At 38.6% G+C, this 72,089-nt stretch overlaps 2 protein-coding genes across 5 annotated transcripts; both read right to left on the bottom strand.

Annotated features, from left to right (window-relative positions):
* Positions 1 to 15,369: 15,369 nt before the first annotated feature.
* Positions 15,370 to 63,736, bottom strand: LOC110798655 (uncharacterized). 4 transcript variants are annotated; one of them, XM_022003839.2, is made up of 12 exons: positions 63,519 to 63,736; positions 61,921 to 62,067; positions 61,633 to 61,815; positions 60,401 to 60,483; positions 59,051 to 59,249; positions 53,083 to 53,204; positions 37,144 to 37,210; positions 33,514 to 33,564; positions 25,040 to 25,092; positions 24,688 to 24,898; positions 21,670 to 21,840; positions 15,370 to 15,703 (listed from the first exon to the last, which is right to left on the bottom strand). In XM_022003839.2, exons 1-12 carry the CDS (start codon positions 63,591 to 63,593, stop codon positions 15,629 to 15,631), a joined length of 1,437 nt encoding a protein of 478 aa, XP_021859531.1. In that variant the 5' UTR covers positions 63,594 to 63,736; the 3' UTR covers positions 15,370 to 15,628. The 4 variants fall into 4 exon arrangements, with proteins under 4 accessions (XP_021859531.1, XP_021859532.1, XP_021859534.1 ...); XM_022003840.2 differs by lacking the exon at positions 33,514 to 33,564; XM_022003842.2 differs by lacking the exon at positions 63,519 to 63,736 and having other exon boundaries at positions 61,934 to 62,068.
* On the bottom strand, positions 45,680 to 48,051 carry LOC130470342 (uncharacterized). Its single transcript, XM_056840327.1, has 4 exons — positions 47,925 to 48,051; positions 47,594 to 47,677; positions 46,821 to 47,516; positions 45,680 to 46,731 (listed from the first exon to the last, which is right to left on the bottom strand). Exons 3-4 carry the CDS (start codon positions 47,496 to 47,498, stop codon positions 45,931 to 45,933), a joined length of 1,479 nt encoding a protein of 492 aa, XP_056696305.1. The 5' UTR covers positions 47,499 to 47,516; positions 47,594 to 47,677; positions 47,925 to 48,051; the 3' UTR covers positions 45,680 to 45,930.
* Positions 63,737 to 72,089: the final 8,353 nt, after the last annotated feature.

Below are 72,089 nucleotides of genomic sequence, written 5' to 3'. Positions count from 1 at the left end.
TGTAAGCTGGGTCCAGGTTGTCAATGAATTTTTGGACCAATTCTGTTTCGGGAGGCCTATTGATTAGCTGGGCTGCCTGGTCCCTCCATCTAGCAAAGTAGGTCGTGAAACCCTCATTTTTCTTTTGGAAGAGAACTTCCAGCTCGCGCATGGTGACTTGGAAATCCATGTTCGACGAGTATTGCTTGATGAAGACATTGACAAAGTCTTCCCAAGTGGGGAAAAGCTTAGGGTCCTGGTGGTAGTACCATTTGAGCGGCACAGGTTCCAAGGACAAAGGAAAGGTAGGTAAGTACATGGACTTATCCACGCCTTTCAAGTTCATGGCATTCACAAAGCTCAGTAGATGATCACGGGGGTTGTCCGTGGCCTTGAACTTTGGTAAGTCAGATGAACTGAACTTTTCTGGTAGTTTGCGAGGAAAAGGTCCAGGATCGAGGGAGAAGTATTTGCTCCCCATGGTTTGCTGTAGGACCATTTTTTCAATCCTCTTCTCGTTATCGAGGTCATTTTTGGCTTGTGCAGCCGCTAAAGCTTCATTTTCCATTTTCAATTGGCCCATAAGTTGGGTCATTTGGACCATCTAGTCTCGCAAATCTTCGATGGACATGTTTGAAGGTGCGAATCGAGGTTGGGGAAGCGGAGATCCTTGAAATGAGGGACGACGGACGGAGCTTGGAGTCACTAAACCTGATGTTGGTGATGTATCTTCGAGACGCACTAACCGTTGATTCCCTGATCGACACCAAGTGGCAGGACCAGTCCTAGGCATAAGATAAGCTAAAGTTTAGGTTCCCAAAGTTTCAAGCATTACTTAGTCTAGACTTCGACTCTCTCTATTGGTTTTTCACTCTTTCTTTTGTTGGTACACTTTTTGGTTTTTTTCTTTTGGTCATTCTTTGGATTTTCGAAACACTTGCCCGTGTGACATTCATAGTTGATAGCATGTTCGATTTTTTTAGTGCCGAGCATCGTCGTCGTAGGAGGCCTAACAACGACGCAAAGAGTTATTAATTTTTTTTTTTACAAGTCGCTTTTTGAAATCGAGTGCTTTTCTTACGCCCTCGTAGCAATTCTTTTTATGAACATTTTTTTTGTGCTACGTATTTTCCTTTCGCGCGGGCACCGAGGCTGCTGCGCCTGACCAGAAGGCCAAGCAGCAACTTCAGCGCCCAGCAAGGGGCGTGAGAAATTCTGGCGCCCAGCCAGGGGCGTTGAAAATGCGTCCCTGGCTGGTTCTCGTTTTCTGTCTTCTGTTTATGCAACTTCGATTTGCGTGCTTGCCTAATAACGTCCTTTATGCGTAGCAGCGTTTGTGGGATTCGTTACAAGCCATCCCGAGCGTCGCTTATTTTTGTGGCGATTATTCGGGTTTGCGGAACACGTATTTCAGTACAACTCTTTGGCGAATTGGTCTATGAATGTTTGGGAAATTTTTAAGGTCGTTGGTTTTCTAGGATAGTTTGTCACACACAATCACATATTTCGCTACACATAACTAACATTCATCATGAGGCGATAATAACATGTCATGTAGTTTATGATAGGCTTCTATGGGTAGTTATTTGCGCCTGGCTTGGTACCGCTTTTATCGTAGATCCAACACATGCCCCGGTCGAGGTAGTGTCTTCAACAGACGAATTTCGCTCAAGAGGCCAACCCGCAAGTGCAAGCCAAGGGGGCATGCAGGCGAGAGAGACCTAATGAGCGAGCGATTGGGTTCGGGATAAGTGTACTACCTGCACAAGTACCGAGTGGGCAATCTGTGTGGCGTATGCACCCCCCCTATTGGCGAAAAAGGTATCCTTAGTCCCAACTCCCGAGGGAGCCGAGATTCGTTATGCGGTTCTGCCCGTTCACATTAATATGCTGATTTTCAGGTCGTCCCAACTTGATGGGGAAATAAACGCGGGGTAGGATCGTTTCACCCTTCGGCTATTTTGATTACCTACAAGCACGAGTATTTCCTTCACTATCCCCAGTGGAGTCGCCACTGTGAGGGGGTCGAAAAAGCACGAGGCTAATGTGCGACCTCGTCCCTCGTGGGTGTGACGATTCTTTTTATTCAATCAAGTGTAATTGGATTTCCTGTGAGTTTACACCCAATTGACTAGTAATATAGGAGTCGCCATTCAGTTTTTAACAACAATGAGAAAAATTGACAAAACCCGGTTATCGTGACATAAAGGGAGTGCAATTATGTTTGACCACGATGGCCGTAGGTTCCCTTGTGATCCCTGGTGTGGGGATCTCTCAACATACACCCGCAAGGTAGAGATTGAGGGTTCGGGGGACTGTAACTACCGAGAGGAGTACTTCGCTCGTCGATAACTCCAGAGGCAGGATATCCTTACTAGCTCAGCATAAATAACTGAAGGGACATACGTTAACTATTAAACTAATCTGAGTTTGTTTTAGCAATATGCAACATATAATACTAGATCGATCGTGATTATCTGATTTAAATAGTATTAAGGGACCTAGCATGATAATCCAATTTCCCAAAAATATTATATTTGTTAGGCGTGGTAGAATAATCAGATTTAGTTAGTTTAACAGTTCATAAAAAGGGCGAGGAAAGCAATTAAATCATCGAAAAGGGACACATTACGACGCACCCTTGAGAGGTGCATCACGGTTCTCAGAAAACTAACCACTTTGACTTTGCTATTTCTCCTTTTTATTTAACGAATCTCAATTATGGGACAGGATACGTTCTGTTCGATTTACGGATCGATTGCGACAGAACGCGTGAACAATTTCGCAGCGTGAGGCTTAGGCTAAGGGTTGGAGTCAATACTCAGAATATGAATTGTGTGTTGTGTTCCTTTCACGTCGAATTTGGGGCTGTATTTATAGGGAAGAGTTCGTGGAAAGATAGAATTGCAGAGTTCTAATCCACAAAGAATTAGGAAAAAACACATACCCAGGTATTTTCAGCGCCCAGGCCTGGGCGCCGAAGATTTCGGCGCCCAGAGCCAGGCGTTGAAAATAGGGTCTGGGCTGTTTTCTTAGTCAGATTCAGATTCCTGAAAACCGTAGTGTTTGAGACTTAATCGAGTCTTTTAGTGCGTATTAACCTTGTGATGGGATGCGTCTGGGCCCGTTACGAACTCTAGGCTCCTTAGGATTTTAATTAATACGTAACTCTTATTTCCGAATCACATTAGGAATAGGATTCTCGCAGTTTTCTATCTCATTTAGGATTTATGTTGGAATGCAACACCTAATTCTGACAGGTTTCTATCTTTTATGACTTGCCACTTTTAGAAGCTACCCTTTACGGCAGTTACTATTTTTAGCAGGTATAAATAGCAGGTTTCGGGTGAAATGAAAAGGGGAATTGAGATTCGTTATTTTATAGGAGATGCGTTGTCAAGTGGAGATTTATGTTCTCATCATCGAACCTTTCCCTTTCGGGAATGGGGACAAAAGTAGGTGTCTACACCAACCGATATTATCTCATACCGTGATTCAAGATTCCTCTCGAAATTTTGGCAAAAGGTCCAGTTGAACCTTGGGACAACATTGAAAATGAGCACTGCTTTCCACCCTACAACCGATGGTCAGACTGAGAGAACTAACCAAACTATGGAAGATATGTTGAGGGCTTGTGTGATTGACTTTAAGGGTAGTTGGGAAGACCATCTAGATTTGATCGAATTTTCATACAACAATAGTTACCATGCAAGCATTAAGATGGCACCTTTTGAGGCACTATATGGGAGAAAGTGTAGAAGTCCCACCTGCTGGAATGATTTCAGTGAAAATATAGTTTTGGGAACAGAATTCATTGAGGAGACTATCAGGAAAGTAAAAATGATTCAGGCTAGAATTCAAGCTGCCCAGGATAGGCAAAAGAGTTATGCTGATTTGAAAAGAAGAGATGATGAATTTGCAGTAGGTGATAAAGTGTTCTTGAAAGTATCACCAACCAAGGGTGTGATGAGATTTGGGAAGAAGGGCAAGCTAAGTGCCAAGTAAGTAGGACCATATGAGATTCTGCAACGAATAGGGAAAGTAGCATACAAGTTAGCCTTGCCCATGGAGTTCGAAAAGATGCACGACGTGTTTCACATTTCCCGACTAAAGCGCTATATCCCTGATGAGCATCATATCTTAGAGCCTGAGAGAATCCAGATTGATAGTAGCCTCACATACGAAGAAAGGCCTGTGAAAATCCTTGATAGGAAAGTGCGTAGTACACGCAACAAGGACGTCAGCATAGTGAAAGTGCTTTGGTCGAACCACGAGTACGAAGAGGCAACATGGGAAGCCGAAGCTGAAATCAAGATCAAGTATCCAGAGTTATTTTCTGAGGTGAGTTACGAGGGCGTAACTCGTTTTCTTTAAGGGGGGTAGAATGCGATAGAAATTCGCGCTTTTTACCTATTTTTATGGTATTCTTATGCATTTTATGCTTATTTTTAGCAACCTTTACATGTTGATGCAAGTAAATAGATTCTCCGCATAAGAAAATGTGTTCTTGAGTATTACAAGTAACTTTTAGTTGGCAAAAGAGTGCAGTTGAGTGGCACAAAGTACTTCTACAATAAGAATAAGTTGAAAATTTTGGAAAGCTATGTGAATTTTCGTGCCAAGTTTCGGGACAAAACTTCTTTTAAGAGGGGTAAATGGTAATCCCCCGTAATTTTATTTATATATTTTAACGAATATTTAACATATTTATTATATATTTAAACATAATTTACGGATTTTAGAAACGAATATGTAATTGAAATATAATTATTTTATTTCATTTCGAATACTTTTAATGATTATGAAATCAAAATGTATTTTCGAGTTTTACTTTAAAACGAATTCGAATTTCGAAACCATGTTCTATTGAAATTAGAAAACAAGTCCTAACCATTTCGGATTCAGCAACCTAAATTCTACTCCTGGCCCAATTGGGCAAAGCCCAAACCAATAAAACCCCAAAACCATACTCCCTTCTCTTTTCTAATTCACGTAAAAGAATCAGGCTTCCCTTCCTTCAACCTCACGCACACAAGCAACACCAGCAACCCTCTCCCTCTCTCAGTCGTGTCCTCTCCTCCGCCTTGCTCTCCACGGCGTCGTCCCAGCCGCCGACCACCGCGCACGGTAATCTCAGCCTCCTCTCTCCTCTTTCGATTCTCTTTCTTTCTTCCTCTGCTTTCGTTCTTTCCCCCCCCCCCTCTGTTTTTCGTGCTTCCCTTAGTCTCTCGCGTTTTTGCGCAGCAACACCGCGACCCAGCACCACCGTCCGCCGGTCAACCTTGCCGCGAGCCACCACCTGTCTGCCGGCCAGCCTTCTCTCTCCTCTTTAGTTCTTGGTTATTTCTTAAACCCTAAGTAACTAATTATTTTAATTAATTATATTTGTTAATTTAAATTATGTTCTTGATATTAAATTTATAATTTTTATGGTTTGAACATGATTTTCAAATGTTGGTTGAGTTTATAAACGAATTAATTTCACGTTTTGGTTGATTGAATTGTAAATTAGGGCTTATTTATGATTTATTAATTTGATTTATGTTTTCTTGAATTAAAGTTATGGTTTTTGTAATTTTGATTGTTTAAAGTATGAAATTCAAGGTTTTTATGATTATTAATCATGGTAGGTTGAGTATGGATTATTGAATTTGTTGTTTTGAGATACTAGGAACGTAGATTGACCTTGGTGAAGCTTTTAAATGAATTTATATTGCTGAAAATTTAAAGTACGATGTTTGCAAAAAGTTTTCAACGAATTTCAATCACTAATTCAATAAATATGATGCTAGGAAATCAAATGTTTAAGTTTTGATATTGGGGAAAGTTCTAAATATGTTTAGGATGCATTTAGAATGCTTTGTTATGGTTGCCAATTATTAGAAATTGATTGGGATTACTTGTTGGTTGTTTTAGGCGGAGAATTCTCTTTAGGCGACTTTTGAAAGTGTTAAAGTGGCCTATCAGTTTGTTTACACAAGGTACGTACATACCTGTGTGCTTGGAATGTGTGCTAATTGTTGAAACCATGTTGAATTTGTTGTTGAACTTGGTTATGTTGATATTATCGTTGAACTTGGTGATGTTGATATTATTGACGAACTTGGTTATGTTGAAATTGCATGTTTAATACTGTTGGACGGACATATTGAACTTATATTGCATTATGAGAATTGTAACATGTTAGTATGGATGATTGATACAAACATGTTGGTTGGGAACACTAGATTATTCTATATGTTGGTTTGGATCGATTGATTATTGTTCCCTTTCTAGCTTTTCACTACTTTATGAGGGCGGTGGACCTTGTTCAGTAAGTTGAAACTCTATACCCATATACAGGGTTGATCATGGTTAAAGGAAAGGTTGGGTAAATTGGAATGAGTCTTGATTGATGCCTTTATGATCACTTACTTAATTCCAAGATAAAAACAGTTGTGAACGAATGTGGATTGTATGCCTTATGTGATTGTTGAGTCATAACAGAGTCTCAATTTGTAAATCATGTAAAGTGAAACTGAGTAGCAATAGCTTTAGACTGTGCACGTCTAAAGTGACGGACAAACAGGAGTTGGGGTTCATGGTGGTAGCCCATGGCCTTTTCTGGGACCGGATTGATCACCGTGTTCTATTTTTATTAAAACGTTCCTCGATATCGCAGGTCACTGAGGTTACGGAGTCGCGCCCGTACCTCGTCTTCCTTAGTGAAGACTTCTGGATGGACAACTCGGTCCATTGTCTATTTCAACTAAAATAATATTATTGCTATAAGTCTAGCCTAGTCTAGTCAAGTATGGTCGTCAAATTATCATGTTTTGTCTGCCCTTATTTATGTTCATTAGTATCATGTTAGGGTTGTTCGTTTAATAGTATCATGTTAGGATTATTGTTGTTTTAATATGTAGTACTCAGCCTTGCTGATTACGTGCTTTGTTTGTGTGTGTTGATCATGGCTATGCCTTATTGATCCTGTGATGACTCATCTTTGGTGAGCAGTCTCTAAGGATCAATAAGCGTTGCCCATCTACAGGTTTGAAGATGATGCATCATTGGGATCGGGATTAGAGATCTTGTAGTTATATTTGTTTTATTAAGTGATTTGATTTGTTAACTTGGATTTGAAATTTTTCGTACTATTCGTATTTCCTTATTTCCATTAATTGGTTTTGGACTTAATGTGTAATCGATTATTTATGAACCTAAAAGTTAGTTTTATGTTTTCCGCTGCAAAATTCTGAATAAGCCGTTACGTTTTCACACGGGCGATAATACTTTGATAATTCTCTATAGTTATATTTATAAGGGTTATCTTAGAAAAAGGGAATTGTCGGGGTGTTACACCGACTTATTATTTGGTGTATGGTTGGCTCCCATCACCCTTTTCTTTATTTTACCCGTTCGAAGCTACTTTTTATTAAACTGTGAGTCAAGAGTCGTGTCAAGTGTCGAGTCTTGTATCCATGTTTACTTGTTTATTATATGGCTTTTGCATGTGGATTATTTAATTCTTCGAGTGAAGCATGTTAGGATAGAATGTTATTCTAGCTTGTTCGTACTCAGCTTTTGCTGACTCCGTGCTTCATGTCTTCTGGTCATGGCCTTTGCCTTAATGACCCTATGATGATCCATCAATTGCATTTGTGTTGCTGGGGAGTAGAATTTTAATAAAGAAGGTTTGTAGAGATAACTTATGGGAGAAGTTATCATGGGATTTGTGTTGAGAGTTAATCTTTCGTATTTATAAACTCTACTTTTATTTATAGTCATGACTACTACTATTGCTACCCTTTACAGTTAATGGATTTTTAAATGGTTTAATACTTTGGTTTTGGGCCTCAACGATTCCAACTTGTTTTAATAACCATTAACTATTTATTTAATATGTTTTGAAAGTTAGTTAATTCCGCTGCGTAATTCTGGTAAATAGCCTTAGCCGTTATCACGGTGGCGGTAATATCTTGGTAATTCATGTGTTTTAAGTTGGAAAATGTTTTATAAATAGCAAGGAATTATTAGGGTGTTACAAAGTGGTATACTAAGATCTTAGTTCAGTCCTTCTTTGTAGTTCAGTCCTTCTTTGTAATAACTAATACTACAAAGTGGTATTTGCAGAGCTCTAGTTTGAGAGCTGCTTTGCATTAATTAATAGTGCAAAGTGGTAAATCCTTAAACTACGATTGCGGAACTTTAGGATTTTCGAAAACTATTTTCCTAAAGTCAAAACTTTGTTTTTGAGTACTCAAAATTTTGAAAAGCCAAATACCAATTATTTCAAGTATTTGAAAATTATTAATTTTATTTGTAATTGTTCGAGTTTATTAAATTCGAATTATTTCTCGAATTTCCGAAAAAATTTCGGATTTTTCAAAAAAAAAAAAATTAATTTAATATTTTCCGATTTTTCCGAATTTAAAAAAAAAAATCGTATTTCCGAATTAACTAATTATTTATTTAATTATTTATTTATTTACTTATTTCTTTTATTTATTTTTGAAAATGATCGAATTAATTAATTAAATTATTCGATTAATTATTTTAATTTTCAATTTTAATTTTAATAATTTCGTGTATATTTGAAGTTATTTATTTAAATTAATTTCGAAAATTTTTAATTACTCTAAGTGAGGAAAGGGTAGATTAAGAAGGGCATATTTAAACTAAGTATGCATTTAAGTTAAGTATGCATTTTAATCAAGTGTTTACGTGATTATGTCTTGATTATGTTATCCTTTTATTTAAAGTTGATCATGTTTTGTTTTGCTTTATGTGATTAATTGCATCACGATTCATGATTAAGCATGTACTTGTGCATTGAAATTGTATGGCTCAACGAACTTACTTTGTTTTTGGAACACTTTAGTAAGACTTTGTATTTGCTAATTTTCAAGATTTAATATGTTGCTTTCAAAGTACGCAAACCTAGGAAACCTAGAGAAGCTAGACTGTGAAACCCCACACATTTATGTGAAGAAGATCGAGTTTGCTTGCAACTATTTTGCTACAATGCAGAACCTGCCCGAACTAAGGAAGAAGGATGTTATGGTAGAAATGGTTATTCATTGCTTACCCTCTAGGAACCCATACATAGATCTTAAGAATCGGTTTCGTGATATGCATTTGGATAATGGTATTCCTAACTATTACAATTATGGTACTCCAGATGGTAGATGGAGATATGACTTGGAGATTATGACCACGATTATAGAGCTTGCGGAGGAATGTTTTGATGATGGTAAAATTTTGGAAAACATCAACCTTACAGGATTAGACAATGAGACAGAAACTCAGATGGATGAGGATAGTGAGGACAATGTTGTTGAGATTGAAAACCCTATTCCTATCATTCCTGAGCCTACTATTGAGATCTCCAGTGACACAGAAATTGAGCCTGAGACTAACAATGATGAAGTAAACAGTGAGCTACAACAGAATAATGAGGATATGGAGTATGAGTCTGACCCGGAGGAAGACTTTGATGACCTTGAAGGCCATGAGCACTCTTCACCAGTTTGTGGAGGAGGTTGGATAGTAGAGTAGCATTCTGAAGACTTTTCTAATGTAATAGCTAGTGCTTAAATTTTAGTGAAGAAATAAGTATTAAACTACTATTTATGGTTTTAGTAGTTCAGTTTTGTGGTTTTTCGAATAAAGTACGATCCAAAGGATGTATTATTTCTCATTGAAGTAATAAAGTTTAGAATTCTTTCTTTTACCTATAATTCTAAGTTTATGTTCTCTTTGAGCGGTTATCGCAAAAGAATTTCTCGTATTTCTTCAATGAAATTGCTACTTGTAAGGTGGTTCAATTTTCACCGCTTAAACTCTGTGATGCGGACTTAGAGAGAAAGCGGCCCAATAATAGGCGCCTATCTTGCTTAAGGGTCCGAAATTTTCATGCATGTTGTACTAATTGTGTGGCTTGTTAGTGCAATGTTTAGTAAGGCAGTGTCTAAACTCAGTTGTTAAAGTTAGTCTTTTGTTTTATTCAGGAGGAGGGAAATGACTACCCAAGGGATTGCCGATGTGGTTAGGCAACTAGCTGAGGTAGTGCAGAACTTAGCACAGAATAGGAATAACCAGGGAGTTGATCCAGCTGGTGAGATGTTTAAGAAGGTGGCCCAGAGTAAGCCTCCTTTGTATCAAGGGGAGATAGACCCAACTGTACTTGAGAACTGGCTAAGGGAGTTCGATAAGCTTATCCTAGCTGTCAATTGCCCAGAAAATCTTAGGGTTAATAGTGTTGTGAATTACCTTAGGGGAGAAGCTAATTTGTGGTGGCAGAGGTGTGAGAATGCTTTGAGAGCTACACCTGTATTTGGATGGGAATCATTCAAGGTAGCCTTAAGAAACAAGTTTTACCCACCATATTTGAAGAAGCAGAAAGCCCAAGAGTTCATCGAGTTGAAAATGGAAGGGATGTATGTAACTGAGTATTATTCCAAGTTCATAGAGCTGTCTAGATTTGCACCTGAAGTGGTGGCAACGGAGGATCTTAGAGCTCAGAGATTTGAGAGTGGATTGACTATGGATTTGCAATTGATGCTTGCTGGAGAGACCTTTACATCTCTTGACACCCTGTACGGACCGGAAAGCTGCCCATTTGTATGGTATGCAGCAAAGGAAGAATGGAATTGGTGAAAAGAGGAAGGATGTTGGTAACCAAAACCAAGGTGGTGGCCAGCAGAATCAGGAGAACTTTAAGAAAAACAAGGGAAACAACCATTTCCAGTTCAAGGGAAATCAGGGTGGAAACATAAACAATTTCCACAATAGCTATGGAGATAAGAACCAGTCTGTAGGGGATGGAACGAGAGTCTATGAGTGTAGACGTTGCCATACTAATCACCCAGGTCGAGACTGTAATGGAAACCAAGTTGTCTGTAGGTTTTGTGAGAAGCTAGGCCATAGAGAATTTGAGTGTTGGGCCAAGAATGGGAAACCCAACCAAGGTAACCAAGGCAACCGCCAGAACAACAATCGGAACAACCAGAACCGGAATGGAGGGAACAATGGTGGAAACCAAAAGGGTTACCAGAATGGTAACAATGGCAATAATGGTCAGGGTAATGGAAAACCCGCAGGGAACTATCAGCAGAATGGGAACCGAAATACCAATGGAAATGCCAATGGAGGTGGCTATAACAAGGGAGTTGCCCAAGGAAAGCTGAATGTGATCACTAGGCAAGAAGCCAAAAACTCGTCTGACGTCGTAGCTGGTACTTTTTCTATTAACTCCATTTTAGTTAAAGTACTATTTAATTCTGGTGCGACTTATTCATTTATATCAAAGGGTATCTTAGAGAAGTTAGGATTGAAAGAACCTGAGGAGATTGAAGTACCCATAGTGAGACCAACCGGTGAGATTGTGAAATGGACTAAGATCCATAGAAATGTACCTTTAACCATAGCCAAGACCATATTCTTGTCTAGCCTAATTGAGTTTGAGTTAGGAGATTTAGATGTGATTTTGGGAATGGACTGGTTGGCAATGTTCAAAGACAAGATTGACTGTGAGAAACAGAAGATCCACTTGAAGTCTAGTCTAGGAAAGGTTGTATCGTATCGCCGTTTTGGGAAACCTAGAAGTGTAGGAATCATCACGACAATTGAGCTCATGAAGTTAGTACACAAAGGGAACCCTGTTTTCTTATGCAATGTAAGACACCTAGACCATGTGATGAAAGAGAAACCAGGGGATATCGCAGTGGTGAGTGAGTTCCTGGACGTGTTTCCGGAAGAGATCCCGGGAATGCCGCCCAATCGACCAATTGATTTTACCGTAGACCTAATACCCGAAACTTCACCTATCTCGAAAGCCCCATACCGGATGGCTTTAGCGGAAATGAGTGAGTTAAAAGGTCAACTTGAGGAATTACTAGGGAAAGGTTATATTAGACCAAGTGCATCGCCTTGGGGAGCGCCATTCTTGTTTGTCAAGAAGAAGGACGGAAGTATGAGACTCTGTATAGACTACAGGGAGCTCAATAAGGTCACAATCAAGAATAAGTATCCTTTGCCTAGGATAGATGATCTATTTGACCAGTTGAAAGGAGCGGGAATGTTTTCAAAGATTGACTTGAGGTCAGGTTATCATCAGTTGAGAATCGCAGAGCACGATATAACAAAGACTGCATTTAGGACTATGATCATTATGAGTTCACAGTTATGCCTTTTGGATTAACCATTGCGCCTGCAATTTTTATGGACTTAATGAACCGAGTATTCCATGCATTCTTGGACAAGTTTGTAGTGGTTTACATAGATGATATTCTGGTATACTCTAAGAGTGAGGAGGATCATGTGGAACACTTAAGGTCAGTGTTGAGTACCCTGAGAGACAACTAGTTGTATGCCAAATTCTCGAAATGTGAATTTTGGCTGGAATTTTGGCTGGAGAAAGTTGCGTTCATAGGACACTTTCTATCCAAGGAAGGAGTTGCAGTGGACCCTGCAAAGATAAAAGCTGTTAGTGAGTGGCCTACACCTAAGAGTGTCACCGATATTCAGAGTTTTCTTGGTTTAGCGGGTTATTATAGACGCTTTGTGCAAGACTTTTCTAGAATCGCCAAACCAATGACAACCTTGATGAAGAAGGAAGCGAAGTTTGAATGGAATGACCAGTGTGAGGAGGCGTTCCAAGCTTTAAAGACGCGATTGACAACCGCGTCGATGTTAACTTTTCCAGATGAGAGCGGTACCTATGATATATATAGTGATGCCTCTGAGAATGGTTTAGGGTGTGTATTGTTGCAGAACGGAAAGGTGATTGCGTATGCATCGAGGCAGTTGAAGCCATATGAATCCAATTACCCTACCCATGATTTAGAGTTAGCCGCCATAGTGTTTGCATTAAAGATATGGAGACACTATCTGTATGGTGTGAAATGTAGGATATTCACGGATCATAAGAGTTTGAAGTACATTTTCACACAAAAGGATTTAAATATGCGCCAACGAAGGTGGTTGGAGTTAATCAAGGATTATGATCTGGACATTCAATACCATGAGGGAAAAGCCTATATGAATTAAATGGTGAAATAACATGAAAAAAAAACAAATTTGAAAAAAAATACAACAAAATTATGGATGAAAGATGAGGTGACACGTGTCATCTAATCATATATGATTTCTCTTTTTAAATAGTAGACTAGATATAGATTTTGATTTGAAAAAGGTTTATCAAGGGAAAAACTTATTTTTATGGAAGATCAAACCCTAGAATATAGGAACAAGTGGCAAGAAATGGAAGAGATTATTTTCTCCCTAACGAAGGAAAAGCTAAATTTTTTCCCTAAGGAATACTTGTAAATGCCAACTTAGGCCTTTTTCTGATCTTAAACTTATATGACCTTATTTTCAGGGCCTAAGTTCAGATAAGTTCAGATAAGTTCAGATAAGTTCAGATAAGTTTCAATAAGGTCCTATAAGTTCCAATAAGTTCCAATAAGGTCATATAAGCTCCAATAAGATCGTATAAGTTCCAATAAGGTCATATAAGTTCCAATAAGATCGTATAAGTTCCAATAAGGTCGTATAAGTTTCTATGAGTTTTTAAATAAAATATGTAATATTATGATTATTTGTGTTGTTATATTAAATACATCATATTTATGTTATTATATTAAAATTATTTGTGATCACTAATTGAAGTTAATAATTATCAATTATTTGTAAGTATTAATTAATATGTTATTATTAATTATTATCAATATAATTGTAAGGGAAAAATTTACTTTTAAATATTACGTGTACATCACAAATCAATTGATGATCTTTATGGGGAGACATACAACAAATAACTTGTACGTAGTACTAATCACAATGTTTTGCAACATCGCCTGTAAATATTTAGAGGTAACATATTTTTTTCTTAATAATAATTATACTTATATATCTTATCAATTGATTGCTTCAATCACCATAGTATAAAATTTGGATAATTATTTTCAATATTCTAATGGTTAAAAGTTTAGTAATAATCTAATAAACTGTAAATAAAGTCTAATAAAGTTTAATAAGATCTTATAAGGACCTATAAGGTCATATAAGGTCCAATAAGGTCCATTAAGGTCCTATAAGGTCCAATAAGGTCGTGTATGTTCCTATAAGGTCCTATAAGTTCCTATAAGTTCCTAGAAGGTCCTATAATTTAAATAAGGTCCTATAAGTTCAGATAAGTTCACATAAGTTCACCTAAGTTCAGATAAGTTCACATAAGTTCAGATAAGTTTCTATAAGTTCAGATAAGCTCAGATAAGTTCAGGCCTTATAAGTTGAAAAGAACACACCCTTATTGAGCAAGGCAGGAAATAACATATAAATGAACATAATAAAAGTGAGATTAATGTGGCTTCTCGGTAAAGGTAAAGATTAGACTATGGATTCTAAATTGGTCTTAATTTGTTGTTATGTGTCCTTGAGACTCGATCCTCTGTTGTTTGTTGGCTTATTTTCTCTTTGAGTGGGTTGGTTATTTCCTTATGTTGTGTTTTAAAAGTATGATGTTAATGTACGTGGCTTCTTTGTGGTTTAGTTGTTCGATTTCCTTATGAGTTTGTTGACGTTGGTAATCAAACATGATTTTTGTTTTTGTGGTGCTTAGTTGTTTATGCCAAATTGGTATGTCTTTTTAGGAGTATTGAGGAAGTGAAGGACGGTTTTCTGTATTGATGCTGGGAGATGTTAAGTTGCTTTGAAAGTGACCTTAGAGTAAAGCTTTTTAGGTTGTATGGAAGAGGAGGGAGATGTTAGTCAGTGGAAGGTTTGATTTTCATGGGTTGTAGTTGTTGTTAGTTGGCCTTTGGGATTAACTTTTGTTAATTCTTATTTTAGGTTAGCGTTGCGAAAATTCACCGCTTTCAAAACCCTTAATCTGAAAACAGCTCCCTATTCTATGGGGGTTCACAGTTTGCTATCGAAGTCACGTTCTGTGACTCTATACGCTTGTTAGCGTTTCACAAGGTCTTTTCAACCCTATCGTAACAAAGTAATACCTCCCCGACTTTCGTTCCATTTCCTATAAGGAAATCATGGCCAAAGAAGGCTTTGGCACCATTGCACCTCGTTGTTGGTGCAAGCTAATCCCTCTCAACAAACAAGGTCGGACACAAGTAATGCCTAGTTGTTTTGTAATGGTCCTAAAAACCCTAGTGATGTAATTTGTTTAGGTTGTTTTGTCATGGTCTTTAAAGACCTTATTGGTGGTTAACTTTCTTTTATTAAAGCAAATTAAGCCTATGTCCAAAAAAAATAGGGACAAAAGCGAGATTATCATGCATTAGGTTTTCGCATAACCGATGTACATTTCCTAATGAAGACTCCCCCTAGTTTTTATACGTGCATAACTTGGACTTTGGCACTATTTACATACTAAACTTGACTTAAAAACCATTACATAATAATTAAATGTTATTAATGTAAAATGTTGTTGGATTAGTCACAATACATATTTTCATATTATCAATTTTTGTAATTTTTACAAATAAAAAATATTTAATGGTCGAATGGTGAATCCAACTGATACAAGTAAAAAAAATGAAGGGAGTAGAATCAGCGAAGTTATCATTTTTCATCTTGTACACTCTTTCCTGCATGAATACATTGTAGTTTGCTGAAGTCAACTATATGTCTGCGTCGAAAAAATTGCAAGCTATTCTTGAATATCCCATTTTATATCATCTTTGAAGGGCCCAGATTCACGCAATACCTTCATTACAAGCATCATCTGAGGACAAAGCAATGGAGATGATCAAACTCAGAAGGCAAATAAGCTAAGTTATTAATGTGGATTACTCTTTCTTAAACATCTGTCATGCTTTTCTTTTTCATTAAATTTTATTATCTAACACTAACTACCTTGTTATTCTCTCCGTTGCTAAACCTATAATTTTTTGTTTAGCAATGAATATTTCTTAATCAACACTTGCAAATGGAAGCTTATTTAGCAACGTAGGGAATAACATATAAGTGAACATAACAAAAGTGAGATTAATCAGTGAGTAATAATGCATATTTTCAATAATACTTACTCAACTCGCAAACTAACTTTTGATTAAGTCCAACAACTTTGGAGGTATTGAAGTCCAACAACTTTGGAGGTATTACCGTATTAGTATTTGAGTTAAGATGTAGAGCTTCCTTATTAATGGTAGATAAAAAATTTGGACAACTTTGGAAAAGATTGACAATGGTTTTGGACAACATACTAGGTTTACTACAAAGAACTAAGGCCCTGTTTCTTTTAACTCAATTTTTTTACGGAACTCAACTGAACGTGTATGCTACTAAACTAAAATAATGTAATAAGTAATGACGAATGATTTTCGAGGTAGAAGTTATATAAGGAGGAGAAGACCACTAGTAGAGCCTAGGATCAAGTGGTGGAAACATCAAGGGGAGCAACAACTAAATTTTGTGGAAAAGGTGGCAAGTGAAGGTAATTGGCCGGGATATGGATTTGGATATAGACTCATTATGGACAAGAATGGAGCACACCATAAAGGGAGTGGCGAAAGAGGTCCTAGGGGAATCTAAAGGAATCATGCCACCAAGTAAAGACACAATTTGGTGGAACGAAGTTGTGCAACAAGCGAAGAGCAAACGAGAATGCTATAAGGAGTTGGGAAAATGTAGAAGTGATGAGAACTACGAGAAGTACAAGGAGGCTAAAAGGGAAGCAAAGAAGGCCGTAAGAGAGGCTAGAGCAAAGGTGAATCAGGATCTTTACGCAAGATTGGATAGAAAAGAAGGGGAAAAAGACATCTATAGACTTGCTCGAATGAGAGATAGAAAGACGCGAGACATCGGGAGGCTATGTTACTCCGACACTTCTTCCGGCGGTTGGTGTCGGTGTCGACACGACCCGACCCGCGACACGACACCCGACACGTGTCCGGGGAGGTGTCGACACCAGTGTCGGAAAAGAGTCCGAAATATAGTGTCGAAATCGGAAGGAGAAAAGAAATTGAGGAAAAAAATCAAAACCCTAGATCTAGAAATTGAAGGTCGGGGAAGACGATTAAGAAAAAAATATGTTGGGGATTTTGCTGTAGAAGAAAAAACGAGTTGAAAGCATTATTCAATCGTTGTTTTCATGACTGCTTGAGAATCGCCATTGTTTTCGGCGTCTTCTTCCTCCTCGTGTTTATGTTTTGCGTCTATTTTGAGGTGTTGGGCTACCATCTTTGGGTTCGTGGTTTGGTATAGGGTTTGTTCTCACTTTTGGGTTATGACATCACGTGGGTTGGTATTATATGTCTAGTTTGTTTTTAAAAAAGTTAAAAAAAAAAGTTATTGATATACTGATATCACGTGGGTAAAGAATGGTATAGGACTCTAGGGTGTTGCTGATTGGTGAGTGGGTCAGCTTTTTATTATTCAGCTTTTCTGTTTTTTAATTTATTACTTCCTGTTTACTTTTTTTTAGGGGTATATTATATATTTATATGTTTACTTTTGAACTCTTTGTATTCTTAAATTCTTTCAAAGACTATTTTCTTGTTTTGTAATTTTAATTTTATTATTCATTAATAAATTTTATCTTTTTTTTTAATTTAATAATTTTTTTTTTTTTGTAAGTGTCGATGTTTTTGTCCGACACTTTGTAAGGCAGCCGTGTCTAAAAAACAAGTCAAGACACTCCTTTGACCGTGTCGGAGTGTCTGCAAATATTTGGATCGGAGTGTCAGATACTCCGACACCCGTGTCGGTCCGTGTCTGAGTAACATAGTCGGGAGGATTAAATGTGTGAAAGATGTGGATAAAAAAGTTTTGGTGGGAGATAAGGAAATCAAGGATAGATGGAGGTTCTACTTTGATAACTTGTCCAACGGGGATCAAGGGCGCGATATTGGGGATACAAATATCCCTCGGGATATGGTTAATCTAGACTTTATGCGAAGAATTCAAAAGAGAGAAGTCGAAATGGCACTGAAAAAGATGGGACGCAAGAGGGCAGTGGGGCCCGATGGTATACCTATCGAAGTCTGGAGATGTTTGGGAGAGAGAGGGGTTGTATGGTTATCAACTCTTTTCAACAAGATTTGGGGAAGTAATAGGATGCCAGTAGAGTGGAGGAAAAGTACTATCATCCCCTTGTACAAGAACAAGGGTGATGTCCAGGATTGTGCCAACTATCGAGGAATCAAACTAATGAGTCATACTATGAAACTTTGGGAGCCAATTATTTAGCAAAGCCCGAGGAGAACTGTGAAAATTTCGAAGAACCAGTTTGGATTTATGCCTGGGAGATCGACTATGGAGGTCATTCATCTTATAAGGCAACTAATGGAGAATTATCGGGATAAGAAGAAAGATTTACATATGGTTTTCATTGATTTAGAGAAGGCGTATGATAAGGTAACAAGGGAAATTCTTTGGTGGGCATTAAGTAGGAAAGGAATTCCGAGGAAATATATTGATATCATCAAGAACATGTATGAGGGAGTTAGCACGAGTGTGAGAACTAGTGTTGGTAAGACCGAAGAATTCCCCATTACGATTGGAGTTCATCAAGGTTCCGCACTTAGCCCGTTTCTTTTTGCTATAGTGATGGATGAATTGACGAGGTCAATCCAAGATGGTATTCCCTGGTGCATGATGTTTGCAGATGATATTGTGTTGATTGATGAAACAAAAGAAGGAGTGGAACGTAAGTTGGAGTTATGGAGAAAACTTTGGAATCTCGGGGTTTTAGGCTGAGTAGAAACAAGACGGAATATATGGAGTGTAAGTTTAGTGGAGTCCAAGATAGAGAGACAGGGGGGATTACCTTAGATGGGAAAATTGTCCAAGGCTCTGAAATGTTCCGTTATTTAGGATCTATTATCCAACAGGATGGAGAATTGGATGGCGATGTGTCCCATAGAATCAAAGCAGGTTGGTTGAAGTAGAAAGGTGCCACAAGGTTCCTATGTGATTCAAGCATGCCCCAAAGATTGAAGGGAAAATTTTACCGCACGACATTTCGACCGGCTTTGTTATACGGCACGGAATGCTGGGCAGTGAAACATTGTCATGTGCACAAGATGAATGTGGCGGAGATGCGCAAGTTACGTTGGATGTGTGGGCATACAAGAAAGGATCGTTTGAGGAATGAGATTATTAGGAAGAAAGTAGGGGTTGCACCGATTGAGTTTAAGATGATGGAAAATCGTTTAAAATGGTTTGGACATGTAAGCAGGAGATCAAGTGATGTCTCGGTTAGGAGGATAGAAGGGTGGAAAAATGATAGAATTGCAAGGGGTAGGGGAAGACCTAAGAAAACTTGGAGGAAAATAATTGAGCACGATATGAGCTTTCTTGGGATTGAAGAAAATATGGCGTTGGATAGGACAGAGTGGAAGGAGATAATATATATTGATGACTTCATTTGACTTATAGAGCTTTCATGTTTCTGTTTTTTTTTTTAATTTTTTTTTTATTCTTATTTTATTTTTAAAATTCTTTTGAATTTTTTTTATTTTTACATGCTATTTTGAAATGTACTTATTTTACTTATTCATTTATTTTAAACTGTACTTATTTTTTATTATCTCTTACAATATTTCTTCTTTAATATATATACATTTTTCTCTTATCTTACTTTCATTAATTCCACCTTCTCTTCTCTTCCTTGCTTTTTTCTTTTTACTTCCTGCTCCTTTCTGGTTTGATTGGTGACAATGACAATCTCCTACGACGATTCATGTTAGCCGACCCCAAATCATTTTGGGACTAAGGCTTTGTTGTTGTTGTTGTAAGCAATGACGAATGAACAATAAACAATAGATAATGAATTATAACAATTAATAATAAAAATGAGAACTAAATCATTGTTATAAAAATAATTATAATAATAATATTACATCTAATAATAATAATAATTGTTATAATAATTATTATAATTATAATTATTATTATTATAATAATTAATTATAGTAATTAATTATTATAATAATAATAATAATTAGTATAAAATAATAATAATAATAATAATAATAATAATAATAATAATAAATTGAATTGAATTAAATTGTATTAAATTAGACTAAATGCTACTTCTTCCCTCCCGTAATACTTGTACCACTTTCCTTATAAAGTCGTCTCGGATTACTTGCACCATTTCTATAAATGATAAATTTTTGTTAATATTATATCAACTACTCCTTTACATATCATTTTGTGGTCCCATGCTCCCTCCCCCTACCCTTACCCCTCTTTAAAAAGTTGACACATATCTCCTATCTATATTAAAAAAAAAAAATACCCCAACAATTAACGAACGATTTCCCTAGAAATAGCTAAATCGAAAACTAATTCCCAATTTGCATTGGTTTAAAAACTAATTCCCATGGTACCGTCCACGTAGGATCGGGTAAGAGCTTCGTATAATTTTAAAAAAAAAAATCAACATAAAACCGCTAAAGGTATTAGCGATTCATATATTAGAACCGCTAACACCAGTAGCGGTTTATACTAAAGAACCGCTACCACTGTTAGCGGTTCATATTATTATGTCTTTCCAGCGCAAGTTATTCACGCAATTCACGACATAATAATATGAACCGCTAACAGTGGTAGCGGTTTAACATAAAGAACCGCTACCACTGTTTGTGGTTCTTTAGAATAAACCGCTACCACGGTTAGTGGTTCTAATATATGAAACGCTAATACCGTTAGAGATTTTATGTTGAATTTTAAAAAAATACTCCCTCCGTCCCAGATTAGTTGTTACACTCTAAATTAGGAATGACCCCACAATTATTATACTGTCACTCTTCCAACTAAATTTTTTTTGTCCCCACACCCTCTCTCATTCAATTAAAAAAAATACCTCACTAACTCCTATCACATCTACTTTTTCAATAAAATAACAATTGATAACCAAATAACCACTTATCACCTAAAACTTTGTGCAAAGGTAAGTGTAACGACTATTCTGGGACGGAGGGAATATATATATACGAAGCTCTTACCCGATCCTACGTGGACGGTACCATGGGAATTAGTTTTAAAACCAATGTAAATTGGGAATTAGTTTTCGATTTAGCTATTTCTAGGGAAATCGATCACTATTAACTACCATCTAATTAAATAATAAATCAATTGCATTGCATTAAACTCTGTGCCGATCAAACCGGTTCAAGTATTTCCGGACGGAGGGAGTAGTAAACTAAAATGAGCTAAATTTAAAAGTGCTGAAATAAAAAACAGGCCTACAACCTCGTGGTTGTAGATGTAGAGCTAGGGCCATCCATTTTTTGAAAGATTTGACTTACCTTGGTCAACCACAAGAACAAGAGAAACATGTTTGTTCTTCTATTTGAACATGATAGTTAACTCTTCAAGAGAAACAATCTTTTTTCTTTTGTTTAAAAGGTTGTGTATCCCATTAGGATTGAAATTGTTCACAGTATGTTTTAAATGATACTAGATCTATATGAACTTTTAAAGACATGTACGGAAATAGTTTTAAAAACCTTAATACAAACAAGGGATTTTTAGGCATTTCATGTGGACACCAAAGAAGTTAGCTTATAAAATAGAGATGAAATGTTGTCTTGATAACCTTGTTTATTAATTATTGTCATTCATAGCAAGAACTAGATTGACTTTTTAGAAACTGCTAATGTTATAAGCTGAGAATAAATAATGCAAGAGTAGCATTCACATCCAGAGTCATGTTCAACCATATACGAGAATAGAAAATACCTGCTCAGTTTCTCGCACTAGAAAATCTTCTATAGCTTTCCGAAAATCTTCATCAACAATGTAATGGGAGCTATAAGTTGTTACAGGTAGGTATCCCCGCTGGATTTTGTGCTCACCCTGAGCTCCTGCTTCCACCTTGTCCAAATTGAATTCAATAGCAGCTTCTATTGCCTACCATACCAACAAACCCAATATACAGACTAATCTTGAATCCTTAAGAAACTGAATGAATGCAAGCACTTTCCAAATGAAGACGAGAGATGAATATATCCAAAGCTGGATTGAAAATATCACTTCAATCAATAGTTTTATATCTCTTAAGTCTAGGCCATTGCTATCATATTATTCATATACCCATTGAATGCATAAGTTAAGGCATTAAAGAATGTGGATTTTCCATATATTGATAATGGACGTACTTACTAATTCTGAGTACTTATTCCTTTATTCACCCCTTAGACGGAATAACATAGTTTCAAAGCAGCCTGCAGGCGAAGGATTTAGATTTCATTCGTTTTAAGAAAAATCAAGAGAAGACTAAATTTTGGGATGCTGGTGATGAATATACATGATTTAGTTTCCTAACTTTTGTTTTTTATGAACTAGAGTAGGATGTGGTGTTTGTCCACTGAAATAATGAAGGCAAATAAAAATGCCGATGATTATACGGTTTTATTATAAGACATTTTCCCATATCTAATCCCATTTTGGTGCTACATAGATACTAATGAATAGCGCAACAAACTCTTAACTCTTAGCATCAAAACTTCAAGAGTGCCAATGGCAACTTTAGAAGTGCCTAAAAGACACAAGTATGGTAAGAAACGGACCTTGGAAAGAGGATTTCACGAAGACATGGATTAAATACACTAAATCCTGGTCTAAAGAATCTTCACTAAGAGGATTATTAGATATTAATCAGACAAGAATTGACACCACAAGTGCACACCTAGAATTTTAATTACTATGAGAATGTCACAGTGCTTCCTCTGACCAGAACAGAAATATGGCAAGCTTAACAGCCAGCAGGCCCAGCACAGCACAACCAGTGTGATTACAGGCCAACAAAGGATTATTTAAAAAACATTTACATAGAACATGGGCGGGTAACACATAGGCTGAAGGAGGAAGAATAATCAGAAATCGAGACGGGAAAAGCTGGAGTCTGAACCACCCTAAACATTGGCCCTTATGAAAATAAACAAAATTCTGAAGCAGAAGTAAAAGAGGATGCCATAGTGTGGAAGATAGCAGATTAGGACCCGATAATGTTTGGGAAAGACAACTACATGTTTACATTTTCACAAAAACTAGCAATATGTGAATGAATGACGTCTACATCAGGTACAACGCCAATTGTTTTGTTCACCTTAAAAAAATAAGTTTCAGTTTCAGATAAGTTCACATAAGTTATAATCAGGTCTAATAAATTTCAAAATTATTATAATAATAATAAAATTAATAATTATTATTACTTTTATTTAATATTATTACTTATTATTAATACTCCTTCATCCCATATTAATCGTTACACTTACCTTTGCACAAAGATTTAGGTGATAAGTAGTTGCTTTGTAATCAATTGTTATTTTATTGAAAAAGTAGATGTCATAGAAGTCAGTGGCACATTTTTTTTTAATTGCATGAGAGAGGGCGTGTGGACTGGGGACCAGAATTTTGTTAGTGGGATGAGAGACACAATATAAAAATTGTGGGACAATTCCTAATTTGGAAGTGTAACAAGTAATGTAGACGAATAAAAAAGGAAACTGTAACGAATAATGTGGGACGGAGGGAGTATTATTATTATTATTATTAAATATTATTACTAATATTATTAATTATTATTATTATTATTAATTATTATTATTATTAATTATTATTTTTATTAATAATAATTGTTATTATTATTATAACTAATATTATTATTATTATAACTAATATTATTATTTATTACTTCTAATATTTATTATTATTATTATTATTAATTATTATATTATTAATTATTATTAATAATTCTTATTATTTGAACTCTTATTATTTCTTATTTAAATTATTAATGATATTTAATTATTTATTATTATTATTATTATTATTATTATTAGAAATATAACTCCCTCCGTTATTGAATGTTAAGCCCTTTTGAAATCTAAGACAATCCAATAAAAGTACAATTGTCATATGATTTCAATAGAATATAACCCATGTGGGTAGGAGAGAGAAATAATTGGATAGTTTATGGGGATAAATTTTTACTTGAGAGTAAACAAATAGGCCTTTTGGATATTTATAAGGGTAAATGATATACATGTTGGACAAATAAGGAAAAATTCCAAAAGGGCTAATAGAAAAGAATAACTCAATTAGTAAAAGGGACTAACATTCAAGAACGGATGGAGTATTATTTTTTATTATTATTATTATTAATAAGTTCCCATCAGGTTCAATAAGGTCCTATCAGTTCCAATCAGGTCGTTAGTTCCAATAAGTTCAGATAAGTTCCAATAAGTTCAGGTCAGATAAGTTGAATAGAACGCACCCTAAAAGGATAAGAAAGGAATAACAACAGACATAAATAGGTTTTATTCTAGTTAGAAGAAGTATTGTGCCATTAACAGATTATAATTTTAGTTTTAAAATTAACACATAGCATTTCTTCAACAGAATTTCTGCATAGCAAATCCACTAATTAGAAGGCATTGGATAGTAAGAGAAAAGCACTCAAAAGACTACTGCGGCAAAAGTACAAAACATTACATTCGGATATCAAAGGTCTAGGTCCCAGTCATTAACAAAAGTCTGAACTTGATTGGGAAGTAGTTTCATGACCTTAACCTATTAATTTGACCTACAGATTGACTATCTTTGGAGCGTATTTGCAACAACCGTATTTTTTAAACAACTAAAAACTCACTTTAGACGGCAGGACGTTCATACAGATGATTACCATAAAAATCATGCAACCAACAGGATCAATTCAGAAGAGATACATCACATGCAAAATCAGTTTGAGCAAACCTGATAGTAACATGATTCAAAATGCAAACTTGGATAGTAAGATTCTGGGAGACAACCCCACAGGCGTCCATATAGGGTATCACCACCTATTAGATTAAGGGACCCAGCAACAAGTTCATCCTGTTCTTCAGCAATAACTAGCAGCACTTGATCTCCCATCTTTGATGCCATATTATGGAAGAAATCCCTCGTCAAGTAAGGAGTACCCCACCTACATATTAACAGTAGCATAAGATGACTTTTCTCCTAACCACTTCTTCAAAGTACATACTGTAAGTTATATCTATACGAAATCATTATTATTAGAAATATAAGCAATTCCAATAGAAATATGCGAGATCATGAACTCCACTTGTTGTCAGTAGTATTCTTGTAGAATTGATAGAAGGTGTCCCAGTGTTTTGCCTGCCAAATGCAAAATATTACAATTAGACAAAGTCATTTAAAGCAACCAGCAGCAACTACAAAGGAAAACAAAAGGTGGTGAAATCTTTTTTATTTTGGCAAATAAAAGGTACTGAAATGTTCAAATCTCTAATAATGCATGCATGTCAGAAAAAAGCTTGAATGCTCCCACAATAGATGTGTGGAGTTCTAGTCCTCTAGACTTCTAGAGTACTAATAACCATTTTGAAACTTCTCCATTCATTGGCAATAAAAGACCATGTAACAACGAGGAGACATAAAGAAGAACATCGTTCATGCTACACTACATTTTCACACAATATCCAGCAGATGTAATTGAAGAGATTCTCAACATCTTGCTATGGACTTGTCTCCAACACCGCTTCTCATTTCAACCCTCTATGAAAACAAACTAAAAATCGTAGCATGTTTCAACATTCATTTAGTCAGACATAAACACCCGTCAACAACGAAAAGCCAACAGGCCCCACCATGACACTAATGTTTTCGACTTTTGGACGAGCATAGGTGACGAAAAGGAGCAATGAGATGACACAAATTTATGTTTTATGATTTTGAGAGTGCTCACTAGTCACTACTATTAGTACTCCCTCCGTCCCTTAATACTCGCCCCGGTTTGACCGGCACAGAGTTTGAGGCAATTTAATGGACTTCTTAATTTATTAGGTGGTAGTTGATAGTGGGGTATTTTTTAATATAGTTAGTGAGAAATGTGTCCAATAAAATGGTTGGGGTGGGGTGGGTTGAATATTTTAATGTTTTGGCTAGGAAGTAGGAATATACATGGGTCCATCTTAAGTTAAAGAAATGATATAATATTAGTCAAAGTACGTCATTTATAGAAACGGGGCGAGTATTAAGGGACGGCTTTATAAGAAAAGCGGGGCGAGTATTGAGGGACGGAGGAAGTACTATACAAAATTTTACATGGCTGAAACCAGCCTTGTTCAGGAATAGCACCATATTTTCTTTGCAATATCCTCTGTCTCCAAAGCCACTTCTCAGATTGTGAAAACCAGGCCCTTTCCGGGTTGCAGGAATTTGTTTTTTTTGAAAGACTTTCCGGGTTGCAGGTATTGCCCCCTTCCATGGGGAAGGTAGTTACAAGGCCCAACTTGTACAGATTTTTTCTAAGCACTAAATAATAAATATTGGCTTGGTACAATCTTTATTAACTCTAACAATCAATACATCACATTCAGTCGAGAATCGGAAAACATTGGTTTGGCAAGTTAAAATACAAATACATAATGAACCGTGGTTAATACTTCCAACACTCTTTCTTCTCACTCGTGTGCATCCAGGCATAGAAAATAATCGTGGTTGCGGTCTTAATCGCAGTAACAGTCGCATTGTCGAGGAAACGGCTTGTAACGGATAAATAGAACAGATCTCGGCTAACACTGAATTTTTTCTATAAATTCATAAAAACAGGTTTAAGTTTGTTCATACTTTTTAAGTTTAAATGGTATTATTTCAACACAATATAACCAAACCTATCATAATATGAACGGGTAACATATATTTTGAACAAATAATCACTCAAAATATCGAGAGATTTCCGACAATAATGCTGGAAAATGTGTAAATTCTCAAAATACGTCTCATGTTATATAAATTCCCACACTACCGTCCACGTAAGCAAGAAAACCGATCAACCTTTTTTTTTTATTATTCAGCGTAAAACCGCGAATTGAAATAGCAGTTATATTACATAAACCGCTAACTGAATGAGTGGTTTGTTAAAAAATGAACCGCTATCACAAATAGCGGTTAAGTATAAACCTTTTTGGCTTCTTCCATCACCACCCAATGCAAACCCATAACATTACAAAAATATTTTTCACAAAGAACTCACCTAAACTCATCATATTCCCCTTTGCTGCTCACCCATAAATCCACCATTGAGTTCTCCAGTCCCACCGTTGAGTCTGACTTGAAAATCCCCTCCCATCGTTGGTCGTTGTTGCCTCGACCGTCGGAGGAGTGCGCAGGACCACCAGAGCAAGGCTTAGCCACAAGCAGCCTTCCTTCTCAACGGATTCCGCTTAGCACAAGAAGCGAGGAACCACTAGCCTCTGCGTTTCCTTCATGTCTGCCATCAATTCTGTCGCAGCACCACCAGCCGCGGTGGCTATAATCAGGTTATATGCCCTAATTGTTATTTTTTTTGGTTAATTAGATTTATGTATGTTTAGGTTCGTTTAATTTGTTTTATGTATTTTAATTTGAAATTGCAAATTCAAAATCAAAGTACATTCAAGTTCGTTTGATGTTGTTATTATGTATTTTTAATTTGTCCGTTAGATGTTATTATCATGAGTTGTAATTTTTATTTTTGTTATTTCATTAAACCACCAATTCAAATGGCAGTTTTCCCTAAAACTAAACCGCCAATTGAATTGGCGGTTCAAAGTTGAACCGGAGGAAAAAAAAAGTTTTCTTTTTACCTAGCTGACGTGGACGGTAGGGTGGGAGGTAGGGTGGGAAGTAAGTGATAATGTAGCGTATTTTGGGAATTTACGGATCTTCAAGCAATAATGAAAGAAATCGTTCAAAAATATCATGTATCATAAATTACACAACAAAACAGTAAGCACTAAAATATTTTTGACAATTTGGACAAACAAACGTTGTAACAGAAAATGATGTTCTAACACGGCGATTCACCGTTACGTAACAGACGACATGGGGAGAAAGACATGATTTTTGTCGTACCATTATGTAACGGGGTTTTGCGGAACGACAAACCCAAAACCCGTCACAGAATGGCCGTTACGTAACGGAAGAGCCAATCTTAGTTTTAAAAAGCACGCTTTTTTGCGCTTAAAGCTCGGAAGCTCAGAAGCTCACAGCGAAACGCTTCTGCCAGCCGAAGCCTAGCGACATACAAGAAGCGCGCGCTTCCTAGCGCTTCGGTGCTTCTGCGCTTCCTAGCGCTTTTGCGCTTCTTGTAGTCTGGGCACATCAGACCCTTCTTTTTAAAAAAAATAAAGCCACGTGACTCTAATCTTCTCTTTTAAAGTATCACGTGATTTCTTTTTTTTGAAAAGAGAATATTTGGGAAGTTTTTGAAAACCCTAGTGCAATTTTCTCCCGTAGCCGGATTTCTCTAGCCTTCTCGCCGGATTTCTCCCGTCGGATTCTGAACTTTTCTTTCATCGTTTTGATTTCTCTTTTTTTTTCATCTTTTCTTTCCATATTTTTTCCATATTTTCTGAACTTTTGAAATTTTATTATTTCTTTCTGGGTGCGCTTCGCCTACGAAAAGCGTGCGCTTTCGCTTTGCGCTTTGCGCTTAAGCTCCAGGGCCCTTTTGCGCTTCAGTGCGCTTCACGCTTTTTAAAACTAAGGAGCCAATTTGATTCCAGGTGAGTCTTCATTATTATCATCTCTTCCAATTATGTAGTTTTTCATGCATGCAGGTTGTTTCACGCTTCTCTTTGGTCGTGGTATGTCCAACCCCTGCTTTGCATTCTCATTATCATCATAAACTGTGTTTTAAGTTACACTTGTTTGTGGTTCTTGTTCTTCTCATGGCGATGTCATTGTAGTCTTTTCTAGACCTTCAAGGGTTAAAGGAATATTACTTTCTTGATCTAACCAGTTGTAACATTGATCTTCGGCGAACACGACATATCGACTTATAATAGTCTTTTGTGTTTTCGGATTGTAAAGCTTATGGACTTTTGGAACAGTCCTATGCCCAAAAAAATGCAAACTTCTAATGCTTCTGACTTCTCAACAAGAAAATATACCCTTGTTTTTCGACTGTAATCATCAATGAAGGTAACGATGTACCTTTTCTTCCCAAAAGATTGGGAAGTCATGGACCACAATATCAGAATCATAGTCATGTATATTACTTTCCGCCAGAGTAGTGAAAAAGGATTTTGTGAAGTACCAATGTATATAGTGCATCGTTGCTGACTTCTCTCACTAGTTTTCTTATTAGATACTAGTTTTTTTATTAGTTACTTTACGGCTATATTACAACGCACATTAATAGGCTAGTTGTTCGTGCGTTTGCATTTGTAGCTTGAGCCTGCTTTTGTACTCACGTATTCTTTGTTTTAGGCCTCGCATGTTTTTGTAAGTAGCAACAGGTGTAGAAGACTCACAAGTGTGCTCTGGAAGGCATTCTTTCAATAAAGAGGGTTTTCAATCATCATAACAGACTTGCTGCTTGAATTGATTCCCATTAGGATCTTCTATCCTCGACAGTTTTTTTCCAAATACTTGTGTCGGTATGACATGACCCTAACACGGGTATGAAATACGAGTCGGATCCTTCAAATTGCACTCGGACACGGCTACCCCTAGGTCTAGAAATTAACCCACGAATTTACAACAAAAAGGAAAGTAACTTTAGGGCTTTAAGGCGCCATCTCAGCGACTCCAAATGTTGTGTCGGTGGTTGAGAAGTGGCCAGAGAGATGAGATAGAGAGATAACGCTTGATGGACAGTTTACTCTTTATCTCTCTTCGATTTTCTTTTTTTATGTTTTTCACTCTTCTGGTTTACCGTCTCCTTTTTTCACCCTTTTTTATGTTAATTTTTATTTTTTAATATAAATTTTGACTTTGTCTTCTTCTACAATTAGGAAACTGTCACGTTCCTCTAAAAAAAGAACAAAAATCTGGAAATTGCATGTGGCACCTCCACTACCCTTTTTTCTTATTTTTTTAATTTAAATTTTGTGCTTGGGAATTGACTAAATCCATTTCCACAAGCATCCTTGCAAATTAGATTCTCGTTTTCTTAGTACAACACTCTTCACATAAAGAGAGACTCAGAGAAGACAGCCAATCCTAATTAGAGTATCTATTCCACATTAGATAAGAGGTAAGTTAGATAGAAAAAACCCACAAAGGTATAACTTTAGGCCCAAACGAGCCATGGATGCTATATTAGGCCCAAAGGAGTTAGACTTGGGCCTCAAGAAGGAGAAGCCCACAAATCCGTGCAAATGGAGTCCGCGCTCGGTGGTGTCGGGCGATACTCCCCGATTGGACGATTTTTGAGGATTTGAAGACTTTGGTGCTCGGGCCCGATCGGGCCCGATCGGACTACGGTCGTTGCCGGTGGGGTCAGATCTCGTCAAAGCAAGCAGCATGGAAAAACAAGTCTCCTAAATCCTCCCTCTCGTGGAACGGGAAACTGTCAATCGATTCATAACCTTTCAAATCCAACCAATATCCATTCGAGCTCCTTTTACTTGTAGGAGTACGTCTTGGATATGTCGATTATGTTATGACCACCAAAAGAAGTTTTCTTTAATATCAAAGCATGTGAATCTTTTCATATGAAAGGTTTGGTTGAAATAACCTATATTTTCGGGTTTGATTTTGGATGTTGCAAAGCCGCGTGACCGGGCGGAGCTCGTTGAATCCACCGGATCCGACAGACTTAGTCCGGATTTATTTTTTATTCTTTTTGTTTTGCAAGCCTATAAATACTCTTCTAATTTCGCTATTACGATTATTTATTTTTCTAGTTACTATTCCTTATTTTATTTTCGACACTTTTAAGCTTCCAAACACTTGTTCTCTATTCAACTTTATTAAATCAAGCATTAATCTTTCCATTCATCTTCATTGGTATAATTCTATTCCTTTAATTTTCCTTATTCATTTTACTCATGTTTTCGATTTTTATTATTATTGCTTTTATTTTAATTATAAGTGATTAGTTAATTTCTAGGGTTTGGGGGATCCACAAAATACATGAGTGGGATTGGATTGATTTTAGTTGTTGGTTGTTAATTATAATGTATGTTGTCTGTCTTATTTGCTTGTCAATTGCATAAGACTATTTCTAGTAAATTACGAAAGCCTGCTAGTTTTGTGTTCTAAGGGAGTCCTTAGATCCGAGAGAATATGTTCTTCCTAGTTATTATTAATCGTTATTTTTCGTTGTCCAATCCTGGTTTGTATTTATGGTGAACCTCTACCCTAGACCGTTTTATATTGATTACATCTTTGTTATTTACGTTCTTGTTTGATATCTACAAACACCAACTCCTATCAAGTTACATGGTCTAGTTTTGTTAATCGTTAGTAATTACAAAGTTGTTTCCCTGTGGATACGATCCCTACTTCCCTATATTTAGTTGTTGAATACTATGTTTATCTTTGATAGGAGTACGATTTAGCTTGTCAATAACTCTTCCGATTCAGTAGTCAGAAGTTGAGCTACTCTTTGTACCATCCTTAATCACAACCATCCTTAACCACAGGCTCAACAAAACAACAAAACTAAGAGAGGCACCTTTGGAAGTAAGGTTGAATTCTTATATAAGACAACCCAAGATTCATTAGGAACTTCGGTAAAGGTAAGCTAAGTCTACTATCAACAAGCCGATTTGTATTATTAGTAATCGCAGAAGATTGGATACCTCTATTCATCGCAGAAAGTTAATTTGGGGCCAAGACTAAACTCGCATATTTTTGGATCCCGGAAGTTTATCAGTGCTAAGTGCTAACCATAGTTATTTCTTGAGTAGTCGGTAAAGCTAATCCCAAACTTCGCAAATAGGTTCCGATAGTCTCTTCTAATTATGCCAAAATTGGACCAGCAAAGGGATGGACCAATGGTGGTGCCATCGGAATCGCCATAGCCATAGCAACCGGAGCATATGAAGGAGAAGCGGACCAAATGTATGCCTTGAGTTTCACATGAATCAATTACCCGAGACCGGAGATGTCACGATCGTCGATAAAGTGGTCATTCGAGGGTTCTTCTTTTTGGCCATTAATGGCTTAGTTCCGCATGTTCGTTAAACCACTCTAATCGTGCACCGCTAGGACCAATCTCTTCATAGAATTTGTCTAACATGGATTAAAAAAAAGGCACATTATTGATACAATAAACATATACTACTATCAAATCCTTAAGCACGATGTGACCATGATCTCGATTGTAATACACCAGTATGTCTATTATACACTCAGCTTTACCATGCACGTGGTACACCACTACACCCACACTGGTAATTTGATCATTTGTTCATTTAGAGCTCTCCCAAATGAGCACAAAATAAGTTCGGGTGTATGTTACATCTGGGTTAGTAATAAAAATTCCATGTACATCCATACTAAACGTTCCCATTGCACTTGGAAACTTAAACATTCATCTGACCTTTACATTTGAAACTCAGTCCAGAATCATATCTCAACGAGGGTTAACCATCAAAAGAATGCATGCCTAAAGGCACATAAGAATTACGAGCTACGAACTACTCCGATATCATTTACAACATCCTAACCCCCTTAAAGGCTACAAGTAACTACAAGACCGGCCTACATGCCAATGCAAATTTGTCTAGAAAAGTCATCATCACTCATAAATACCAAACTTCAAAGTCTTAAAGAGATCACTCATCTTAAGATAAGTCCAAGTCAAGACCGGCCTTTGTTTGGTACCTTAAAGGAAAATGATAAAGGTCGCAACATGCGACCTTTAAGCCGTGTCACAATGATGACATGTCATGCTTATGTGTCATGATTTAAATTGGAAATTAAAATATTTAACTTATATTATCTATTATACATGTTATAAAAAAAGGTAGGAAAATCTTAATATTCTAATTTGTTTCCTTCTTCATATCGACTACCTTATTTACATATTTTCATAGTAGAAATATTGCATTGATAGTAAAAATATTATGATGACGCATAGCCTACGTGGCGCCTATATGTACCAATTAAACTGCGACACGTAAAATTGCGACAACTAAATGTTGTCGCAACTTGCAACCTTTATCATCGTCCAAAGGAAAATGGGAGAAGATGGTGAAGATTGAGGGGAAGAAAGGAGAGAGAGGTAAGGAGGAAAGAAGGAAAAGTGGTTTCCCTCCCTTTCAAATGGAAAAGGGTTTTCCACCTTTGAGGGAGTCATGGAAAATTGTTTTCCGTTCCTTACCCAACTAAACAACGTAAAATGATTGAAAAGGGAGAAATCGTTTTCCATGAAAACGTGTTACGCCCTACCAAACGGAGCCTACGTAACGGACGACTTGGGGAGAAATACATGATCTTGGTCAAACCGTAACGTAATAGGTTTTCGCGGAACGAAAAATCCAAAATAGGTTAAGAACGGTTGTCACGTAACGGAACGACCGAGTTTTAATTCCATGGATCCTAGATAGAAAATGCACCATGATGGTATAACCAAGTTGATTACCAAACAATTTAACAATAATCGAAAGCGTTACAATGAAGATCGTGGCAAAACTTAAAATTAATTCTTAATTTTTTCATCTCTTTCACAAATCCTGAATTGAGATAGCCTAAAATTAATATAAAAAATAACATAAAAATTTATGCACAAAAATTGTGAAAATCTCTAAAAAACTTGTCAAACAAAAGTTGTTACTACAAAATAACAAAATTGTGTACCTTAATCTCATATCCTCGTAGACGCTTCATAGTCAAGTTTTGAGCAAAAATCTATAACATAAAATCATTAAGAAGTAAAATAGATTGCAATTCTGAAATCAATATTTAGGAATTGAGTGGAAATGACACCCATAACAAGTTGGTTTCTATTTTAAGAAAATAGATCGTATTAGTATAATAATATCAATGAAGAAAAACCAATACTACCAATAGTACAAAAAAAGGAAAAGTTTGAACAAACGAAGCCTTCCAATTCCAATGACATTGAACAATAGATATTTTAGGAGAATATAGTTAGCAAGAGAATATAATCCTACTTTCTATTCAAACAAATAATGGAAAGGAATTATTGTGACTTCGGTTCAGGTAGAGACATGAAATGGGTAGGTTGACCCAGGTTTGAGTTTAGTTTCCTCCGGCTTCAATTTTCAGGGTTTGGTTTGGGTCACCCTGCTCAATCCCTTTGAGTTTGGGTTAACAGAGCGGGTTCAACAACTTTTGTTTTCGCTTGATGGGTAAAAAAGTTGGTTTTCCAAAATTCCTTACCAGCTTCATTTTCAAGTTTCAATCGACAAAAGCATCCATACATGATAAAACTTAACAAGAAGTGGAAAAGTGGAACATGCCATAAATTAGAGGATTTTTGCCTGTTTAGATGCTTTTGTGGTTAAATTTGATGTTAAGAAGAAGAATGTTAGTGATTGTCTCAAAGATATAAACTGCAAGTTCGAGGGGCCTTCTCATAACCAAACAAAGAACCAAAAGGATTTGAGTCACCATACGCAATCATCTTGTCGCCTAATATTTTGTTCTTATTTTAGCTTGCACTTTGTCAAAAGATTACAATGTGTTCTTTGAGTCACCATACGTAATCATCTTGTCGCCTAATATTTTGTTCTTATTTTAGCTTGCACTTTGTCAAAAGATTACAATGTGTAGATATATAATCCTTTAACCCTGGATTTGTAGCGAAATATATCATCCTTTAAGCCTAAAATGTGTAATTGTGAAGAAGATGATTAGTGAAAAAAGTCAGTCACTGCAATGCCTTCGGTCACACATACTTCTATTCAAACAGTCTAAGTTTACTTTACCCCCCGAACAAAAGGTTTCATGGTGTAACGTATAACGGTGTTTGGCAGTAGCGCATATCTAGAACATTTTTCTATCTCTGGACATATAAACATTTAAACCTATGATGTACTCTCTCTGTCTTTTTTTTAGGAGTTACATGTTGACCGGCATAAGTATTAAGGAAATGTGATTTGATTTCTTATAATAATGATCTAAGTGGTGGATTTGTTAATTATTTATTATTATTATTTGATAGTGGGTGAATAATTAATTATAAGAAAAGATGATCTCAGAATGTGCGGGAACATAGGAGAAAAATAAATAATAAACAATAGAGGAGTGGGGAGATTGGGTGTAATATTTTAATATAGAAGTTACGAAATGAAAATGTAACTCCTAAACGAATACGGCCGGAAATGCTATATGTAACTCCTAAAAATATAGGGAGGGAGTAAATCTAACTACTTATACTTCCTCCATTTCGTTTTACTTGCAACACTTTGTTTTTTACACTATTCACATACTCTACATTGTTTGTCTTTGATGATTAATAAAAAACATATTCATGTGGAATCTTGTTAGGATCGTCTTAATGTATATTTTCTGAAAAATCAACTTTTTATAATTTGTACTTATTGATAATAAAAGATATTACTCCGTAATTGTTCAACTTATGCATTGGCAAGAGTGGAAATCAAAGTGTTGCAAATAAAAAGAAATAGAGGAAGTATTAAAAAAACTTTTAAGAATGTCGAGAGCGTCACGTAAGCATTTCACCTAAAAAATTATTATTTACAAAAAATAAACAATAAGACAAAATTATGATGTTCAAAATAAGACTTTTAAGATGAGAGAAAAATAGAGATTGATTTTTTTAATACCAAAAAAAATATACATTAATAAACCATAAAGAAGAGTACAGCAAGAGGACAAGGTACCGTCAAAGAGTAACCAAAATTTTTTATTACAGATTAACTAATTCCTTTGAATATTTCCCAATTGAGTAAACCTTAAAAGCCCCACCTGTCTTTGCTCATAGAGATGCTAATATATAACTTTATCCATCTACAAATCATTCAAGATAAAACCTCTAGAAAAAATACGGCCATTTTGTTCCAATCTCAACAAGATCGCCATCACGAATATATTTTTTGATAAAAGGTTTTCGGGCTTTGTACTAGGGGGCAGATGATATTTCATATATGGAAGTGATACTGGGCATACAAAAAACAACGCCAGGTTGACTCAGTTCATGAAGTAGACCAGCAGACCATGAAAAAGAGCATTTAGAAAGCAAGTCATGTATTGATGCCATATGTTACCACATCTGGAGAGTGTGGAACAAAACACTTGGGAACAAGACAGTTATCCACACACAGAATACTGTAAAAAATAGATACAGTATATAGTTCGGAAATATGTAACTATGTAACTCATAGAAATACAGAGTGGCTTAACCGCTTAAAAGTAGTTGTTCTGATGAGTTTTTTTTTGTAATATTGATTGTTTCAAGCTTTCATCAAGCCTTCCAGTTGTTTTTACTCCGGTTGAGGCGGGGGTCCTTCATTAGGTTTGCCCCATCAACTAGGTTCTTAGGTTGTAATTGTTTCAAGTTGATAGCGATAATATTAATATTTCTTTCTTGCTTGTAATTCTGTACTACCGTTCCACTTTATTCATTTATTGCTCCCATGCAGTTCTTTGACCATATCTTTAATTACCCATTACAAAAAATTCTGAAAAGTAAATAGTTTGAACCTGCACATTGAAACAGATCTAAGAAAATCCCACACGAGTATAAATTTTCATACTCCCTCCATCTGGTTTCTTGTTTCTAGAAAAGGTGAGTGGATGTAAGACGGTGGATAAAGTAGCAGAGATAAATTTAAGAAGTGGTTGACTGTAAGAAAAAGGTGGCTAAAGTAAGAAAGGTTGACACTTTGTTTGGATAAGAGGAAACTGAGAGGCAGAGAGGGAAATAAGTTCACTTGTTCAGGTTGGGGGAAGAAAGGGGAGGGACACATTTTCTTTCCCTCTTTAGTAAGCACCATCCCTGCAAGTTTGGAGTGATTTGGAGGGGGAAAAGAGCTCCACCTCCCCCCTCCCTTTCTTTCTTTCACCCTTCCTCCTTTTCCCCTCCCCTTCCTTTCCCTTCTATCTTGCTATACAAACTGTGAAAGAGGGAAAAGTCAAAAATAAAAACAAATCAAACACAAAAAGTGGGTATAACAAACCCAAGGGAGTTTATATTGGTGAGCAATCATTGCATGGTCAACGTTTTGGCTAATTGCATGGGACATTCCCTCTAGGATCATCAAAATGAAATGGAAGGAGTATTGTCACTGAAATGTGATTTCCTGAATAGTCACACCACAATCTAACACACTTGACCATGAATGTCAGTGTTACACAACAATTCATAAAATCACGTTTCCAAGAGAGACGGACAGAAGGGGGGGGGGGGGGGGGGGGGGGGGGGAGAGAGAGAGAGAGAGAGAGAGAGAGAGAGAGAGAGGGAAATCTATCAAGTACGGAGTATTAAGATCAAGGGCTGACCTTTTTACGTTCCTGGCGAATATTTTTTCTCTTGCTTTGTTTCAAATCCATCAGAAACTCATCAAAACTGTTGTCAAAGAAACATGCATATGACAAAGATTTAAGCGGACAATTAAATAGTTACTTAGAAACTGCAGTGTAAATCTCCCACGTGACTTCTTCTCTTTATTCTTATTCCCCACATTAATTTCCCATAATTTGAGTTCCAACATCCATCAAATCCAACGGATAATATGAGTAAGATGTACTTGGCATAAAATCATATCACGTCTAAAAATTTAAATTCAAGGTTTTTCTTTGTGGAGAGGAGGAATTGAATTGGGTTTTGACAGGGGCGGATCCAGGAATTTATAAATGGGGGTCCAATTTTTTTTTATTTGCTTAATAATTTCTCTTATTTTCTCATTTTAGGGAGTTAACGTTGAAAGGTAAGTAGTTAAAATATTATAAACGGTATAGTAAAATATGTGGAAGATTTAGGAACTTTTATTTTTGGGTTTCATAACAATAAAAATCAACACCTAATCAAAATTACAAGGTTAACTTGGTGCGATTTCAAATAAAATGGAAAAAAAAAAAGTGTATATGACAAGTTTTCATACTTTAAAGGAGATTTTTTATTACAATTGTCGCCGAACAAATTGCACAAAACGACACTAACAACAAAATAGGAATATCATTTTCAATTTATGGGGTATTACGATATTATATAATTATGCCTCTTAAAAGTTCAAAAAAACATGCAACTATAAGTCTATAAAAATAGGGTATAAAATAAATTACTTATATATTCTATGTCAATTACAAAATCATTTTGAAGAAAAAAGTAACACTAGTAATACTTTGTATGTTTGTAAAAGCAAAATCATGAAGCATATAAAATAATAAATGAATAAAGGAGAATGACGAAGAAAAAACGACCAACAAAAGGTGAAAAAAAACATGAAGAATTTAGAGGATCAATAAAAAGACAAGTAAAAGGCAGAAAATGGGAAAAAAAAAATATGTTCAACATCCTCTTTATAGAATTCGAACTTGGGTATCCCTTGAAACATAGTAATCAAGCAACCACTAAACTACAAGTACATTTCATTGTTTACACTATAAGTTAATTATTAATATACAGTATTAAATATTCAAGTGCAATTAATTACCCCAATATCAATTTAATATATATATATTTTTTTTCAAATAATGGGGGTCCCTATGGACCCCTCCAGGGCCATATAGGTCCGCCCATGGGTTTTGATGGTTGTTTGAACGTGGAAAATTAAGGGGAGGACGGGGAGTATAATAAAGAAAAGAATTCACGTGGGGATGCATGATAAAATTGAATAAAGGATTTTAAATAAAGGTGAAATAAAAAAATAATACTTCCTCCGTTCCGGAAATATCGCTTTATGGTTGACTTTTACTCATTCAACCATTACTTTGACTCTTAATATCTCAAATCGTGTGCAAGTAAAAATTATAAAAAATTAACATTTAGAAAATATATATTGATACTGTTTGGGCTCCCAATTGATTCTCAATTGGGCCACTAAGTCCAAAGCCCAATGGCTCTAAACAAACAGCATCAAACCCACCAATGGCTAGTCAGCCATCCATCAAGGCCCAAGGCCCAAAAGCAATAAATGACCTATGGGCATTTATTATGCAAACACTATAAATAGGCCGCCAAGGCTCACACCTCAAGGTACGTCCAATTTACCGCCTTAAGACTACTCTTCTAGAGAACTTCTCTCTAGAATCCGAGCATCATTCTTACTTAGGCATCGGAGGGGCTTTCCTCGGAAACACCCCCGAGGCTAGTAACTTTGCTCTTGTGCAGGTGAATTCGGACTCCACTCATTCAAACAAGCAAGATCTTCAACACATACAAAAGGGGCCTTCATTCGAAGCCCATTGTTTCCATCTTTACAACAACGGAACAATTTGGCGCCGTCTGTGGGGAAGAACACTTCAAAGCCTTTGAAAGACATCAATCACCTCTTTCCGCGAAAATGGTGAATGATGTTGTTAACAACAATGACGACGATATGATGGTGCGGTCAGATTCAGAATCTGACCAAGAGGGGCACCCTCAATCGATGGCGAGGTCACAGCCAAGCAGAGCTACGACCGCCACAAATGCAGGACCTCCGATTCCAACTAGGGAAGAGCTCACTGCGGCCATGACCATCATGCAAAACTTCCTCTTCAATGAGAAGCAGCAAGGACTGGCAAATGACCGCAGAGAAGAGAGGAGGACCAGGCGAAGGCTGAACGAGCCTCCCAGTGCGGAAGTGTCCAGACCCGAACGAGAACTCCTTCCCTTGACAGGTACACACTTGACGTCAAGGCGGATGGAAAGCACGTGGGACACCCAAAAAAGGGCACAACAGCAACCAGATTGGTTTGCGAGACCATCGCCTACTCCAACAGCTCTCCAAAGCGAATCAACTACTCGTAACACTCGGATCCGAAGCTCGGTACTCAGCAGGTTGAGGCCCTCGGTCCACTCAAGGTTAAGACCTTCGATCCATACGAGACTCGGGGTAGGTGAGTCGAGCAGATCTGGCGAACGACCCGAGGTCAGTAGCCGAGAAAGAAGAAGAGACAGGAGGCATGATCGAACCCCTAGCCCCCATCGTACGCCCGAACGTTCTAATCACAGAACCTCGGCAAACGAAGGCATCAGGGCTAGACTCGGGAAAAGAATCATGACTCCTACGTCATCCCCTTTCTCGGACGAGCTGATCATGGAAGAAATACCGAAGGTAAGACTGCCAGCTCACCTAACCTACAGCGGAATCACAGATCCGAGGGATCATGTCATCTCCTACGAGCAGCAAATGTTCTTGAGTCCCTACTCCGAAGCATGCTGGTGTAAATACTTCCCAACCACGCTAACCGGAGTGGCGGGAGAGTGGTTTAGATCGCTGCCGAAGGGATCGATCAAGAGCTGGAAAAAGCTGAAAAAGAGATTCTGCACACAGTTCGTGAGCAACAATCGCCCCGAGCGAACCACAGCAGAACTGACCTCAATCCAACAAGAAAGAGACGAAAGTCTGAGAGAATTCATGGCCAGATTCATGAAGGAATCAACAAACATACCAAACTTGCAGCCAGACGTGGCCATCTTCGCCTTGAAGCACACGCGCTCCAGGAAGGGAAGTTCCGTGACGAACTCTCAATGAAGAACCCCTCCAGAATAGCTGACGTGCTCCAAATGGCTGATGCGTTCATCAGAACCGAAGAGTTCAACAAGGCCGCTGCAAGATTGAAGGGATCGTCGGATCCGAGAGACACAAAGAATACCCAGAGCAAGCCCGAGGGCAGCTCAAGGAAGGGGAAAGAGAAAGTAGGAGCTAGAGAGATGAGCCCGAAGAAAGACGGGAGAAGGGGTGAACTTCAACCCAAGTACACCAACTACACTCCACTAGCTCTGCCCCGAAAGGAGATATTCAGCCTCAATAGAAATGACGAAAAGTGGAAACTACCTGGGAAGCTCAAGTCCAACCCAGCTCGGAGAAACAAGAACAAATGGTGCGAGTTCCATGATGACTTCGGTCACCATACCGAAGAATGCAACTCGCTGAAAGACAACATTGAGGACCTCGTTCGCCGAGGCTACCTGAAACAATACTTGTTAGACCGAAGGGAGGAAAAAGAAAAGGCCGCAAGCGGCAAACAACACGAGCAACCCCAGAAAAGGGTCTACGAAGCAACAGGGCACAAGAAAAATGACATCCTAGTGGTGTTCGGGGGACAGAAGTCTGGCCAGGCCAGCAAAAAACACCTAAGAGCCCTCTCCCATCGGGTCAACTTCAGCGCGGTGGGAGACAACCAGCCACACCCCCCGAACATGACCTTCACTGCTGATGATTGCTTCGGAGTCCAGTACAAACATGACGATCCTCTGGTCATCTCCATGGACCTCAATAACCACAACGTACATCGAGTGTTAGTCGACGGAGGAAGTGCCGTCAATATCATCTTCAGAAACTGCTTCGAGCAGCTGATCCTCGAAGAGCCAGAGGAAGCACTGACGAAAGTCAGTTATCCTCTGATCGGATTCAACGGATCCGCAGCTATCCCTCGAGGAAAGATCACCCTGCCAGTCACAGTGGGCGAAGGCCAGGCAGCAAAAACCCTTCGGGACGAATTTTTGGTGATGGACTGCGATTCCGTATACAACGTAATCATGGGGAGAACCATGATTCACAAGATGCAAGCAGTCCCCTCCACATACCACCAGCTGATGATATACGTCTCGGATGCAGGATTCGCCGAACGAATCAGAGGTGATCAAGAAGTGGCGAGAAGAACCTGCCACACTGCTGTCCGAAAGCCCAAACTAGAGGACGGCCCCGAGGAAGAAAAAGGAGCTAAGGGAGAGGAAAGCGAGGCAAAAAGGAGAAGAGCAAGCACGAGCAGCTTGTCTCCCGCAGAAGTTGATGCCCGCCCCGAAACCCTATCTCCCGAACCAGATCAAGAAATGGAGGATATCTTCCTCGAAGAGGATTCAGACAGGAGCGTCCGAATAGGCAAGGGCCTAAGCTCGGGACTCCGAATCGATTTGATCCGATTACTCAGGGATCATAAAGACATCTTTGCATGGTCAGCAGCAGATATGCCAGGGATAAATCCGAAGCTGATTTGTCACAAGCTGGACGTCAACGCTGAAGCTCGGCCAGTCAAGCAAAAAAAGAGGAACTACTCCTCGGAGAAAAACAAAGCCATCGCCGAGGAGGTGAAAAAGTTGCAGGAGGCCGGATTCATTGAACCATGCATGTATCCGAAATGGCTGGCCAACGTGGTGATGGTCAAAAAAGCGAACGGCTCCTGGCGAATGTGCGTAGATTTCACAGACCTGAACCGAGCCTGCCCCAAAGACTGCTATCCCCTGCCAAGGATAGATCAATTGGTTGACTCCACCAGCGGCCATGCACTGCTCAGCTTCATGGATGCCTTTTCAGGCTACCACCAAGTATTCATGCACCCCGATGACAGAGCAAAGACAGCGTTCATCACAAGCGCAGGAGTGTTCAACTACAAAATGATGCCTTTCGGCTTGAAAAATGCCGGAGCCACCTACCAGAGGCTAGTTGATCACGTCTTCGCCGACCAGAAAGGGAGGAATGTGGAGGTCTATGTGGATGACTCCATCGTAAAAAGCATCAAGGAGGAAGACCACGTCAAAGACCTGGCAGAGACCTTCGGAAATCTGAGGAAATACAGCATGAAGCTGAACCCAAAAAAATGCGTCTTCGGGGTGAAGTCAGGTAAATTCCTCGGATTCATGGTGAGCGAAAGAGGAATTGATGCGAACCCGGACAAAGTCCAAGCGGCATTGGATTTACCCGAGCCGAAGACCAAGAGAGATGTGCAGAGGCTAACCGGCAGGTTAGCCGCACTAACAAGGTTCATATCAAAGGCCTCGGATAAGGGAGCCCCCTTCTTCAAAGCACTGAAACCAAAGAACCTCCCCGGAGGAGAAGCAGAACCAGTCAAGAAAAAAGGGGTCCCGAGGAAAGTGGATCCCGAACTGATATGGGAACAGGAGCAAAAAGAAGCTTTTCAGCAACTCAGAGCCCACCTAGCTCAACTGCCGACACTGGCCAGACCAAAGGAGGGGGAAACCCTGTACCTATATGTCGCAGTTAGCCCTGGAACCGTCAGCGCAGTGCTTCTTCGGGAAGAAGAAAAGAAGCAACAGCCAATCTACTTCACCAGCCGAACACTCACAGGGGCCGAAACCCGGTACCCACTCATCGAGAAAGTCGCATATGCAGTAGTGGTAGCTGCACGAAAACTGAGGCCATACTTCGACTCCCACCAGATCACAGTGCTAACTGACCAACCGCTCGAAAAAGTACTCGACAAAATAGAGAGGTCAGGAAGATTGGCTGCCTGGGCCTTCGAACTATCAGAGTTCGGCATCAAATATCAGCCGAGGACAGCAATCAAAGCACAAGCATTGGCAGACTTCTTGGCCGAGTGCTCATACCAGGAAATGTTGGATGATACGAAAAGCACTTGGGAGGTCTTCACTGACGGATCTTCCACAATAAACGGCTCAGGGGCGGGAGTTGTACTGATCCCCCCGACGGGGAAAAGCATAGAGTATGCATTGAAGTTCGGCTTCAAAGCAACCAACAACGAGGCCGAATACGAGGCCGCAATCGCAGGGATAGAGCTTTGTTTATCCCTGGAGGCCGAACATGTTCGCCTCAAAACTGATTCCCAGCTTGTAGCCAACCAGATCCGAGGGGAGTATGAGGCCAAATGGCCCAGCATGACAGCCTATTTAGCAAAAATTAAATCCTTAACGTCAAAGTTAAGATCCTTTGAAGTCATCCTCATTCCCCGAGGACAGAACACGCAAGCAGACGCACTGTCAAAACTCGCAAGCTCAACACTCATTGACCTAAACAAGTCGGTCCACGTGGAAGTTCACCAAGAGAGAAGCATCGACTTGCTACCCACCACAGTATGCAGCTTACGTTCCGAACCTAGCTGGATAGACGCAGTAGTTGCATACAAAGAAAGGGGAGAACTTCCCGAAGATAAGCTGCAAGCGAGAAAACTGAAAAGATTCAACAGATGGTTCATCATCAGCGCCGAAGGAGAGCTCATGAGGAAATCATTCTCTGCTCCGCTGCTAAAATGTGTGGGTCCAACAGACGCTGACTACATCCTAAGGGAAATCCACCTCGGGATATGCGGAAACCACATTGGAGGTAGGACATTAGCACATAAAGCCCTTCGGGCTGGGTACTGGTGGCCCACTATGGTTTCCGAGGCAAAGCAGATGGCAAGGAAATGCGAGAAATGCCAAAAGTTCGCACCAGCCATCCATCAACCAGCTCAAACCCTACAATCAACACTGTATCCCTTACCATTCGCACAGTGGGGGTTAGACATCATTGGTCCCTTCCCCTCAGCGACGAACCAGAAGAAGTGGTTGATTGTAGGAGTCGACTATTTTAGCAAATGGATCGAAGCCGAAGCTGTCTCCTCCATCACCGAACCTCAGGTCCGCAAGTTCATATGGCAGAACATCATCACAAGGTTCGGCATACCAAGACTGATGGTCTTCGACCACGGGAAACAGTTCGACAACACCCCGTTGCAAAAGTGGTGCAAACAGTTCGGCATACACCTAGCGTACTCGGCAGTCTGTCACCCACAAAGCAACGGGCAAGCCGAAGCTGCTAACAAACTCATCCTCAACGCACTCAAGAAAAGAGTCGAGGATGACAAAAACAAATGGTTAGAAGAGCTACCCGGAACGCTATGGTCCCTTCGGACCACTGAAAAAGAAGCTACCGGACAAACACCGTTCCACCTTGTATACGGATCCGAAGCTGTCATCCCTGTGGAAATCGGAACAGAAAGCCTGAGGATCCAGGCATACAACAGGTATGATGGGCTCCAAGGAGAAAGCAACAATCAACTTCTATCCGAAGCTCTCGATCTACTGGACGAAGCTCGGGACGATGCAAGGACACTCAACGCAGCCTATTTGCAGAGGGTCAACAAGCATTACAACCGAAGAGTCAACGCCAGACCCCTAAAAGTCGGTGATCTAGTACTCAGAAACGCCGCCTCGGTTCAGAAAGGACGGATCCATGGCAAACTCTCAGCCACTTGGGAAGGACCATACATCATCCATTCCGAAAAAAGGCCAGGCACGTATATGCTGAAACAGTTAGATGGAACAATTCTGAAGAACCATTGGAATACCGATGTTCTCAAGAAATATTTTGTATGATCTCTGTCTGTAAACCAAGTAAGTTGTTTAATGAGAAGAGGAAAGCCATTGGCACCATGTGTTTCATTAAACTTATCTCTATAATTATTGTCCCTTTATGTATATATGCAGCCTCGGATCTGATCAATCCGAGACTAAAAACAGGCTGACTTTGCCCATTCCTTGATAAAATGCAAGAAATGACCAAATCATACACTTCAGGGAATCGTCCAGAATCCTCGGATTCGCGGTACCCTAATAAAATTTGTTCGTAACAAACAGTCGCTCGAATCAAGTTATAAAACTCCGGCTCAGATCCACGGATCGCCGAAGGCATAACTAAAGAGGCAGACTAGCGATCTCTTGCCCAGGTTTCCGAACCACAAGAGATCGGAAGAACAATCCAAACCTCTGAGCAGATCGACGGATTTGAAGAGTCTGGAAACTAAAGAGTCTCTTAGCAGATCTACGGATTTGAAGAACTCGCAAAACTAAAGAGTCTCTTAGCAGATCTACGGATTTGAAGAACTCGCAAAACTAAAGAGTCTCTTAGCAGATCTACGGATTTGAAGAACTCGCAAAACTAAAGAGTCTCTTAGCAGATCTACGGATTTGAAGAACTCACAAAGTCAAAGAGTCTCTTAGCAGATCTACGGATTTGAAGAACTCGCAAAAGTTAAAAAGTCTCTTAACCGATCTACGGATTTAAAGAGCTCGCAAGATCAAAAGGTTTTCAGCAAGTCTACGGATTTAAAGACCTAAAATTGCGAAAGAACAAGTTGAAAAGAAGCAGCCAAGTAACAAACATTCATTTTTTATTCAATATTTGGGGGAAGTACAAATACATTGAAAACCTCAAAAATTGAAAACAAAATGAAACAGTTAAAATCGGCAGCCATCAACAGACAATACCGGCCTACCGAAGTACTAAGAAAGCAAAAAGAAATGAGTACAACGCAGCGCCGAGGCAAAAGGGGGAAAGGCAAGCACATGTTCGGAAGTCCTCAACTGGAACCGACCGACTCTGAAGAAGACGACTGCCCGAATCCCTAACTCTTGGGAGTCTCAGGAGCATCCCCCAGGGGAGCATCCTTCGAAGAACCCCCAGCAGTAGTATCACCTTCGGAAGTCGCCTTCTGGGCCCGAGCCTCTGCAAGAGCAGCTTGGCGTTCAGCTTCAGCTTCGTCCCGATCGGCCTGGCACTCCACCAAGTGATCCTGGGCCCTCATCCAGAGCGGAACCTTCTCATTCCAAGGGAATAGAGGCATATGCTTCGCGAACATCCGCCGAGCGCCCAGGATGCCATTCCAGTATTGCTCCCTACACTGATCAGCAGTGTAGAGGTCAACTCTCTCTTGCTCCAGTTTCCGAATGGCAGCATCTTTCTCTCGGATCTTCAGCTGGAGAACGGGCACCTTGTCAGCTTGGTTCTGAACAATCTCCCGATTTTTAACAAACTGAACAAGCCTCGCCTCCGCTTCCTGGCTCTGCTTAATGGCCGCCTCAAATTTAGACGTCATCTCCTTGAGAAGACTGTCTTTTTCTTCAAGTTCGCTCGCAAACTTGGCAGCCATTTCTTTCCTCTCCTTGTCGAAGGAAGCTATCTTTTCAGCATCCTCCTCGACTCGGAAAGTAAGCTTCCCAACTTCGGCCCCGATCTGCTCAGCCGATTCCCTAGCCTCACGACTGTACTGAAGGTACAGTAGCTTGAGGTCCACCATCTCGGCCATGAGCTGCCCAGCCTTCTGGTCCAAGACAGGGATATCACGAGCATAAGCCTCCTGATACCTCCTCAACTGCCTCTCCTCAACCGAGCTACACTCGGAAGCGAACGAGGACCAGAAAACAGCCTGGGAAAGAAGAAAAGACAAGAAAAGATGAGGAAAGAAGAAAACAACAAACCAAAAACGGAACTCAAAACAAAATTTCCAACACTTACCTCATTCAGATAATACTGAGCCATCATAGCTGGGTTCCTCTCCTCAGCTCCAGGAACCCTCCACTGCGGGTTGGCCCGAAGAAGATTCTCCCGTGCAGCTTCGGGACCCACCAAAGATCCCACGTGAGCCATGGGGTTCTCCCCCAAAACCGGAGCCCTAGCATAGCGAGCCATCGCCTCCCTTACCTCCTCGGGGATCCGTTTCAGCGGAACATCCGAGCAAGGGTCAGCGTGGATCAGTCTATCCAGGGCCGAGGTCGAAGTAGAGCCCAAGGTCGAGTGGCGCCTCTTCCTCGTCAGACCCTGCTCGGGTTGCTCCTTCTCAGCAGAAGGGACCTCCTTCTCAGCTTCGGGAACCTCCATGTGAGCATCGGTGAGATCCACCATCTCCTTATCTGGACTTCTCTCCCTTGCGAGAGAAACGTCAGCAGATTCTTCCTTCCGCTCGGCCACAGTAGGGACATCCGAGCCAGGAACAAGGTCGGCTTCAATTGCCTCCATCACCTTGGTTATATCCTGAATCTCGATCCCCAAAGCAGCAGACGGCTTCAGCGGAGAGGGGATGGTATCTTCCTCGGCCAACGGTTGGTCCACGGGCGGCGGTTCCGCAACCACCACACTCTTCAACTTCTGCCCTGGCAAGGGCATGAAGTGAAGGAGATTTTTGGGAGGAGGCATGACTTCCGAAACTTCTTCCTACAGGGCAAACGCTCAAAGGTCAGTTTCAGAAAAAGAGAGAACGGATCACAAAGGCTCCAAGTCAGAACAAATACCTTCTCCGAAGACTGAGAAGCTTTCGCTTTCTTCGGATGCGCAGAAGGCCTCAAAAGAGTGCTGCCCTTCCTTTTGCGCTGATCCTAAACAGAGGAGACCAAGGGTCAATAAATGTAAAAGAAGACAAAGGAAGGAAAAAAGAAAAAACGCGAAGTACCCGGTTCCTAGATAAAGAGATATCTATCCGAGCCGGAGATGAAACCGAAGGAACGGCACGCGGCACAGCGTCAGTCCCAGGACCCTAAAAAGATGGTCCAGGACCAAGACGTTAGCCGACGGCCAACCAGAAAGAAAGACAAACAAAAGATTTCGAGATATAGAAACACTCACCGGATCCGAGGTTGTCCTCAAATCAGGGAGCACGACTTTCACCGGAACAGCTTCGGGAGAAGAGGCAGAATCCCACGGATCAGCTCGAACTTCAGATATCCGAGCGACACCCGACGGAGACAGCACGTAATCCTTCAAACGAGGATTACGAGGATTTTCCTTCCCGAACTTGTAATCAGGGGCCGAGTCGTGAATGGTCTTCAGATCCAAAGAAATGCCCAAGACCACAGGATCAACGCATCTAAAGCCGTACTCTGCAGAAACAAAGCACAAAGCAAAGTCAATAAAACGAGACAAAAAGGAGGAGGACAAACTTACTAAAGCACGGTCCCAGCCGAAAGACACCTACCCCTGTCAAAAATCCTACTGAGACCGGCAACAGCAAGAATGTCCTCCCGCAAGATATAGTTGAGGTTCGGGAGCCAGTTGGACGGCAGTTTGTAGTTGTCCTCCCGAGCCAAAAACCACTGGAGGAGATCCACGTAGTGGTGATGGTTCCGATCCGGAGCAGCCACGCTTCGCATATCAGGATCAGGAGTCACAAACCACTTCGGAGGGCGGTAAAAATGTGGATGCTTCGGATCTGTCGGCACACGAACAAACAACCACTCCGTCTTCCAATTATGATCAGAGCTGAGGTAAGGGTAGGCCGTAATGTAGTTCGGCTCCCCCTTCCTTCGGGATCTTTTGTTGATGATGGTCCACCAACCATACCCATCTCCCTTGGAGGCATGGTTGAAAGACAGATCGTGCAGATCCCGAAACACGGCAACAGAGCATGGAAAGTTAATAAAATCGCACACCCATCTAAATCCGATGATGTGCCTCATAGATTTGGGGGTAAGCTGGGCCAAACTGATGTTGTACGACACCAGGAGCTCGGAAACGAAGGGATCCAAAGGAAAGCGGAGACCGTTCTCCAAATGATGAGTATACACAGAGATGAACCCCCTCGGCGGATGAGTCACCCGAGGACGCTCCTGGTCGGGAAGCTCGCACCAGTACCCCAAGGCGTGCTGGATTCCGTATAACTCTTCGGCTCTCCGATGGTAGTTCCCCAGCTTCGCCTCCACCAACCAGTCACCACTGACCGATTTTTCCAAGGGACCATCGATCTTAGTGGTCTCATGCAGAATTGGGGCATACTTACCCTGCGGATCAGCTTCAGTCCAATGAACTGGAAACTCAGGGTAAGAGCGGCGCACACCCGAAGAGCCAGCTTTCTTACCAGAAGTTGCGCGTTCAGACACGCTAGACCCGCCAACAACGTCATCTTTTGAAGCATCCCAACCAGTCGAACGCCTCTCCACCGGCCTCTCCGAAGGCCGACCCCTCGAAGTTTTCGGTAACCTTCCCGAAGGCACGTTCTCCCTCTCACTAGAGGAATCAACGACGAACTTGCTCTTGCCCCTATTCTTTGCCATGGCCGCGAATTCTCGGTCTAGGGTTGAGATTGAGGGGTAGAAGGAAAAACGAAGAAAAAAAGGAGAATTCAGAAACAAATTACCTTTTTCCGAAGCGGAATTCGCCGATAAAACGAACAACACAAGTTCCCGAAGTCTAAAGTTGGCCGAATTTCGTAGATCTGAAGAAGCAAATTGCACTGCGATCGCCGGAATTTAGAGAGAGAATGGGTTTGAAAGAAGGAATAAAAAGTTCAAAGAGAGCAAAGCACCCAGTATTTATAGAAAAGAAAAGGGCGCATCAACTTCCTCAACCCACGATCTCCACGACACGATACAACTCCCAACACTTGTCATCAATGCAAATCATCTCTTTTCAAAAAAGAGAGGGAACTTTCGGACTTCTGACAGCTGGAAACCCACCCATTTAATTCTAAATGGACCGGGTCTGGGGGGCATGTTGTTTGGGCTCCCAATTGATTCTCAATTGGGCCACTAAGTTCAAAGCCCAATGGCTCTAAACAAACAGCATCAAACCCACCAATGGCTAGTCAGCCATCCATCAAGGCCCAAGGCCCAAAAGCAATAAATGACCTATGGGCATTTATTATGCAAACACTATAAATAGGCCGCCAAGGCTCACACCTCAAGGTACGTCCAATTTACCGCCTTAAGACTACTCTTCTAGAGAACTTCTCTCTAGAATCCGAGCATCATTCTTACTTAGGCATCGGAGGGGCTTTCCTCGGAAACACCCCCGAGGCTAGTAACTTTGCTCTTGTGCAGGTGAATTCGGACTCCACTCATTCAAACAAGCAAGATCTTCAACACATACAAAAGGGGCCTTCATTCGAAGCCCATTGTTTCCATCTTTACAACACCGGAACAGATACGAATCTAACATTACCCCACATTACTAAAATTTCCTTACGTACGAATCACAAAAAATGCCCACAGTCGTAATGTGAATAGTGTAAAAAACAAATGATGCGATATTTCCAGAACGGAGGAAGTAATAGAGTTTACCTCAAAAAAAAAAAATTGTGAATACTCCCTCCTGTATTTTTTTTGTACCCACTTTCCAAAAAGGGGTGTTTAGTTTGTTCTACCCACTTCTACTTTATTATATTTTCGATATACATATTTTACCATCACACCCCTTTCCCCCACAATAATTAAACATTTCCGTCATCTCTCTCCTACTTTACCAATTATTACCCATTATTTTACTACATGTCTACATCTTTCTTACCTTTTCTACATTTTACTTACACTCACTCACCTCTCCTCAAAACAAGAGTCTACAATAATTGAGTATTAAAAAAAACGAGGGATCAATAGAATTTCAGGCGAAATCTCGGGTTTTTGGACTCATGTATGTCACTGCATGCTCCTAGGGTGATAGTTTGTGTTGTATGATGTTCCCGTGTTAGTTTGTATCGTTCTATGCACCTTGACCATAATAAGTGTTATTAAGGCCAATTTTCCAAAAAAGTATTAAACACCACAGAATTTTAGACAAGATACATAGGGAGTATCATCACTACCCCTTCCCTTCTGTTATGAGAACAATGTAATACATCTGACTTTTACTCCTAGAAATCATTTTACTCAAGACTCAAATCAACAAAAAGTAAAACATTATACCTCAACCAATTAGAGTATAAATCTGAAAGGACTTATGAATTATTTCTTCTACATATACCTACTTACATTAAACTACAATCCACCTTAGTTTATCTAAAAAGGGACACTTTTTGTTTCATTAATGTTGATTTAACGGGGAATGGGTACAAAAGAAAGCAAAATAGTGTTTTGAATGAATATTCTACTTGTTGATGTCCTAGTGGTTTACCAGGTAATTTGGTCTAATAATAGTTTTGTAAATGAATATATAGATTGCAGTGACTAACGTATACAAAAAACGAATCCAAAAAGAAGGTTTCATATATGAACTTGAGTATGTTTGTATATTACAATAACGATTTCCTTTATGCTAAATTCTAAAAATTTGTAACAAATACGTATATTTTTTCATTCTTTCTTTATGCTATTATATTAGGAAATTGGATCTATTAATTAAAATTGAATAAAATACATCATAAATGGATCTTGTTTTAGAGTACCTTTCAAACAAAACTAACGATGTAAAATTACAAATTTAAATATTGGTATTTGAAGTTATAATTTATTTTTTGCGTACACATTTGAAGTTTATAGGAAAAGAACTCTTACATTATTCCATGGTAAAAACATCTATTTGAATATAGCTTACATGGCGTTGTAGGTAGGGATTGACATGGGGCGGGTCTAGTGAGACCCAGATCCAGACCAATATTTTTCACGTGGATCCTGACGCGTCCCATATCCATTGGGTTTGAAAATTTCAGACCCTTACCCGGATCCAATGGGTAGGTATGGGGTCAAAAAATGGGTCCAAAATGGTCTTGATATTTTATTAATTTTAACCTTTTTTGTCACTAAATTTTTTTCTAGGCCATTAGTGATCATTTATCATCACATTCGTGAATAAAATATCATAAGTTATTATAGGCCATTAGTGATCATTTATCATCACTTCCCATGCAATGTAATGTAAAAAATATGCGCGCCTAAAAATAAGACAAATTAATATTTTTGTAATTTTATTCATTGATATGGGTCCATGTGTCGGATATGGACCGGTCTGGGTCTAAAAATTTTGGACCCAATCCCGTTTATTAACAAATGGACCCAGATCTGCCCCAAATCCAATGGGTCTAACAAAATTGGACCCAGGCCCTAAAAAATGGGGCGGATCCAACAGGGTCTGGGTCGGGTCCTAGACCCATGCCCATCCCTAGTTGTATGTGGCATGATTATGCTTAATTGTCTTTATATGATGTACGTCAATTCGCAAAAATTTAAGCCGCCAAGTGTCATTGTCTCATGGCATGGATAAAAACTAAGCTTTATATTTTAGTTACAACTGTTTTGACCGGCCTACAACAGGGATCAGTTTTATTAAATCCAAATTTGTAATTTATGGTTAAAACATATTGTAAGTTAATCGTTCATATCATTTGACGTATATTTATAGATTACCAAAATACAAATAAACAAACCAAATCCAAATGAAACTATACTAAATTAATAAACCGATTTAAAACTACATATACATTCCTTAAAAGCCATTATACTCCTAGCACAATTGAAATTATTGTTATATTAGGCAACATATACATGTATATTTTCTCTATGTTATTCTGATGGAAGTGGGTCTATTTTTTCATCGATTAGGAAATAACACAAATTTTGATGGTGTAAATATTATAAATTTATAAGATCTGTAGGAAACTGTGACTGATTTTATACATACACACTGTAGAAGCTAGTTTCACAAAAACAAAACTATATCCAAATTTTGTTTATATGGCATCATATGTGGCATTATTTTGTTTACTTGTCATCGTGTAAGACACGATGCTTGGAGAATATTTAGAATGGCAAGTGCCGATGTCTCTGGAATTGGCTGAAACTCGTCTTTTATTGGAAGTTTATCTTTCATAAACTTCTTCCCTCCCATCACCCGTTAAACCATACCAGATACAGAAAAGGAAAAATAAAAGGACAAGAATGAAGAATGGAATTACTTTATAAGGGAATGGAAAACACGTCCCTGTCAATTATATGCACGCAACTAAGACCAGAGAGCCAATGTTAATAAGTAATTCCCCGAGAGGGATGCATATGGTACCAAGTTCTACTTTACTTACTTCTTGTAATTCCGATTTTTCCAGTGGTATTGCATGCCTATTCTTTGAAGGAAGCCCTTGTCTTTCATTCCATGACACTGACGTTCATTTGCAAACGTAACATGCATCGACGACACCTGGAACTGGTACAAGATATATAGAATTTATAATAATATTAAAAAAATTAATGAATCACTGCTTTGAGTGTTTGATGAGTAGCTAAAGACAGTAGAGGTTTCTTTCTTTCTTAATGTTCTACTTTGTGTGTTATCAAAGTCAATTTTAAGATACTGGTCTTGATAATGTCCAAGTTCATATCCATTTTCTTACTACAATACAAAAATTTTGAAAATTAAAACACCACAAAACAACAATTTAATGTGTTAACCATTTTACTCAAAAATCAAGAAATCCTTCAAATTCCATCATACATCATTTTCAAAATCGAATCACATAATGCTCTACTCTCAGTATACAATGCATCTCCATGAATCCATGGTACAAGAAATCATAATTCTGCAACCCTTCCTACAGAATCAAGTTCCTCCATATTCGGGAATCAGGAAACTAAAACACAAAGAGCCACTTGGCCCATTACCGGACAAAGAACCCACAACCCAACCTAAAACCACCACAAATATCATAGCCAACTCACCCCCTCCGACTGCTTACAGCCACCGTCCAGCTATAAACCGCCAACAACCATCATCCCATCCACCACCACAACCAACAGCATCCCCTCCAGTCAACCAAAATACAACTCCATGTTCTGCCCTGCAACATTTCTACCTCATACCGCGCCTCATTACTACTGCCCCTTCCAGTGGTGCATCCAGTGACATATGAATAGAAGAAAGAGAAGGGGTTTGTCTTCTCCTCGTCTCATTTTCATGATATATTTTTCCCTTTCCTTGAAGTGAGCCATGCAAGCCCATAAGCTTAATAATTTATTACTTGTCCCACAAAATGAAATACAATACACAGAATGAAAGTATATCGCTTGCCCTCACAATAAACATCAAACCTCTCAACCAGTTAGCCACAGATCCACACTAAAAAAAATGTCAAGCGTCTTGAGTTAGATTCTATTAATCTTCACTAAGTCATCCCCACCCCCTCCGTTTTCTGTTTACAAGAAAGAAAAATATTCTGGTGCTCTAACTTCAAACATTTTCCTTCCTGTGTCTCGTTTTTCTAAACAAATATATCATACAAGTGTTTGCAAACAGCCTTTCAACTAGGCTAGGCTGGTAATCAGTGGCCAGTGGTAGGATCCCTAGTTACTGTTGTTATTTTCTACTGAGTATACAGCAGACAGATATTCTGACGGCAAGTAGCCAATAATTGGTTTATATAGCAGGAAGTACTTAGGAGAAGCCAAGTGACAATTAATATGTAATCAATATTCCCACAATCTAATTAAGTCACCAAAATTTTGAAAATTAGCCATCCGGCCCATCCCAAAATAACATTTTAGTTTATCCAAACTGATTTATTTAGACAATAACTGGGACCATTTTTTCTCTCCCATCTCCCTGCTTAAATAAGCACTTATATGCAATACCTCAACCTAGCCCACCACTTGTGCAGACATATGCAAGGAGAAAGGAAGGAGCAGAGAAAGCAACAGAGGAATCAACCTTGGCAAAGTGAGGCAACGGCTCACTTAGTGGATGTAGCCTTGAAGCCCTTAAAGAATTGTGTCTCCTAGGAAGCTGACTTTTTGTCTTAGTTACTTTTCCTTAATTAGTTTTGTCTTTTACTGTGTTGCAATAATTTAAAAGGAGAGGGAAAGGGACCAGAAAGTATCTTGAAGTATTTGGTTTAGTTGGGAGAGTTGAGACCTCTCGAAAGTCTCGGGGGTTACTGAGTTGTAAACACTACACTTTATCAGAAATACACATCTTCAACCTTTCTCTATTCTTTTCTTTTCTACCGTTCTGTTTTTGTGTCCAGCAGGGTAGTGGCTGGGCGAGGAATTAACCAATTCCTTGCAATTGGTACTGGAGCACATACGACCCAAAGGTAGAGCACCACCACCATGGTTTCATCACACACGCAAAGGTAATGTTGAATGATGAGGTGGGAGGGAGAATTTCCTTCCTCTAAGTTCATGGAATTTTGATATTATTTTGGGTATTGAATGGTTAGAGAAACTGGGCACGGTTAAGAGTAATTGGAAGCTGCAGACTATGAGTTATCAAATGGAAGACAGAACTGTGCAATTGTGTGGGGACCCATCGCTGGTCCGTACCCGAATTTCATTGAAAGCCATGATACGGACTCTTCGTAAGGACGGGGAGGAGTTCTGCTAAAACTCAACGAACTGGAGGCGGGGGTAATACAGTTGAGGTTGAAGCACAGGTACTAAGGGAATTAAGAGAGCTTTCAGTCGGTTTTTGAGATGCCAGGTGGGTTACCACTGGTTCGTAGGAGAGAGCATTCAATCATCCTTCGCGAGGGGAGCAACCCGGTTGGGGTTAAACCATACCGCTACCATCAATTTCAGAAATATGAGATAAAAAAATTGATTAAAGAGATGTTAATGGCAGAGATCATCAAACCTTCAAGTAGCCCCTTTTCTAGCCCGGTCTTAGGGTGCGCTATATTCAACTTATTTGACCTGAACTTCTTGTTGTTGTTGTTGTTGTTGTTGTTGTTGTAACAAATAATAATAACAATAATAATAACAAATAATAAATAAATAAAATAATAATAATAATAATTAATAAATATAATATAATAAATATAAATAATAATAATAATAATAATAAATAATAATAAATAATAAATAATAAATAATAAATAATAAATAATAATAATTAATACTTCGTATTAAGTAAAAAAAAAAAAAATAATAATAATAAATTAATAAAAAAATTAATAAAAAATTAATAATAATAACAATAATAATACTAATACTAAATAATAAAACTAATAATAGTAATAGTAATAAATAATATATATAATAATATTATTAATATTGAAACTTTTTGACACTTATTGGAACTCATTAAAACTTATCGAAACTTATCTGAACTTATTGGAAGTTATATGAACTTATTGGACCTGAAAATTATTTTTTTAAGGTGAACCAAACGCCCCCTTGTGAAGAAAAAGGATGGCTCATGGCGCTTTTGTGTGGACTGTAGGGCACTTAGGAGGGAAACCATACCCGACAAGTATCTTATCCCAATTATCGATGAGCTGCTAGATGAACTACATGGGGAACCAGTGTTCTCTAAATTGGACTTGAAGTGGGATATCATCAAATTCGAGTGAAGGAAGAAGATACTCCAAAAACAGCGTTCCACACGCACGAAGGACACTATGAATTTCTTGCTGCCACTTTCCAAGCATTAATGAATGAGATATTTCAACCGTTCCTTCGAAAAATTGTGTTAGTCTTTTTTGATGATATATTGATATACAATGGAAAACTCCACCTGTGAGTGTCGCGTATGCGGCATTCACTTGTGAGTGTCGCGTATGCGGCATTCACCGCCGATCTCAAGCCCGGATAAAGGAGGAGGGTCGCGGTAGGTTGGTGGCGGCCAGCGGGAAATATAAGTCACATATCATGACATTGATATACAATGGAAACAAGAAAGAACATGTTGAGCACCTGGTAGCAGTATTGAGTAAGTTGGAGGAACACAAACTATATGCTAATTTAAAAAAATGTGAATTCGGTCAAGCAAAGATGGCTTATCTCGGTCACGTGGTATCCGGTGAAGGGGCGGAAGTGGATATGGAGAAGGTGCGGGCCATGACAGATTGGGCCATTCCTAAAAATTTGAGGGAATTCCCCGGGTTTTTGGGGCTGACCGGTTATTACCGGAAGTTTGTATTCCACTATGCACAGATCGCAAGACGATTGACGGAGCATTTGAAGAAATGTTGGACGGAGGAGGCCACAGCGGCGTCCAACAAATTGAAGCAGGCGATGTGCGAGGCCCCTGGGTTATTAGCTATGCCGAATTTCTGTAAAGAGTTTGTAGTGGAAACGGATGCTTCAGGTTTTGGGTTGGGAGTCGTTTTAATGCAAGAAGGGAGGCCCATTGCTTTCTACAACCGCCTTTTGGGCCCTAGGGCACGCTCCAAGTCGGTTTATGAAAAAGAACTTATGGCCGTTTGCCTTGCTGTACTTAAGTGGAAACACTACCTGTTGGGTAGACATTTTGTGGTGAGATCGGATCAAACAAAGTCTACGCTTTATCACTCAACAAGCCGATGTGTGAGCTGACCACCAAAAGTGGGTGAGCAAATTAATGGCATTCGATTTCGAGGTCCAGTATATATCGGGCACTGCTAACCGCGTGGCTGATGTCGTTTCCAGAAAAACTCATGGAGAGGTAGAGTTGGGGGAGATGGTTTCCTCGAGAATAGTAGACCGGGAACAGTTGGAGAAGGAGATAGCAAAAGATTCAGCGATTCAAGATATCAAAAAGAGTATCCTGGCAGGGGAATTAAAAGGGGATTTTGAGCTACTGGATGGCAGGGTCACCTACAAAGAAAGGATGGTAATCCCAATGTCTTCATCCACGATTCCTAAACTACTGCAAGAATACCATAACACGGCTACTGGTGGCCACGGTGGGGACGTGAAAACATACTTAATGGTGGCGCAAGAGCGGTTTTGGCCGGGAATGAGAAAGGAGGTGGCTGAACATGTCAGGAGATGTGAAGTATGTCATCGAAACAAGAGCTCCCAAGAGCTCCCAACAGCATCCTGCCAAGCCCAACCCATTCCATCTCAAATATGGGAAGACATATCCATGGACTTCGTGGAGGGGTTGCCCGTATCAAAAGGGGTGGACATTATTCTGGTGGTGGTGGATAGGCTCTCCAAGTATGCACACTTCATTGGTTTGAGGCATCCTTTCACGGCAATCAGTGTGACAGAAGCATTCTTAAAGGAAATCGTGAGACTCCATGGTTTTCCTTCAACAATTGTCTCATACCGTGATAGAGTTTTGCTTAGTATTTTTTGGACAGGAGCTATTTCGGGTGCAAGGCACGTCATTGAAGCGGAGCACAACATACCACCCCAGACGGATGGTCAAACCGAAGTGGTTAACAAGCGTCTGGATTGCCACCTCTGGTGAAATGGAAGGACCTATCTGAATTTGAAGCAACATGGGAAGAGGCGCGAATGATTGATCTGCGTTTTTCCGGAATTCCACCTTGAGGACAAGGTGAATTTTTTGGGGGGAGTATTGCAATACCTCGACCTAACCCACCACTTGTGCAGACATATGCAAGGAGAAAGAAAGGAGCAGAGAAAGCAATAGAGGAATTAACCTTGGCAAAGTGAGGCAACGGCTCACTTAGTGGATGCAGCCTTAAAGCCCTTAAAGAATTTTGTCTCCTAGGAAGTTGCGTTTTTTTCTTAGTTAATTTCCATAATTGATAGGTCTTTTACTGTGTTGCTATAATTTAAAAGGAGATGAAAAGGGAACCAGAAAGTATCTTGAAGTATTTGGTTTAGTTGGGAGAGTTTGAGACCTCTCGAAAGTCTCAGGGTTACTTGAGTTGTAAACACTACACTTTATCAGTAATACACATCATCAACCTTTCTCTATTCTTTTCTTTTCTTTTCTACTGTTCTGTTTTTGTGTCTAGCAGGATAGTGGTTGGGCGAGGAATTAGCCAATTCCTTGCATTATATCAAGAACAGGAAAAATAAACTTCAACGGTAGTATTTAATACATTTAATACACATAATCTTTTGAAAGAGAAACAAGAAATACTAATAAGGGAAACAAATTAATTTATTTTCCTAAATTTCCCTCAAAAAAAAATTCCTAAATGCTTTTTTTGTTACAAAGAGTACAAACTCGGTGTGGCAAATTGTATTTTAAGGCCAATATATGCTTGTTAGTAAAGTCAGTATATACTCAGTTAAGTCAGATTACAGTAAAAGCGCGGAAGCACAGTAAAAATAACTGCAAAAGTAGCTGCATAGATTACATCATAGAGAAAGTACCTTAACCGTTAGATCTTTAAGTGCAGATACCATTATATCGAAAACTTCATCTTTGCAGGCAGTATTACGAAGTAAGATTCTTGGACCAGTAACTGGAGTAAATGGTACACAACTTTGTAACTTGGGATAATACCTCGAACCATAACTATAGTAAGCATTGGCCCATGAATGATCAAAGACATATTCTCCATAGGAATGACTGCATGTTCATTTAAGGAACACAAACCAGAGTGAATACATCTGCATAGAAATCATTTGACACATAGTTCCTTCGTTCCAAATTAGTTGACACATATTCCTTTTTGGGAAGTTTCTTTTTAGTTGACATGTTTCTATTTCAGGTAAGTTTTATATGTCAAAATGTCACTTTTACCCCCTCCCCCCCCCCCCCAGTTTCTCATCTCTCCTCCCTTCCTTCCCGTGAATGCCCTAACTCCTCTTCTCTCTACTCCCTTACGGGCCTCCCCTTACCCATAACTGCCGCGAACCCTGACCACCAACTCCACCACCACCTTCCAAATCTGAACTTATCCACCACCCTCACCCCATCTTAATCACACCACAACAAGAAGGCACAACAACTCGGAATCATGCCGGACGTGACGACAAGACCACACCATCACAAAACTCGCAGTCGCTGCTCTAATCCTCCTCCCTCAAAACCGTACCTCAAGTTTCAGCCCTCACAAACCTCAACTGAAGGAGGAGAGAGAAAAACCATCCTCAAAACCGTAACTCAAGTCCTACTCCACCACCACCCTCTAAAGGCAATGTTCACATCTGTAGCGACAACAACAATGGAAATGGTGAAAATCAAATTCGAATTTGTGGATGATCGGGCCAGAAACGAGTAATTTGGTATGATTTCTTCAGTATCCATAAAATAATTTGACGCGGCAAAAAGCAAGTGAGGAAGGAGTCGAGATTTTCTCAACGGGTTCTTGGAGAAAGTGGAGGTGGAGGTGATAGTGGTGTGTTTCAAGATCTTGGAGAGAGATAGAGTGATGAGGTGTGTGGTGGTGATTATTGGGAGCCGTCGCAGTAAACAGGGTATCAGCAGTGGAAATTGGGGGAGGAGGAGAAAGTGAAGGATCTTTTCGGTATCGGGGCTGGGGAGTTGTGAGGGAGGGAGGTAGTAGTGGTGATGGCTGATGGGACTGTGGAGGAGAGAGAAATGGTTCGGTATAGTTGGCTGAGGAGTAGCCACGTAGACGACAGTGTGGTACTTTTGTCTATTGCCTTTCTCTCTCACTTCACCTCAATATGTGTGCCAAAAAGACCTTACCAACTAATTTGGAATGGAGGAACTATGACAATAGTTCTCAATGAGCAGCTTTGCATCTGTACTACCTTTTAAGATATAGTGGAACCACGCCAATGACATTGTCAACTTCATCCTTCGCAATAATGTGTTTTGGTGCCCATCCTGTTTCCTGAAGCAATTTCAGTAAGAACAAGTAAGAATGAGATTAACTGAATAAGTATTCAGATGAGAACAGACTACCTAATTAACTGAAAGCATGAAAGCCAAATGCACTAGGACACCAGGTGATAAGTCTAATATTGCTGAGAGCCTGAGAGTCTCGAGAAAAATGATTGGGGAAGTTTGAGTTTTGTAACAAAGATTTCATATAAGAGGTGTCACCCATGTACAAAAACAGGGCTAAGGAAAAAATTCACAAGTCCTCAACCTATCAAGAACCAACTAACACCCCCCCCCCCCCCCCACCAAAAAAACAAAAGTCTCGACCAAGCTCTACCACCCAAAATCAGTCGGTTCATTCCTTCCAAGTGGACCACTATATTGCCAACAAAACCATCTTCCACACTTCAGGAAGGTAAACTTTTTATCCAAATCAATAAGAACATTTTTCACAGACGAAGGTTGCATCCGAGTGGGATAATGGTAAGTGTCAAACAGTCATGGTCCTCATGGACAAAAGAGTAAAGGATGATTGGCATTTGGCAGACTCTTCCTCTAAAGACACAAACTACAGGAGAATGCAAGGAAAATCGTACGGACATAATTAGTTCAAATATTCACTTTCGCATCTGTACGTGCAATTGTGCAAACAAACCATGCTTTAGGAGCTTTCTTCCATACTTCATATATCATTAGCCGGGAAGACTAAGGATACACATAATCAGTCCTTCAGATATATATATATGTTACCCAGAGTATACACATATTTTCATTAGACATAATCTTCGTCCCATTTCTCTTTCCAAAATTACGACTTAAAAAATTTCATTTACTAAAAACTGGTCATATATGTATCAAATTCCATTAGGATACACATAATCAATCCTTCAGGAAACCTCGGGCATGAACTAGAAGTTGCACTACTAAGGAGGAGGATCACAATCTCATCCCAAATTAGACACGACAAAATCGAGATATTGGCTAATGAAAAGAGCACTCGTGCAGTAGTGCTTCTTTCATAAGAATTCGTTTTAAGATAATTACTCCTACAAGCAATCATCAGAACGTTTATAGTATGGAAGAAGTAACATTATATTTTCCATGTAAATAGTGTGTTGACTAAAGAATATAAATAATAGTACTCAAGAGATTGCCAGACCTTCACAGAACAACCAGACTCCTCTAAGCTTGAAAGAAAGCCATGAGAAAGAAATGGATTTAACTTTTCAGGTCCGTCCATATCTACGGCACATGCATCCCATTCTTCTGATGAAACCTCGGAGATAGAAGAAATAACTGAAAGAAAAACCTTCTTGGGTAAAAATGAATCAGCTGGAGCCCTCTGTCAGAAATGAGATAGAAACAGAATCAGATGTCAAAGTCTCAAGAGCTTTTAAGTGATCATATTATTCTATTTCTGACCATTGAAGACAAAAACACGAAACACCTCTGAGCCTGACCCTGTCAAAGAGAATTCTCCCAGTGAAAGAGAAGCATCATATCGCTCGACTGCCTTCTTGGGTCCCCAAAAAAGGGCATTAATTCTTGACGTGCATCTATAGTTCAGTGCCATGAGCTGAAATTGTACTTTTCCCTACATTTTCATTCAAGATCACAATCAAACTGCTTAGTATGTATGCTGATAATGTTACAGAAATAATAGAACAGAGGAGATGCGACACAACAATATCAAGGAGACCAATACTCCCGTTTCTGATTTGGCAAATTGCCAACTGTTACTCCTTGTTATGCGCTAGAAGAAACAATAACAATGCACTATATCACTAAATAATAACAGTCTCATTCTAGATCCCACAATATAACTATGGTCTTCCAAATAGCTATTTACCTCACTAAGACAGTTTGGATAAGAGGAAACGGAGAGAGGGAGGGAAGAGAAATGGAGAGGGACAAGTTCTCTTGTTAATAAAAGGTTGGGGGAAGGAGGTAGGGGAAGAGTGAGGGAAAATGGAGCTCCACCTTCCCTCCCTTTCTTTCCCCTCCCCTTCCTCATCTTTCCCTCCCCTTCCTTTCCCTTCTATCTTGCTATCCAAACAAAGTTTAAAAGCTTTGTTTATACCAGTGTAGGAATTTCCACATTTTCTATATACCAATTAGGAACAGAAATTCCACAGGGGTTACCCCTTATCATGATGTACAATATAATACAATTGCTCGTGGCCTACGAACAAATAAGTTGTTTGAGAGAAGGACCGACAAAATGAATATCCACATATAAAAAGCTTACATATGTTTGGATAGGAAGTTTTGGATGGAAGGGAAAGTGAGGGATACATTTTCCCTTTGGATAAGACACAGGGGAAGGGGGGAGGGAACTTGAGGGATCCATTGTCCTTCCCCTTTTAATAAATTAAACCCTTCCATTATTAGACAGGTTTGGAAGGAAAATGAAAGCTCGCTCCTTTCCTCGCCTCACCTCCCTTTCTCTTCCCTCTTTTTCCCTTACCCTCAACAAATGTAAACCAAAGACAGTTTTATAGAACTACATACCATTCTCCTAACTCTGAACTACTCGAATTTCTTCCAAACATTTCCAACATCGGAAAGATGATTATGTTTGTCAAATCCTTCACTTTCTGTCTCCTCCCTTTTCGAAAACTCAACTAAACTGACATAGAGACGTTACCATCAAATAAAGAATAGAAACAACTGGAATTCTCAAATGGAACTCCTTAGCTTGCTCAGTCGTCAATTGGTCGAACTGAAAACCCCAAGTTACTCCCTAGTACACTAGACCCTCCTTACAAGAGTATAAACCATATTTGACATTTATAATAGCGCGATTTTAAGAAAACTAAAATACTTTCTGTAATTTTATCCAAACTTGCAGATAGTCATACGACTCACTTCAATGTGCTTGGTAACATTACTTCAAATGGACATATAGTTAAAATATCATACACAAACTTGCAAACTTTCCTATCAAATTTGACAAGTAGCTCAGCCATATAAATCGAAAATTACAAAATATATCGAAAATTAAATGACAATTCGATCAGCAACAAAAAGTGGAGTAGAACTTACGAGGAAAGGAGGAGTTCGACCAAGAAATAGCGAAGGTTTGAGTTCCGGTGGGCAGTAGCTGCATACTACTGCCATGGGTGTCTAATGTGTTGCGCGATGAAGGTTTTTCTCTCGCTCTCTCTGTCCTCAGCAATTTCTAGTAATGTCTTAAGAGGAAGTGACGACTGACATGACAACAGAAATAATAACAGTCAGAAATTAGAAATGGGGAAGATAGCGAACAAATGGCAAAACTTTGGCCTTCCTTTTAAAGTAGAACCAAAATTAGTAGATAGACCCTTTTGAGGGTCAACTAGTGTTATTCGCCTGGTCCATACAGGAAAATTTGTCAAATACAACCCAATAAACTTAGCACTTTACGGTTTATAATCTCAAACTTTTATTTTTCTTAAATACAACCTAAACTTTTATAACTCACTTTAAATTACAACCCTAAATCACTTTCCGGCAAAAACAATTAGAAATGATGTCATTTAATCATTTCCAACAATTTTAATTGATTTTGAAAAAATAAAAATACATTTAAAAAATATGAAACTTTTTGACCAGTTTTTTCTCAACTTTCGATTACTAACCTTTCCACTATCCCCATCCGTTACTCCAATAAATTGATTGTTCTCTCATCCTCTACTCCTTCCTCAATTCTCTTTCACTTTGCTATCTCAATATTTCAATTATGTCAGAGAAGGAGGGCGCCATTAAAGGTCCAGTGTTGAAAGCTTCAATATTGAAATTGATTTTTTTTTTTGTAAAAAAATAGCGTTATATGGTTGGGGGTTTCTCAGAAATTGGGGTTATTCGATTGGGTGTTTCAAATCAGGGTTTTTGGATTGTGGAATATTCAAAAATTAAGTTCGTTGATTTGTGAATTTTCAGAAACTTGGGTTCTTCGAGTGGGGTTTTTTCAGAAATTAGGATTCTTCAAATTGGGGGTAAAAATTGAATATAATTTTGAGGAATTATCGGATTGGGTATACGGAGTAATTGATGAAGAAAGTGTATTTTTATGTAAATGTTCGTGGATTACTTTTCGTATAGGAGAGAGATGACATTGTTGTGTGTGGATGAAGAACTTAAACAAGCATGAACTAGAAGAACACAGAGGAGAAAAAATTGGGGTGGGTAGTGGGGGGAAATAACTGGCATTTACTTTAAGTTGCTTTTTTTTATTTATTAATGTGTTCTTTTTAATTTAGTTATGTTAACAATGACATCATTATTCGATTATTTTCACCAGAAAGTGATTTCCGGTTGTAATTTAAAGTGAGGTACAAAGTTCTAGGTTGTAATTAAGAAAAATAAAAGTTTGGGGTTGTAACCCGTAAAGTGTTAAGTTTGTTGGGTTGTATTTGGCAAATTTTCTTTGATCTTGAAATTATTTTAAAAAACTTCACTGGCATATACTGTATATGTTATCACTTGGAGTATTACGTATACGCCTATACGGAGTATATTGTTTAAGAACTAAAACTGGTTAGCAAACTTTTTTAATAATTTATTTGATTTGTTTTAAAACTCAATTTTTTGTACCGTTACGTAGAACTCGGTCTGTTCATAAAAAAAGGTCTACTATGAGAGAATTCAAGGTAATTAAGAAAACTGAAAATAGTTCAATAAAAAAAATGATTGCGAGTGTTTTTTGGGGAAGGGATGAAATAGATAATTATTTATTGATAAAGTACAAATAAAATGAGGTTTTCTAATTCTATACTAGGTATACTATTGAAATGGTATACTAAGGCCATGTAGGTAATTACAAGTGGGTTATGTTGGTTTGGCCCACTCCATTTTCTTTTCTTTTTATTTTTCCATTCTCTCTCTAAAATTCTGAAATCAAAATTTGAATTTCGAAAAATGAATTTGTTTTTCCTTTTTTTCAATATTTACAGTTGAAAAAATTTAATTAATTTTGTAAAATTTTTAAGATTTCTCATTTTTACATTCTCTCTCCTAAATTTTACCTAGCTCTCTCTGGTTCTTCACTTCCTCCACTCCCACTTCTTTGCTCTCCCTCCAAATTCGCAGCGCACAACCGTCCTCCAAATGCTTAACCACCTCCAAACGATCAACTTCCCCTCAAATGCTCAACCACCTCCAAACACTTAACCTCTGTAACAGGTTTATACTTTGTAACTTCCATCAATCTAGTATAAAAGGGTTTCGCTAGGCGTAAATTCTAATTTACTTTGGGTTCTTGAAAATTGAAGATAGTGGGTGCAAGTTAAGCTCTTCAATCCAGGTAAAGATTATTGCTTTTCTAAATACATGAAGTGTTGTTCCAATTTTATATTTTTTTCGTTGTTTAGGGTTGGCTGCAAATTTAGGGTTTATTAGGTTTATCGGGAATTTAATACTATAATTTTGAGATCTCTGCTGGTAACATGCTAGGTAGGTTGGTTGATTATTTTGTCTGGATTTATACTTGCATGAAATTATTGAACTTAAGATTGCATTACATGACAGGAATTTTAGTAAATGATTATGAATTGGAAGGAAATACACATTTTAGTGAAGTGGTTGATTGTATTCGAATGTTTTTTTTTTATTAATGTATGGATAGTTGAGTTATGGAACTTCTGTGAGAACGCAAATTTAAGTTTTTTTGGATAGTGTAGTTCAATTAATTCCTTATTCTTGTTTAATGAATGGTATTGTATTTTTGGAATATTGGGTTACTTATGGGTAATTTGTTTTTATGAACATCAAACGAATATGAAGGTGACACTCATAAAATTGTATTTAGATGGTACATTATTTATTAGTTGTTGTACTTTTTCATGTTGTTTGGTATTTTAATCTTTACAGTATGTATTTTGATGGGACCAATTTTATTTGCATGATGGTTTACCAAAAGGGTCACACTGGATTGAGCAAGTCATGGGTGAGTAAAAAATGGATAGTTGTTGTGAAGAATGAAGTATATTTTTTTTATTAATGAATATGTATTGTATGTCTATTAACAGAACTTTTCATTAAATGATGTTGTTAAAGGTAAACCTGGCCAAGAAGCCGGCACTAGTAAGGCCAAGAAGGTTAAAGAACCTGTTATTGAAGAAGAAGAAGAAGAAGAAGAAGAAGAAGAAGAAGAAGAAGAAGAAGAAGAAGAAGAAGAAGAAGAAGAAGAAGAAGAAGTCAGGGGATGACAGTGATGACTCAGTTTTTGTAAGAGATGAAGGTAAAGAATTTGAAGACAACGGAGACGAATGTGATGAGGATTTTACTGCATCTGAAGATGATCTTGGTGGTAAGAGAAAGATGAAAAAGCAGACAAAGAAAGATCCATATGTTAAAAGCAATCGTATTGCTTATAAACAAGAGGAGGACGAAGAAGAAGGGAATTATGAAGAGGACTTAGAAGTGAAGGAAATAATGCCCTTGGTCCAAGTATGCATTCAATGTTAAGTCTAATAAATGCGGTTCAGTATTAATTAACAAGTTAATAATTCAGTGAGATCAAGTGAGCTGAATGCCTAGCTAGAGGCCGCTTCAGTTCAAGTAGAATTAATGATATTAATCCACAGCTTACTCTTGACTGAACCCGTAGGGTCACACAAATAGTACGTAAACGGATCAAGTATTTAATGGAATTAAATACTCCATCTATGGATATTCGGAATCGACGGATCTTGGTTTCAGTGGGAGCTGAGATCGTCACAGGCAAGAAATGAATACTCCGGAAACGATGATATTGCCGGAAACGGAAATATGGATCGTATCGGAAATATAAATATTATCCAAGTCGTAGATGTTGCCGGAAACGGAAACATGGTACGTATCGGAAAATATTATCGGAAATGGAAATATTGTCGGAATCGGAAATATTGCCGGAAACGGAAATATTGTCAGAATCGGAAATATTATCGGAATCGGAAAATAATTCCGAAAACGGAAATATTAAATATTTGTTCGAAACGGAAATTGATTCCGGAATCGGAAATATTAAATATTGTTCGTATCGGAAATGAATTCCGGAACCGGGAATTTAATCGGAAGCGTATCGTACGAATAAGCATCGGACGAGGCCTGCCGGACGAGGGCCCAGCACGAAGCCAGGCCATCGCCCAGCAAGCCACACGCATCCAACAACACGCCAATGCCTCGACCAGGCCCAGCGCAAGGCCAGTCCCAGCCAAGGCTGGCGCGCACGCACAAATGGGCTGCGGGCAGTGGGCCTGTGCGCCGTGCGCACAGCGTGGGCCGCAAGGCTTGCGCATGGGCGTACGATGCTCGTGCGGTGCGTGTGTACGTGCTATACGAATCCTAAAGCTATCGGAATTCGTGCATAGATTAAATCCTAATCCTAAAAGATTAAATTAATTATTTAGAGTTCTAATAGGATTCTAATTAATTAATTAGTATTCTAACAGGATTCGAAATCCTTTCCAAGGTTCTATAAATATATGACTAGGGTCATAAATTTATACACGAGTTTTTCATCGAGTATTCAAGTATTCAAAGTGATTTTTGAGAGCAAAATTCAGTCATATAATTGCCTACAATAACCGAAAATTCCTAAGTACCTTAAGGGCGATCCTAGTTGGTCAAGCTTAAGGCGGATCCGGACGTGTTGTGGACTATCTACGGAGGGACGACACTTGGAGTCCTAAAGACTTGTGCTTGTTCGGTTCGGGTGCAGCTAGGGAAGGCACGCAACAAAGTGTATGCATCTAAACTATGCTAAATGATTATGTGTAAATAATATGCTTTCCTGGCTTTATGGTTTTTCCGCATGATTTATGAATTGTCATATGTATCATAACCTAACAGTGGTATCACGAGCCTCTTATTATTTTCATAATCTAAATTGCATGAACATGGTTAAATATTACAAATTTGCAAGAATTAAAAGGGGTGATTAATTTTCGTAATTGTTAATTAATTGCAAATTGCGTTTATTTAATTATACGTACGCAGTTTTTCGGCAGTTTCTTCGTTACTCATCCAAATCGAGTGATTTTTGTGTCAATTCCGCATGTAAAAGGCATTCTAAAATTTTGACAAAATTAGTATTTTTCGGCAGAACCCAGAATTCTCAAATTCGAAGCCTAACTATGACTTTTCGAAGGTTTTAGTTTTTCGAATGCAAAATTTCGTAAATTTAAGATATTAAATTAATATTTGCGATTCTTGTTGATAAATCTTGAATTTTTGATTGACCTACTGTATATGTTTAACAAGTTTGAATGCCTAGCCTTGTTAATTATGCAATCTAATTTGTAATTATGATTAATTTGTTGAAAATTGGAATAATTTAGAATTAATTTGATTTTCATAATTAGTTATAATTTAATTAGATACCTATGATTAAAAACCACCATAAAAATTGTAAATTTATGTTAAATTTTAAATTTTTATGACCTAGACTTGAATCCATGTGAATCGGAAATCAATTGAATAATAAATTTTCGATTTTACGCCCTAAAATTATGAAATTAATATTATTTATTAATTTGTCATTAATTTTGAATATAAATTTTAAATTTTTATGCGATTCGCTCATATAACTTGCAGGCACAAAGCAATGGACGCTACGTGTTACCCTTAAGGGGTGTTGTATAGTGCGGGCATGTGACGACGAGCAAGGGAGCTCGTCGCCCATGCGGTACGAATGCAATGAGCAAGGCCATGGTGCACGAGCACAAGGCAGCAGCCCTGCCTTGTGTCGTGGGCTGTGTGCAATGGGCGAGGGCGAGAGCAAGGCACGAGCAGTCGCGTGTGGGCAGCAAGCGAGCTGCGTCACAGCGCGCACTGTCTCGCGCAAGCGTGCGGAGCCTCGCGCGCAGCGAGCGCAAGCTCGCGTGCCACGAGTGCTACGCCCCAAGCATCGATCGCTCGCGCGCAGCGAGCGCTGTTGTGCATGCGACGAGCGCTGCGCCCAGCGATGGCGTGCGAGTGCTTGTTGTACGTGCGACGAGCGCTGCGCCCAGCGATGGCGTGCGAGTGCTTGTTGTGCGTGCGACGAGCGATGCGCCCAGCGATGGCGAGCAGCTTGCTTGTTGCGACGTGCGACGAGCGCTGCGCCCAGCGATGGGCTGCGGCAGCATGCTCGTGCGTCGAGCACTGGCGCGCGCAGCGAGCACCAGCTCGCGTGATGCCTTGCGATGGTGAGCAGCAGCAATGCGAGGCAGCGCATGGGCTGCGCGCACATGGCCAGCGATGGCTGTGTGCGTGTGGCCCATGGGCGTGCGTTGCGTGGGATTGTTGCGTTGCGATTAGATCGTCTTGAAATTTTAATTTAAAATTTTCAGTTTACGAAATTTTAATTAATTTTAAAATTGATAATTTAAATTATTTTCTTGGATTTTAATTTTGAATATTGTAATTATAATAAATTTTATTTATTCTAATTATTTTACTAAAATTAAAATCATGAATTAATTTAAATACGACTGAAATTAAATTAAACTTTTGGATTCAATTATAAATTTATATGAGCTTTAAATTTTAATTAAATTTGTATGTTTCCGGTTAGACTAGAAATACATTTTTATGTTTAAAATTAGTAAAGCATATGAATTTATTGGTTTAAGTGGGAGCCCTTTTTAGTCATAAACTCTTGATTAGGTCTACAAATCCTTAAGGTTAAAACAACTTGATTAGAATTAATAAGGACTGAATAATTTGTAGATTATTGGTGCCCTTGATTAATTGCTGCAAATGTTTATGTGATGCATAATGTGTTTTACTAACCAGCTACGTGGGCCATTCATGATAATGAATGGGTGAATGGTATATATTGTATATGTACTGTTTTTCAGGTTATGAAGTGACTAGTATGGCCCAAATAGGATAGAAAATATGGTCTGCGTACCATTAATTTGAATGTAATTGGTCTAAAGTACCAAAGTTATTTTTCAATTCAAATATGGTCTGCACACCATTAAATAGTTGTAATTAGTTTTAATTATAGCTTATCCTATTTGAAGAAAATGGTGCCTCCCACGGAGATTTTCAAGACGGACTTTGAAGTTAAAGCTTCAAGATGAAGTCGGGCCATACTAGATCACATTTATCTTATGCATGTTTTAAGTTATTTATTGCTTTTAAATATGTCTTAAAATGCATGAGATCAAAGCTTGATTATGTTGCATGAATAAGGATTTTAGTTCACTTAAAATCTAACCAACATGGTAAGAGCCTTAAGTTCCAAACTTAAAAATTGAGTTAAAAGGTGCCATGCCAAAATATACACTTGCTTGGATATCCTTTACATCAATCTAGTAATAGTTTTCGCTCAGCGAGGTGTTACTTATTGGTCCTAAAGGGGCAAGGTACACAAATAATTGTGAGTACATGTTAGTTTTGGTGAAACTCAACGATATAAGTAAGGAGTCCTTTTATGTCGTGGCAAAATCGATAGGTTTACCTAATAAGTTCTTAGACGTGCCTATCAACCAAGAATAGTTTCTAGACTATTAGCAAAAGGTTTTTGCTTACCTAAGATGTTTTAGAATTGAGCCGACAAACTGTGCTTAATTCTTCAATGGTTTTAGGGTCTTGGAATCATTTTATTCACACCTGCCGGAACACATAATTCGAATAAAATGCTAATAACTTGTTTAAATTGCATGATTGCTTTTCAAGTTATTACTCATGATAAATGTTTAGACTTTGCATGCTTCAATGTATGTTTTAATTATTGTTTATAATTAAATATCTTGCATTACGGTAAATCCTTTTAGAAAGGTAACAGTAAATTTCCTCGATTGGTAGTGAATCCAAGAACGATTCACGGAAATGAGAGAAAATGAGCAATTTAAATGTACGTTTCTTATAGCGACTTTTATGGTTGTTTTCGAACATCAAAGTCGAATGGCAAACCAATTGGTGCTTGTGAATTCAAAATACACTGTAGTTTTGAGATCATAAAGCATTGAGTTTAATACGCTCAGCTTTACCAATGGTTAACAACCTAATATCTTTGTCCATTTAATTCTCGAATGAGTCTAGTCCCTAGACATTCGAATAGATCGATACTTAGAGAACTTTAGAAGCTTCTGGTAAAATCATCTAGTTGAAACTTAATATTCAACATAAATTAAATGGTAAGAACCTTGTTAGGGTGACATTGGACATGTCTAACAAAGTATAAAAGTCAACACTAAAGAATTCAATTCTTAAGACTATAAGAAAGGGTACAAGAAATAGGAAAACGAGGAACAAATGAAAGGAATTTACGATTCCGTTTCTACCTATAAGTTTATGTTTAAAGAGAAGTGACCTAGCAATCAAACTTCCTTGGTATCATATACCGCTTGAGGTTCTTACTTCGGTAATAACTCAAACAATGGAAGCTAGGATACACTAATGACCTACAAGTGGGAAATGAAGCATAGCAATGCTACATTAGTTGTAGGGTCATCTAGTTTGTTTTAAGTCCTTTCAAAGGCTGGAACTTAATGGCTATTTTGTTCCATAATCAACATACCTAAATTTCTGTTTTCAAACACAGAAAGACTCACATTCAAGAAAAACAAAAACAATGTTTGTTTGTTTATTTGAATGAAATGGTCAATTACAGGTTGAGTCAATATGCTTGATTAAAACAAACAACTCTTTAAAGAACTTTAC

This window comes from Spinacia oleracea, chromosome 3 (genome assembly GCF_020520425.1).
Source record: "Spinacia oleracea cultivar Varoflay chromosome 3, BTI_SOV_V1, whole genome shotgun sequence".
NCBI classification, from domain to species: domain Eukaryota; kingdom Viridiplantae; phylum Streptophyta; class Magnoliopsida; order Caryophyllales; family Amaranthaceae; genus Spinacia; species Spinacia oleracea.
This window is presented reverse-complemented; position numbering and strand designations above follow the sequence as displayed.

What these genes read in the sequence shown, in the direction of transcription:
- LOC130470342 (XM_056840327.1), bottom strand. Translation starts at nt 47,498, where the DNA reads ATGCCTCCTCCCAAAAATCTCCTTCACTTCATGCCCTTGCCAGGGCAG. An exon ending in CTCAGTATTATCTGAATGAG is followed by an intron (nt 46,732 to 46,820) that starts GTAAGTGTTGGA and finishes CTTCTTTCCCAG; the next exon opens with GCTGTTTTCTGGTCCTCGTT.
- LOC110798655 (XM_022003839.2), bottom strand. Translation starts at nt 63,593, where the DNA reads ATGGCAGTAGTATGCAGCTACTGCCCACCGGAACTCAAACCTTCGCTA. An exon ending in TTAAAGATCTAACGGTTAAG is followed by an intron (nt 53,205 to 59,050) that starts GTACTTTCTCTA and finishes ATCTTGTACCAG; the next exon opens with TTCCAGGTGTCGTCGATGCA. An exon ending in TACGAGGATATGAGATTAAG is followed by an intron (nt 25,093 to 33,513) that starts GTACACAATTTT and finishes TGCATTTGGCAG; the next exon opens with GCAAAACACTGGGACACCTT.